The sequence below is a fragment of the Vitis vinifera genome, chromosome 13 (assembly GCF_030704535.1).
Source record: "Vitis vinifera cultivar Pinot Noir 40024 chromosome 13, ASM3070453v1".
Taxonomy (NCBI): Eukaryota; Viridiplantae; Streptophyta; class Magnoliopsida; order Vitales; family Vitaceae; genus Vitis; species Vitis vinifera.
In genome coordinates this window covers 4,225,716-4,297,142 of record NC_081817.1, presented here as the reverse complement: position 1 = coordinate 4,297,142, position 71,427 = coordinate 4,225,716, and the positions used below count along the sequence as shown (strand labels likewise).

The following is a 71,427-nucleotide window of genomic DNA, read 5'->3' as shown; positions in this document are numbered from 1 at the left end:
TCTTAAAAAAATATTTATTCTTTATTTAATGTGAAATCGTACCATTTGGCAAAAATAAAAAGAAAAAAAAACATTCCCCAATAGCTAGCCCATAGCTAGCCCGTTTGCTATTTTGAACAAGACCGTTTGCTATCATAGCTGACCCGTTTGCTATCATAGCTAGCCCGTTTGCTATTTTGAAGAAAAACGTTTGGCATCATACCGTTACACTCTACCAATTCCATTTGAAACTCAAACTTTAACCACTCATCATACCTTTTTACAACTTCTCATACACTATAAATTACCTTCTTTATTCTCATTTTCACTTTCAAACTTTTTCTTTATAATTTTCACCTTCAAACTTATTCACTTACATTTTCCCCCTCTTCCCACTTGAAACTCAAATTTTCACTTCTCAGTTTTTCACCTTCCATCTTTGGTAGACTTTGAGCATATCTCATAAGATAATATTTTTGCTTTATTTTATTTTATGATCTATAGTTTTTATTATTATATCAGTTTTTATTGGTAGGTAATATTTTTGTCTTTATTTCATATTTATTGTGTAATGCATGATAGATATTTGTTGTTACATGTATTTTTTTTTTTAAATTTATTTGATTTATGATAATTTTGTTAGAATATTATTTGTTGTAAATTAGATAAATGAATTAAATCATTAAAAAAAATAAAAATGATATTAGTTTATTTAATTAATATTAAATAATAGGATTATTGCTTATGTTTATCAATAAAATATTAAAATTAAAATTTAAAAATAAAATAAAATATTGATAAAATGAGGATGAAAAATAATAATAATAGAATAATTATATTTCTATATATTTTGCATAATATATGATTTTAAAAAATATTAAAATTTAAAAAATACAAATACAACATTATCCAAAATTATGAATTGATCTTATATATTTTTAAAATTAATAATAGTGTTAAATAATTGACAAAATTGTTGTAAAACAATGAGATGTAAAAATAAAAATAAAAATATAAATAAAAGGAAAAATAAAACCAAAATGTTATTTGATTTATTATATATAAAGTAATTTAACACAAATATAAAATAGTAACCGTGACTATTAAATGTATCTAATATATATTTTAATATTAAAATATTATATACATTTAAATATCCATTTTAAAAAATAAAAAAAAAGAAATATATAATTGTAAAATGTTAGAATATATAATAAAATAAAATAAATAAATTTAGTAATGGTGGTTAGTGTTAAATTATTTTTTTTGCATTTAATATTATTTAAGAAATATTAAAATATAAGAAATTTAAGTAGAACATTATCCTAAATTATGAATTTATCTTCTATATTGTAAAAAAATTAATATTAGTCTTAAATTATTGAAATAATTCTTGTAAGATATTGAGAGCTAAAAAATAAAAATAAATAAAAGTAGAAATAAAACTAAAATATTGTTTGATTTATTTAAATGGATATTTTAATGTATAATATATATATATATATATATATATATATATATATATATATAAAAGTAATTTTCTATTATATAACATAGTAAGCGTGAGTATTAAAGGTATATAATATATATTTAAATATTAAAATATTAAAATATTATATACATTTAAATGTCCATTTTAACAAAGAAAAGAAATATATAATTGTAAAATGTTATAATATATAATATTATTAGTGTGAAATTATTTTGAAATTATTTTTTTGCATACATTATTATATATATATATATATATATATATATATATATTAAAATATAAGAAATATAAGTAGAACATTATTCGAAATTTTGAATTTGTATTCTATATTTTATAAAAATTAACATTAGACTTAAATTATTGAAAAAATTCTTGTAAGAAATTGAGAGCTAAAAATTAAAAACAAATTAAAGTAGAAATAAATTTAAAATATTATTTGATTTATTTAATTGGATATTTTAATATATATATATATATATATATATATATATATATATATATATATATATATAAAATAATTGTGTATAATATAAAATAGTAACCATATTATATATATATATTCAAATATTCAAATATTATATACATTTCATATCTATTTTAAAAAAGAAAAGAAATAGATAATAGTAAAATGTTAGAATATATAATAAAAGAAAATAAATAGATTTAGTAATGGTTGTTAGTATTAAATTATTTTTTTGCATATAATATTAATTAAAAAAAATATAAAAATATAAGAAATATAAGTAAAACATTGTCCAAGAGTTGGTCTTATCTTATATAATATGTAAATGCACATTTAAAATGTTATATTATATACATTTAAATATTCATTTTTAAAAAAGAAAAGAAATATATTGTAATGGACAATGCACCATAATATTAGTAAAATAGATTTGCAAAATATATATTATTTATTATCATAAAGTTTTTTGATGATGATACTTTTTTGTTGATCTTTTGAATAGGTTTGATAATGGATGGTTACACCACGGTGTTGTGCTATACTAGGGGTGAAATTATTGATTGTGAATTTGGGTAAGTTATAATCGTCCTCCTGATAAAGGTGTTTTAATCAATAGTATGATAACATTTGATGAGTTATAAGAAAAATTGTGTCATGCTTTGAATATTAATCGTATTTACACCAAGTTAAATATGGTGTTCTGATATCTAGTTCCCTTTCCAAATGGAAATGATACTGTTAATTATGTCCCTTTGCCTATTCGAGATGATGGTGATGTAAGGATAATGTTTACCGTTGTCACACAATCTCCTCCTCCAAATACTATTGAAATGTATTGTCAAACTTCTTCCATTGATTATCACTCCGTGCTTAGTAGCTTTACTACCCCATTGCATATTGAAAGTCTAGGTCCAAGTCAACATATGGTAGAAAATAACAGATCTTTCCGTATGTATATGCAAAGTTATGATAATGACATAGAACCTATAGTTAGGATAGATATGGCAAGGGTTACTGAGTCAATTGTAATGACAGTTGGAAATTATGTTGATATTTTACCTGGAAATGATGATGACAATGTGGAGTTATTTGATGAAGATGATAGTAATGAGGATATTATGGACATGGAGGATAATGAAAATACAGAAAATGATGCATCATTACTAGGTGGTGGTGAACATGATGTCCCTTCCCCAATATTTAGAGAATTGAATTGGGATGTAATTAACTCCATCGCTGACAAGGATTTAATAGCACACACTGGCTTATGGAATGAATCAGATGAATTGTTTAAGGGTTTGCGGTTTGAGAGTAAGGTAGACTTACAATATGTTGTTAAACGTTATTCTATATGTAGGAATCAACATTTGATTGTTATTGAATCCGAGCCAGATATTTAGGCTATAAAGTGTAAAAAATGGTTTGAGGGTTGTAATTGGAGGCTTCGTGCATGTCGTCGTAAATGTCATGGTTTGTTTGAGATAACAAAGTACATAGGTCCTCACACTTGTATCTACCCTAAACTATCACAAGACCACTCACAATTAGGCTCAACCTTCATTGCACAAGAAGTTCAAAATGTAGTCCAAAGTGATCACACAATTTCAATTGCTGCATTACATCAAATAGTGAAAGATAAATTTGGTTATAATGTTCATTATAAGAGGATTTAGGAAGCAAAGAGGAAAGCAATGATAAGGATATTTGGTGATTGGGATGAATCTTACCAAACTTTACCTAGGTGGATGAATATTATTAAACTTACTAACCCTAGGACTAAGGTTGTTTGGAAGACATCATTACTAGCAGGTTGCAATGGAAATGAATGTTTTATGTGTGTGTTCTGGGCTTTTGGGGCATGTGTTGAAGGATTTAAGCATTGTAGACCAATAATACAAATAGATGGTACTTTTTTATATGAAAAATATATAGGGAAACTTTTGATTGCAACATCAATCGATGCTAATGGTCATATCTTCCCTCTAGCATTTGCAATAGTTGAAGATGAATCATCAGATAATTGGTCTTGGTTTCTTTATACATTAAGGACTCAAGTCACACAAAGAGAAGGCATATGTCTCATTTCAGATCATCATGCAGGAATACAAGCCACCATTAGGGATCCTAGTGTTGGTTGGAGCTCGCCTTATGCACACCATCGATATTGTCTTAGGCATGTGGCAAGCAATTTCAATGATAAATATAGAAATAAGATGTTAAAAAACTTAGTGTATAGAGCAGGGTCTTAACATCAACCACGAAAGTATGAGGCATGTATGACTGAGTTAAAACGATTAGATAAGAAATGCTTAGAATGGTTTAACAGGTTGGACACAAAGAAATGGACTTTGGCACATGATGGAGGACATCGGTATGGGTGGATGACTACAAATATTGTTGAATGCATAAATGGAGTGCTCAAAGGGGCTAGAATGTTGCCTATCACTACTCTTGTTTGATTAACTTTCTATCGTTGTGTTTCATATTTCGAGACTCGTCGAACAGAGATACAAACTCAAATGGCAAATGGAGATTTGTATACTTCCTATGTCATTAACAAAATAACAAAATATCAATCAAGGGCTAGTGGACACACTGCTAATATTTTTCACCGTTCAAATGAGATATTTGAAGTTACAACTTCTCCCCATGGGTTTCATATGGATAAAGGAAACAATATACAAATTGTGAAATTGAAAAAAAGAACATGTACTTGTAATAAATGGCAATCATTTGGTATACCATGTTCACATGTGTTGGTTGTATGTGCACGTGCAAGGATTGATAGTTGGCAATTTGTTGACAAACATTATAGGATGGATGTAAATGCTTGTTGCTATACACCTTAATTCAATCCAATTCCACATCAAGCTTATTGGCCAGAGCCTAATTTTCCAATTGTTTATCCTAATCCAACTCTAGTACATGATAAAGGAAGACCAAGATCTTCAAGGATTAGGAATGAAATGGATTGGAGAGAACCAAGTGTTAAAGTGCGATGTGGGCTTTGTAAACAAGAGGGTCACAATCAGCGAAAATGTCCTAACAGAGGGGAGTCTTCTAACACAACCGCTCAATGATATTGTAAGTTCTAGTTCAAAATTTAATTATTTAAATGAAAGTTTTTTTTTAACATTAAATATGAACATTGAGTTATTTCCATATAATGTCATTCAAATGTCTTGTAATAAACTCATGAAATTATTTAAATGAAGCAGGAAATTTCAAATTTTAATTGGAATTGGTACCATTAATTATATATATTATAAAAAGAAATAATACAATTTTATATAAAAATATATTAAAAGTGGATTTTAAAATTAAAAAATTAAATATACTCATACAATTATTTATAAAAGGAAATCGTCTCTTGAAGAGATGATTTCCCATTAAAAAAAAATCCCAAAAAATTGGAAATGATTTTCCAAAATAAAAATAAAAAATAAAAAATAAATCCGAAAGGGAATTACCTTAAAAATAAAAAATAAATAAAATAAATAAAATTCCCAATTTGATATGATTTCCAAAAAAAAAAAAATTACAATTTAGAAAAATCCCAAAGGGAAATTGTCTCTTGAAGAGACAATTTCCCATTAAAAAAAATCCCAAAAAATTGGAAATGATTTGCCAAAAAAAAAAAAAAAACTCCAAAAGAGAATTCCCTTAAAAAAAAAAAAAAAAAAAAAATCCCAATTGGATATGATTTCCCAAAATTTTTTTTAATTTAAAAAAAATCCCAAAAAATTGGAAATGATTTGCCAAAATAAAAATAAAAAATAAAAAATAAAAATCCAAAAGGGAATTCCCTTAAAAAAAAAAATCCCAATTGGATATGATTTCCCAAACTTTTTTTTTTTTTTTTAAATTTAAAAAAATCCCAAAGAGAATCATCTCTTGAAGAGATAATTTCTCATTAAAAAAAAATCCCAAAAAATTGGATATGATTTCCCAATTTTTTTTTTTAATTTAAAAAAATCCCAAAAAATTGGAAATGATTTTCCAAAATAAAAATAAAAAATAAAAAATAAAAATCCAAAAGGGAATTCTCTTTAAAAAAAAAAATTCCCAATTGGATATGATTTCCCAATTTTTTTTAAAAAAAATTTAAAAAAATCCCAAAGGGAAATCGTGATTTGCCAAAATAAAAATAAAAAATAAAAATCCGAAAAGGAATTCCCTTAAAAAAAAAAAAAAATCCCAATTGGATATGATTTTCCAAATTTTTTTTTCATTTAAAAAAATCCCAAAGGGAAGAGACGATTTCCCATTAAAAATAAAAATAAAAAATCCCAAAAAATGGGAAATGATTTGCAAAATAAAAAATAAATAAATTAAAAAAAATCCGAAAGAGAATTCCCTTAAAAAAGAAAAATTTCCCAATTGGAAATGATAAATAATATTTAATATAAGATAAATAATATTTATCTATTATTATTATTTTTTTTGCACTTTGCAATTAAAAAAAAAACTATTATCAATTTATGTGAATAAATGAGTCTAAAAAAATAATTTTTTTTATTAATTTATTAAATAATTAATTACAAAATAAATAATTTTGTTTTATTTTAATTTTTAAATTAATTTTATTGTCTAAATTTTAAGATGAAAAATATTAATCTTTAAGTTCAAATTTCACAATAAAATGAATAAAATATTAAAAAAATGTACGTTAAATAATGTTAATTGTTCTTAATCTTCAATTTTTCTTTAAATTATTTTAATTAATTACAACTAATAAAATTAATTTAGTTTCATATTGGTTTTTATTTATAAGATAAATAATATTTATCTATTTTTTTGTTTATGTGAAAAATGATTTTATAAAAAAAAAATTGTTATTAATTTATTAAATAATTATTTATAAATAAATCATCTTATTTTGTTATAATTTTTAAATTAATTTTATTATATAAATTTTTAAATAAAAAATATTATTTCAAATTTCACTATAAAATGAACATTTAAATGTAAAAAAAATAAATTAAAATAAAATAATATTTTATAAAAAACCAATAACATTATTTATGTAAATGTTAAAAAATCAACAAATAGCCCAATAAATAATATAATATCAACCATGATAGAAATGCAATTATTATCGTGAATGCAAAAAAACTAATAACCTTATTCATATGAACCATGAACAAAGAAAATATATACATATATCAACTCATAACTTGTATTAATATGTTCAATCCCTAAACAATCAAACGTATTCAAATAATCAATGATAAAAAAACAACTACTATTATGAATAAAAAAAACTAATATGTAGTTCATATATATAAACTAATAACTCAACAAATATTGTAACAACTAACAAAATATCAACCATGAATACCAGCAAAACTAAAATATTAAAATTCAATATTACTATATGACAACTTCAATAGTAGTAGATGATAAATTAACATACGTCATTAATAAACTAACAACCAATAAAAGTTAGTATGCATCATCAATACAAATAAATGAAGAAGCAACAAAAAAACATGTATCATCAATTTATGTTCGATAAAAGATATAAAAGTCATCAATGTGTGCCACATGAAGGAGGCTTCCTTCTTCGTTGTGGCCGTTGGTGACATCTTTCCAACTCGGATTGATCTGAGGGACCATCTAATGTTGCTCCATTTTCTCGTCTTTGTCCTCGTCCTCGACCTTTTCTTCGTCCATGTCCTTCATCTTACACCTGTGCTTCTCGCTGTTGTTCAACAAGTGGTGACGGAAAGTATTGCATTTGTGTCGCCACATCATCTCTAAATGGATGTCCTAATGATTGTGGTGACAAAGCAATGAGTGGTGCTGTAGGTGGAGTAAATGATACATCAATACTAGACAACATAGGTATATGAAAAGAAAGTCCATCAATATAAGAATGCAATATTTCCTGCATGAATGATGTCCCAACATCTTCCTATATCACTCCCTCAGCAATGGATGGAGCTGATGAATAAGGCAGTGACTGGTCAAGTGGTGTAGAAAAATTGAAGGAAGAATGTTGTAGAGTTGATGGTGGAAAATGTACAGATGCATCATCGCTATGGAAGTGTAGATCATCATAAATATGGCCTCCATGTGTTCGTACACCTCCACCTCTAGTGCGAACACCTTCACTTCTAGTATGTACACCACTACCTGTAGGATGTACCCCACGACCTCTAGTCCGCACCCCACGACCTTTGGTCCGTACCCCAATATCTGTCATCCCAACCTCCTCATTTGATGATTGTCTCTCCGCATCAACGACATTAGGGGGAATAAGAAACTCATCGGCCTCGTGGATCTCTGAACATCTAGTCCGTACTCCACCACCTCTACTCCGGACCCCACCACCCTTAGTCCGCACCCCACCATATCTTATCCTAACCTCCTCATCCGATGATTGTCTTTCCGTATCAACGACATTAGGGGGAATAACTAACCGATCAGCCTCGTGTATAACCTCTAAAGTGGTTGCACATAATTGATGAATTGCATCACGATGACCGATATTTGGTGTATTTGGAGCAGTCCATAAATGTATTTGTTGAAAACTACGGTTCTGTAAGAATTAAGAATAAAAAGTTAGATGTTTTTGTAATAAGGAAAAAAAATAGTAATAAATAAAAAGACATTGTAATTACCACTATCTCCCATGAAGATCCATGTGGAATCAGAAAAAGGCAAGTGATCGAACGATGCCACACCATAAATGGGTGGTTATACTCGTACGAAGTATATGCTGCCTCAACTCTAGCAAGATAATCGTACCTAGCCTCCTACCTTTGAATATAGTGGTGATGAATACTCATCCAATCAAAATCATGTCGATCCCTCAAATCATATCTATGTAAGCCCAATTCTGTATCGCATTGCTCGGGAATATGTTGTACTAGCCCAAATTGCCTCAAAACACGATGAGGTCTATGCCACTCCATTATGAGGAACCAAATAAGGGGTGAAATAGTCAACCACAAGTCAGAAGCAATAGTACAGTAATTTAGGAGTGCAGAGATGACATCATCAGTATATGACTCCCATATAATCTGCAATTAAATTTGAAATATAACTCACATTATTTAATAATAATTTCATTATAAATCGTTTAAAAAAATTATTCAAAATAATGAATTTATTTTCCAATTTTTTTGTAATATTAATTTTTTTCTTTTAATTTGGGATTTTTTTTAAAAAAAATTATTGTTTATAATATTAATTTAAAAATTATTTTTTTTAAAATTAGTTCCCAATTTTTTTTGTAATATTCATTTTTTCTTTTAATTTGGGATTTTCTTAAAAAAAAAATATTATTTTTTATAATATTAATTTTAAAAATTTTTTTAAAAGGGAAATCATCTCTTCAAGAGACAATTTCCCTTTGAATTTTTTTTTAAATTAGTTTCCAATTTTTTTGTAATATTAATTTTTTCTTTTAATTTGGGAGTTTAAAATTTTTTTTATAATATTAATTTAAAAAAAAATTAAAGGGAAATCGTCTCTTCAAGAGACAATTTCCCTTTTGAATTTTTTTTTAAATGGAAATAAAATCGTCTTTTTAAAAGACGATTTTGGTTAAAAAAAATTTATTTGTTCACCTCTCTCTTACGTAGCAAAAACTAACATATATTTAGAATAACTTCTTATACTACAATAATTTAAGAATAATTTTTTAAAATTACCGTACTATTGTGAAAAGTCCTCGCCTTAACAGTGTGATCATTTCTTTTCAGCGAAAGAGACGATTATAGAAATGGTACAAAAATAAGCAACACAACAACAAAAAAATTGTAACGTGTCATATTTATTATAATTCTTATCGCAATTTAATGAATGATGATGATGTGAGTTTGTTCCTAAATAATTTTGTTGAATTTTGAGGGTGGTGAAGAGTCTGTGTGAATTCTTTTTCCTTGTTATCAAAACGTCTTTCCCCTGGTGAAGCTATATTTCTCATCTTTCATGGCAAAAAGTTACCGTTAGGTGAAGTTTAAAAAATTAAATTAAAAATTTTAAGATTTGATTGCTTAATTAAAAGAATTTGACTCTTTCTTTTTGCAACTTGTGATTTGTTTCCTTTATAAAAATTTGTTACTAATACAAGAATTTTTTTTTAATTCCCTTTTAGCTTTAACTATTTAATTTAGTTTTATTTTGTAATTTTTCAAATTACCATGCATATTATATTTTGAATATGTTGTAGTATGTGGCTTATATTGATGGAAAGAAATTTCAATTTGATATTTACAAATTGTTGATATTTTAAACGGATGAAAATCGAATTACCTATTTTAGACATCATAACAAGTTGGCCTCTCTTTAGGAGCTTATGTGTTTAGTATTGAATGACCTCAATGGTATGGATTTCTTGATTTTTGCTCTAAGTTTGATGTAACCTAAAGCAGGACATGGTATCATGCTTCCTAGAGCTTCTATACACTCTAGAGGAAATCCCATCAATACAACATTAGTTGATTTAACTTAGTACAAATAAAATGAGGGCTTAAAAAAAGCCAAATTCTAAATGGGTTTAGTCATATTCATCTTTACAATATTAGCTGTTGTGGTTTCACACTTTTTGCATTTCAATATATTTTGAGCTCAGTCTTTCAACATGAATTTAATAGAAAGAAACCAAAATACAATAGAATAATGGCAAGAATATATTGATTAAAATCTAAAAAAATTTAAAACACATAAAATACTAATTTTAATGTAAAATATCAAGTAAAAAAAAAAAAAACAAAGTTCTTATAAAAGTTAAATTGGTATTGAAAATTATGAGAAAATATTTTAAAAGATTGAAGTTGTTGGGTGGACCGATGAAAAGAAAGATTATAAATTTTAGGATTTCATAAAAAATATTTATAAATAATTTCAAGAGTTAAATTAGTTACACTAAGTTATATATTTATATAATATTTTATTTTTATAGTATTAAATTTTTTGCTTATGTGATATTTTGATTTTATAATGTAATTTTTAGTGACAAGTCTTCTTATATTAAATAAGGTATAGTTTTTTTTTTTTTTAATTTAAGAACTAGAAAGCTACTCTTATTTTTGAAATATTTTAATTTTATTATTTCTTATCCCAATTTTCTCAAATAATAATATTTATTATATTATTACTTGCAATTGTCACTTCCATTATATAATTATTAAATTTATAAAAAATGATCATCACCCTTCACATCTTTTTAAGGTGTTACCTTATATTGATATAATTAGAATTATAACATAATATTATTATTCTTGGGCATAATATGGTAATATTGATCACTTTAATGCCAAATGTGGAAAGAAAATATAAAAGCTCAATTTTGTCTCAAAGCCAATGAATTGAACCAAACCAAATAATATACATGTGAAATTGAGTTGTTTAAGCCAATCAAAAAAAAAAAAAAAAAGATCCAAATTTAATGAAAATCAATTAACTCTATTTAATTTCTTGCTTAGTTACAAACTTAACTAAATCAAGTTCCACCAATTTCTCGAAAAATTTAATAGATCATAGATTTCATTTTGAAGACTTAGAATAAAGTTAGTAATATTATATTATTTAGGGTTTAATTTGACTGGATTAGTTTGAGTTATCAATCAACTCACTCATAATTAAAGTTTATTTGTTTAACCCCAATTCAATCTTATTTTTCTAAAATTGGGTTAAGTTTGAGTTAGTAAATATATATTGAGTTTTAACGGGTTGGTCAAATTAACAAATATATAGAAGACATCTGTATTTATAATTTATCATTCAAATGAATAAACAACTCATCACAATTAGAAAAAATAACTTATCTAATATGTCATTGGAAAGAAATTTAGAAGTTTACCATCAAGCATTTGCACAATATTACAAAAGTACACCTAAAATGAGAAGTTGAGATAAAGAGTGAGACTTGTAGGGTAATAGATTTTTAGGGTTCTCGAAATTATTTCTCTTTGATATGTTTAGAAGCTTAAAATAGTAAGCTTTAAGTATCCTTAAACTTTGTCATTAAATAATGTACGGTATAACTCTTCTTAATCTTCAAGAGGTCAATAATATCTTGACATTTAATGTCCTACAACTTTTATTATTAGAACATCTTATCTTCTTATTTTCTCACATTAAAATTGAATAAAGATTTTATTATATACTATTGAAACAAAAACTTTAAGGTTTTGTTATGAAGTAGCATACAAAATTGTTAGTCTAATCCTATTAGAGATATCAATCAACTTCCTCAAATAATATTATCCCTCCCAATAATGGGTGTACTTAGAAAAATATGATCAAATCTAATTTTATCGAATGAGAGTATGTACGAGTTAAAGCGCTTCGCACATACTAGGTTCTTTCTTTACCTTAAGAAAATACTTTAAATTTATTATGTCTTGAAATACTATTGAAATACAAATAAAATAGCTATAATACAAATTTATATAATATTTTATTTTTATAATATTAAATTTTTTGTTTATATGGCATTTTGATTTTATAATATATATTTTAGTCTTTTAGATTTAAAAACTAGAAAGTTATTCCTATTTTTGAAATATTTTTATTTTATAATATTTTATCCCAATTTTCCCAAATAATAATAAAAGAATTATTAATATTTGCACTCAAGTATCTTTCGCACAAGATTTTAAATGCAAGTCCATTTGATTTCACCATTTCTTCAACTAAAAAAATAATCAATAAAAAGTGGCAGACATTTGAAAAAAAGAACAAAAGTAAGCCGAGCGTGTGATTGACGAAAAGTAATCGATGGGTCTGAAAAGCCCAGTAGTCCCATTAGGGCTCGTGTCGGTAAGGATGTTTGGAAATGGACCTTAGATTGTGGATTAAGGCCTGGTTGAAAAAAGTATAGGTAGATGATGGAAGGTGGTAGAAGATTGCAGAAATGTCTCGTTCCTATCCAAACAGGAAAGTGCCACAGTTCTCTATCACGTCCAATATATAGCAAATCCTCTCTATTAGTTTCATCATCAAGAAATCGTTACAAGCTTGCGTCCAAGAAAGCAAATCAATTCAACATCCATAGAAAATTTCGTTTATTCCAAGTGTTCAGGGTGGTGGTCGACGGAGTAGCATATTTGATCCCTTTTCCCTAGACCTCTAGGATCATTTCGAAGGCTTTCCGTTTAGCACCTCTCTTTCCAACATTCCCAGCACTATAGGCGAAACCTCGGCCTTCGCCAACACGCGAATTGACTGGAAAGAGACTCCAGAAGCTCATGTTTTCAGGGTGGATCTTCCAGGGGTGAAGAAGGAGGAAGTGAAAGTAGAGGTTGAAGAGGGAAGAGTATTTCAAATCAGTGGAGAGAGGAGTAAGGATCAGGAGGAGAAGAACGACAAGTGACATCGCATCGAGAGAAGAAGTGGGAAATTCCTTCGCAGATTCAGGTTGCTAGAAAATGCCAAGACAAATGAGGTCAAAGCTAGCATGGAGAGTGGCGTGCTAACTGTGACGGTGCCGAAGGAAGAGGTGAAGAAGGCCGAGGTCCAGACCATCAAAATTTCAGGCTAAGTCATAGGTCTGATCTTTTTTAATTTGCTCTACTGTTGATGGTTTATTGTTCTGATGGATTGGTCATGTTACATGTATAGGCAATCTAAAAGTGTGATGTAATGATTTATGTTCTCCCATGTGTTTTTGTTTTGCAAAATTTCTCCTTTAATTTTGTTATGTAAGTGTATTTCAAGTGGAATAAAGGAATAGTTGGTTTTCACTTTTCCCTAACTAGAAATGAGTTAGCTTATTTGGTTCTTGATGATCCCTCTTGTTATCAACATGATTCTTTCTTTCCTGAGTGATCCCCATTTTCACCTTTAGAATTTGGAAATTTTAAAACATGGTTGCTGGGTTATTATGTTTCACAGGCTAGCAATTGAATTTGTTACCTCTTAAAGTGCAAGTGATAACTATAAACCATTCTTAATTAAGAACTGCAGACAATTAGTTAAGATGGCTTTTTCTAAAGATTGGGAAATCCAAAAATTAAAGAAATTAAAACATGGAAGGACACTGCAACAAAAATGGATATCTAATCCAAATTACACATAGGTGAAATTATGGGAAAAAAATTTACAATTATAATTATTCTGAGAATAATTATATAGTTTCACCAGAAAATATACTTATATGAAAAAAAACGCAAAAACCCTTTTAATTAAAAATACTTGGAAGTGGTTGTCATGTCCACGAAAGCACTTGAAAAAAGATAAAAAGTAATTTAAGACTTACCAAAATTCTACGGTACCACTTCAGTACCTACCGAAAAAACATTCTTGGCCATTGGATGAAGGTGGTTCAATCCGAACCCTCTCACAAAGTTTGTACCCCATCTCACAAAGTCCATACACTCTCTCATAAAATTAATACAATCTCTCACAAAGTCCGTACTTCATCTAACAAAATTCATACAATCTCTCACAAAGTTCGTAATATCTCTCACAAAGTTCGTACTCTTTCTCAAAAAGTTTATACTCTTTCTCACAAAGTTCGTACTCCTTCTCACAAAGTTTGTACTCTCTCTCACAAAGTTCATACCCATTCTCGACCGGTGAACCGATGGAACCGAATGGTTCTAAATGAACCAAACGATTCAAATTAGCCCATTATTTTGCAAGCATATTGGGCCATGTCTTAGTGACAATGCCCATACCCACCCAATCATTTTAAGTGGGCTGAATCTTTGAGCCCACAAGATGGGATGGTGTTGTGGCTTTCAACGAGGATACCTTTTATAGGCATCCTTTGCACCCTTATTTCTCTCAAATTTCGATGTGGGATTGCAAACTAATATTAATGAAAAAAAGCTAACAATTTCAACCAAGAGGATTTGAAACTAGGACCTCAGGTTTGTAAGTAAACTTGACACCACTCGCTACAAGCGATTTGATATTTGATTTGCCAAACAAAATAATATATATTGGATTTAAAATTTTTTTATAATATTAAATAAAATAATATAATATTTTAAAAATTATAAAATTAGTTAAAATTTTCATTTTTAATATATTCACATTTAAATATTATACACATTTCATTTAATAAAATTTAAAATATTAATATGATTTAATTTGATATATTCATATATATTTTAAAATTCTTATAATTATTTTTAATTTTAATAATATATAAATTACATATTTATGACGTCACTGGTTCGACCATCGATTCGACCAGTGAACCGTGAACCGGTACTTTTTCGGTTCAATGACTGGTCTGATTCTGAAAACATTGCTTTTAACACTTGTAATCACTTAATATCCTTCATATAATGTCTTCTTCAAGATATAAAACTTCATCTTCAAATTTAGTCTAGGGAAAGAAAAAAAAAGATATAAAAATATTAATAATAATTTGATAACAAAATTTAATAATAAACTCATAAAAAATTCTAAAATTTAAATTTTATAAATCATTACATATTCGTTATTTAACATCATATTTCTACCTACAAAATTTATATTTAAATAAAAATATATCAAATATTATTTTTGACACTTGTAATCACTTGAAATCCTTCATCCTCTTCATATAATACAAATTTTAAAATCTCTTCCTTAAAATGTTTCAAACTTGATCTTCAAATTTGATTTATCAAAATGCATCTTACATAATTTGTAATATGGTAGTTGAAATTATTTAATTTTCGTATTAAATTAGTATTCCTTTTTGTATATATGAATAATGAGAGTATAAGGGTAGTTGATAGGATTTTTTTTAGATAGAGTTAGGTAATTCATTAAATAACAAATTATATTTGATATTTAATAATAAATTATAAAAAATTGTAATATTTAGATATATATATATAGAATGCATGTGATTATTTTTCATCAAATAGTCCTCTTTAGCCGTTTGATAAATTTTTATAAATTTTTTAATGATATGTATTTTACACATGCCATTTTATTATTGCAATCAAATGTGGAAAGTATCCAAACTGAAGAATGGGTACAAAGATAAGTTTTTATAATTTCTTTAATGACATGTAATTTACCCGTATCATTTTATTATTGGGTCAAACGTGGGTAGGTACCCCCAGTGGGTACAACAACCCTAAGACTTATTGATAACATGTTGATCTCAATATGGATATGACTGGAGGTAGGTTTGCGGTCGTAAGCGAGGTTTGCGGTCGTAAGCGAAGGCTAAAACTTATCAACATAGCGTGCCAAGAAAACTTAGCTGATACAATATTAATAATCTGCTGGGGGCCACCAGTGGACCCTTGAGAAAGTGACAATAGGATGCAACAAAGAGTAGCAGTGTACCCATCCTTCGTCATATATGGCTAAATGATGAATGACCCTTGAGAAAGTAGTTGGTAGGAAACGACAAAGACCAGCAATGTGCCTAAGTGCCTATCCATCATTCTATATATGCATTACAAGTTACAAACCATGCAACCACCAGGAAATCACACAAAGATCATAGTCAACTAAAAGTCAGATGGATCAAGGGTCGGTCTCTCCTCATGTCCTCATCTTCCCTTTCCCCATCCAAGGCAATGTCAACTCCATGCTCAAGCTCACCGAACTTCTTTGCCTTGCCGGCATCCAAGTCACCTTCCTCAACTGCCACTACCCCCACCGCCGCCTCCTCTCTTATTCCAATATTCAGGCCAGGTTCTCACGCTATCCCGGCTTTCGGTTTGAGACAATATCCGATGGGCTGCCGATGGAGCATCCTCGCACGGCTGAACAATTCTTGGATATTGTTGATGGAGTCAAAACTACAACCGCACCACTCTTTATGGAGATGATGATTTCATGGTGCCGGAGTGCTTCTGATACGCGCTCGCCTCTGACCTGTATCATAGCAGATGGGCTCATGAGTTTCTCAATTGATGTTGCCAACGAAGTCGGACTTCCCGTCATTATTTTCCGTGCTATCAGTGCTTGTTCCTTCTGGGCATATTTCTCTTTACCCCAACTCATCGAAGCTGGCGAAGTCCCTTTCAGAGGTTCACTTTCTGATTTGGATTCCATTAGAAACGCTCTTTATCTTCGTTTCTTTTTCTTTTTTCCCTTCTTTCTCTTATTTTTTTCCCCTGGTTAATTACAAACTGGCTAGATTATGACTAATCTCCAGGTGGTGATATGGATCGGCTGGTAGCCAGTGTGCCTGGCATGGAAGGCTTTCTTCGACGTCGAGACCTCCCAAGTTGCTGCCGCGTCAAAGACGTGGATAACCCAGATCTCCAAAATCCCATGAAAAATATTCGAAAAACCCATGGAGCCCACGCGCAAGTTATCAACACGTTTGATGACCTAGAAGGGCCGATCCTCTCTCAAATACGCAATCACTTTCCGAGAACCTACACCATTGGACCTCTCCACGCACTCCTCAAATCCAAGCTCGCAACTGAAACTTCCACGTCCCAGTCTTCCAACAGTTTCTGGGAAGAAGACAGAAGCTGCATACCGTGGCTTGACCGCCAGCCCTCAAAATCTGTTATCTACGTAAGCTTTGGTAGTCTTGCAATTATTACAAAGGAGGAGCTGAGAGAGTTCTGGCACGGTTTGGTCAACAGCGGTAGCCGCTTCCTCTGGGTCATACGACCAGATGCTCTTGTCGGAAAAGATGAAGAGCGTCAGACTCCGGCAGAACTCTTGGAAGGGACAAAAGATAGGGGTTACGTAGTGGGCTGGGCTCCCCAAGAAGAGGTTCTGAAACACCCAGCCGTGGGTGGGTTTCTGACCCACGGTGGGTGGAACTCCACGCTTGAGAGTATAGTGGAGGGCCTGCCAATGATATGCTGGCCCTACTTTGCTGACCAGCAGATCAACAGTAGGTTCGTGAGCCATGTTTGGAAGCTTGGAATGGACATGAAAGACAGTTGCGATAGAGTTACCGTTGAGAAGATGGTGAGAGATTTAATGGTAGAAAAGAGGGATGAATTCATGGAGGCAGCTGATACCTTAGCCACATTAGCTAAAAAATGTGTGGGTGACGGTGGGTCCTCATCCTGTAACTTGAACAGTTTGATCGAGGATATAAGATTGTTGAGCACCTGATTTCCATGAAAAATTTCCCCTTTTTGTTACCCTAAAATTATAAGATTGAACAAACTTTAAGTCTACGGATGTCATCGCCTTCTTTTCAGCCAAAGGCACGATTTTAGAAATGGTACAAAAATAAGCAACGTGTCATATTCATTATAATTCTTATCGCAATTTAATCAATAATTTTGTTGAATTTTGAGGGTGGTGAAGACTTTGTGTGTAGTCCTGTGTGAATTCTTTTTGCTTGATTATGAAACGTCTTTCCTCTGGTGAAGCTATATTTCTCATCTTTCATGGCAAAAAGTTACCATTAGGTGAAGCTAAAGAAATTAAATTAAAATTTTTAAGATTTGATTGTTTAATTAAAAGAATTTGACTCTTTCTTTTTGCAACTTGTGATTTGTTTCCTTTATAAAATTTTTTTACTAATACATTTTTTTTTTAATTCCTTTTTAGCTTTAACTATTTTATTTTATTTTATTTTGTAATTTCTCAAATATCTTTTGAATTATGTGGCTCGAGGGAAAAAATATATAAAAAATATTTATTAAATTTTTTTATAAAAAATTATCATAAATTCGTTTAATATATTTATATTCATTTATTTTAAAAATTAAAAACTACTTTTATCAAAAACATATTTTATTTCATTTTAAATAAAAATTAAATCATTTTAAAGATTTATATAACATATTTTATTTGAAATTTAATTTCTAAAATTTTATGATAAATTTGTGATAACAACTTTTTGCTATCGATCTTAATTTATTCAAATAATTAAAATGATTAGAAATTTATCTTATCAAATTAATTTTAATTTATAAAATATTACAACTTCAATAACTTTTTTTATATTTGACTAATTTTTTGAATAAATTTATATTTTTATATTTTAAAATAAAAACATTCAAAATTAAACAAAATTAAGAAGATAAATATAAAAAAAATAAAAGTGAGGTGATAGCAGTTTTTTAAAATAAAATTAAATGAAATAAATGATAGTACATTTAACATTAAAACTATAATTTATTTAATTTAAAATTTATTCATATGTGTAAGATTTTTATTTTTATATTTAATTATTATATAAATAATATAAAATAATAATTAGAATTAATTTATTTATTAAAATATTTTTTTTAGTATTTTGTGTCTTATGTTGGCTTTAATATATTAATGTTCTGCATATACATATTTGCAACAGCCGAGTTACCCGGGTGATTGGTTAGATTTAGTTCCATCCTTCTGGACGTGCAATTTTGGGTTTGAGCGTGTTGACCAGCAGGTGGAGCACATCGATGGTATCCGAAATTTCAAACCATGGCTTTAATATATTTATAGATTTACGTTTTAAATTTCTTAACTTCTGTCTTTCTGAGTTTGATTTTTGTATTCTTTTAACGCTCGTTATTTTAAATCAGGGTTCCATTTATGGCAGGAACATTTGCATACACAAATACCAGCAATAAAACATCCCATGAACCCACCGACAGCTCAAAACACCAAAACTAGATCAATTGAGATGACAATAGATGAAATTCAAAGACTTTAGCCTGAGATCTCGATGGCCTTCACCTCAGCCTTCTTCACCTCTTCTTTTGGGACAGTCACGGTTAGCACACCATTCTCCAGGCTAGCTTCAGCTTCATCCATCTTTGCATTCTCCGGCAACCTGAACCGACGAAGGAACTTGCCGCTGCTCCTCTCCACCCGATGCCACTTGTCTTTCTTTTCCTCTTGCTCTTTACTCCTTTCTCCGCTAATTTGCAGCACTCTGCCCTCTTCAACCTCAACCTTCACCTCCTCTTTCTTCAACCCCGGAAGATCAGCCTTGAAGACGTGAGCTTCAGGAGTCTCTTTCCAGTCAATGCGTGCGTTGGTGAAGGCAGAGGTCTCGCGAGTCGAGGGGGGGACGTTGGCGAGAGGGGTGGTGAAGGGAAATCCTTCAAAGGGATCCCAGATTTCTAGAGAAAAGGGATCGAAGATGTTGCTTCGGCGGTCACTACCAAGAACACTTGAAATGAGCGACATCTTTGAATTGATTGGCTGATGCAATTAGAAAATTTTCAGACGCAAGCTCTAATGATTATCTTCTGATGATGAAACTGATGTGTAGGAGATTGGTACATATAGGACGTAACACAGGATTCTGGTGTTATCCGGACTCTTCTGACATTCTTTTGCCCCATCCTGGATTTGGTGGGTAGGAGACTGGAATTTCTACAATCTTCTACCAACTTCCTTATCCACCTCCATTTTAATCCACAGATTGGCCCACCACCTTTTTATTGTCAAGCTTAGCCTAATGGGTCTATGACCCTGCCTTACACTATGGATGGAAATTTTGGCCTGGGCCAAAAAAATGGGTAAAACAATTAGCCCAAAATTTTTGAATTTTTTAAAACTTAAAATTTGATTAAATTAATATATATATATATATTTTCAATTTGATATTTACAAATTATTGATATTTTAAACAGATGAAAATCAAATTACCTATCTTAGACATCAGAACAAGTTGGCCTCTCTTTAGGAGCTTACGTGTTTTGTATTGAATGACCTCAATGGTATGGATTTCTTGATTTTTGCTCTAAGTTTGATGTAACCTAAAGTAGGACATGATATCATGCTTCCTAGAGCTTCTATACACTCTAGAGAAGATCCCATGAATACGACATTAGTTGATTTAACTTAGTACAAATAAAATGAGGGCTTAAAAAAAGCCAAATTCTAAATGAGTTTAGTCATATTCATCTTTACAACATTAGCAGTCGTGGTTTCATACTTTTTGCATTTCAATATGTTTTGAGCTCAGTCTTTCAACATGAATTTAATAGAAAGAAACCAAAATACAATAGAATATTTGCAAGAATATGTTGATTAAAATCTTTAAAAAAATATATAAAACACATAAATACTATTTTTACTGTAAAATATTAAGTAAAAAAAAACAAAGTTCTTATAAAAGTTAAATTGGTGTTGAAAATTATGAGAAAATATTTTAAAAGATTGAAGTTATCGAGTGGACCGATGAAAAGAAAGATTATAAATTTTAGGATTTCATAAAAAATATTTATAAATAATTTCAGGAGTTAAATTAGTTACACTAAGTTATATATTTATTTAATATTTGATTTTTATACTATTAAATTTTTTGCTTATGTGATATTTTGGTTTTATAATGTAATTTTTAGTGGCAAGTCTCCTTATATTAAATAAAATATAGTTTTTTTTTTAATTTAAGAACTAGAAAGTTACTCTTATTTTTTAAATATTTTTATTTTATTATTTCTTATCCCAATTTTCTAAAATTAGAATATTTATTATATTATTGCTTGCAATTGTCACTTCCATTATGTAATTATTAAATTTAAAAAAAAAAAAAAAGATCCGAATTTAATGAAAATCAATTAACTCTATTTAATTTCTCGCTTAGTTACAAACTTATCTAAATCAAATTCCATCAATTTCTTGAAAAATTTAATAGATCATAGATTTCATTTTGAAGACTTAGAGTAAAGTTAGCAATACTATATAGTTTAGGGTTTAATTTGACTGGAATAGTTTGAGTTATCAATCAACGCACTCATAATTAAAGTTTATTTGCTTAACCCCAATTCAATCTTATTTTTCTAAAATTGGGTTAAGTTTGAACTAGTAAATATATATTGAGTTTTAATGGGATGGTCAAATTAACAAATATATAGAAGACATCAATATTTATAATTTATCATTCAAATAAATAAACAACTCATCACAATTAGAAAAAATATGTCATTCGAAAGAAATTTAGAAGTTTACCATCAATCATTTGCAAAATATTACAAAAGTACACCTAAAATGAGAAGTTGGGATAGAGAGTGAAACTATGGGGAGAAATTATGATAATTTTGAAGAAGGATACTAGATTTTTAGGGTTTTCAAAATTATTTCTCTTTGATATGTTTAGAACTTAAAATAGTAAGCTTTAAGTATCCTGAAAACTTTGCCATTAAATAATGTATGGTATAACTCTCCTTAATCTTCAAGAGCTCAATAATATCTTGACATTCAACGTCCTACAACTTTTATTATTAGAACATCTTATCTTCTTATTTTCTAACATTAAAATTGAATAAAGATTTTATTATATACTATTGAAACAAAAACTTCAAGCTTTTGTTATGAAGTAGCATAAAAAATTGCTAGTCTAACCCTATTATAGATATCAATCAACATCATGAAATAATATTATCCCTCCCAACAATGGGTGTACTTGAAAAAATATGATCAAATTTAAATTTATCGAATGAGAGCATGTACGAGTTAAAGCATTTTGCACATGTTAGGTTCTTTTTTTACCTTAAAAAAATACTTTAAATTTATTATGTTTTGAAATACTATTGGAATATAAATACATATTGCTAGAATACAAATTTATATAATATTTTATTTTTGTAATATTAAATTTTTTGTTTATATGGCATTTCGATTTTATAATATATATTTTAGTCTTTTAAATTCAAAAACTAGAAAGTTATTGTCACGCCCCAAGACCCACTCCAAGGGCGTGACAGTCATTTCACACCTCAAACCCGAAGGCTTAAAGTGTAACTTGATAGCAGAACAAAATTCTAAAATTTTCACACTTAACTTTAAGACTAAGCATCCATCAACCAAAATCCATTATCCAAATAGATTGCAAACTCAAATAAATCAAGTGCTAACAAATTTTCATAATCTCCAAATCTCAACTTCAAACTTATCAAAAAAAATATTTAAAAGCTCAATATCTAAATAGCTTCCAAAAACCAAATAATTCAAAGGAATATAAACTCATAAGCTAATAATGTCCAAATAACATCCTAAGCAAAATCCTAATGATGACCATTCCCCGATCTAGCCATCACTCCTCGTCCGAACTAAGGGTGCCTGAAAAGTAATCAACAAATAAGAATGAGCTCAAAGCTCAATAAGGAACATTAATGCAGTCCATGAATCAAATATTTCAAGTTTACTTGCAAAATAAGAGATATTATAATTAATTATTTACATAAACTTTTGAGTCAGCTTTGTCAATACATTCAAAACTTTTAATTGTACACTTTCATTTCTGATTCAAACATTTTCATATCAAATTCAATCATAACATTTAAATCATTTATTTACTCTAGTCATCAAACATCAAATAGTGTCTAGTTATGTGAGACTTTTCAAATAGGTGGCTAGTCTCAAATTGTTTCTTTCAGGTAGACAGAATCAAACACTACTAGTATTAGTAACCTCTAACCAAACCCTTAGAGACCGTGGTTCAAATCAATTACATTCCTCACCAAGAAATATAAAGGTCAACTATTATATCCCGTTGACAAGGACCAAAAAGTCATAAGTCAACTATTATATCCCGTTGACAAAAACCAAACAAACCAGAGTCAAACGCTTATTTCAATTATTCGAATTTGCATAACATAATATCTCCACATTTCTCTGTTGTAAACAAAATATAAAGTTCTAACATACTTTTCATACAAAACATATTTGATCCATGCATAAAACAAATATTAATTCAAAATATTTCCAAAAGATGTATATAAAAAATTGTTTCTAAAAAAAATAATAATTGCATTAATTTCCTTACCTCAAAAGAAGTCCTCAAAAACTTTGGAGAAAAATAATCTTGAAAATCTACTCTTCACCTAACAAAATGTAAGAGAAATAACCATTACTATTTATCTAAAATTATAGGTTTGACAATCCTAAAATTTTAGGTATTCAAATTAATGTTTTTTTTTTAATTATGAAAGATAATTTAATATATTCCTATTTTAGAAAATTTAATAAATTTCTAATTCATATAAAACTTAAATTTTATTTTCAATTTATTTCTTGGGACACAACATAATTTAATTAAATTTTAATTTATTTCACTAATTAAATTTTATACTATTTATTAACTTACACCCATCATTAATATAATTATAATACCAAAAACTTTACTTTCTTTTATTTAGAAATTATATTTTCTCACTTTCAAGTTTTTTTTTTTCATCAAACATAGCCTATACACAACAACTCTCCATCATTACTAATATAATAATATATATATTAACCACCCCAATACCATCCGTACATATCTTCTTTTATTAAATAATACAGTATCCATCAAAGTCTAATAATACAAAGCCCTACCATTATTAAATAATACAGTACTCAATACTCAAGTACCCATCAAAGTCTAATAATACGAAGTCTTGCTACTATTAAATATTACATACCCAAGTATCCATCAAAGTCTAATAATAGAGTTTGTGAAAATCCACCAACTAGATTTCAACCATGAAATCCTTACAAAAAAAAAAGTTGATGCACAGTTTCCACACACATGCAACCAGTGCACATGTGTTTTTTTTTTCTCCCACCAACCTTCTATTTTCCGGTGCATATGCATTCTTTTTTTTGTTAAATCAAATTGTATTTTTCTAATCCTTTAAGCCACAATTAACAATATATTTATTTATTATTATTATTATTTTTAAAATAAATTAACCCTAGTCTAAATCGAAATCTTCCCAAGACTTTTTTTTTCATCTAAAAAAACTTAAGATCTCCCAAATTCCAACAATAAATCAAAATCTTAAATTTTCACTATTTTGATATTAAAATGAATTAAAAAAAACAATGATAAACTAACCCTAATCTAGATTTGGGTTTTCCAAAAAATATCTAAAGTGCTTGAAATTAATTAATGAATCTAAAATATTAATCTAGGGGTTAGAATCTTACTTATAGAAATCTGTTCTTCAAACCTTGAAATCCGACTCCAATCTTACATTCTTAGGAACTCTCTACGAACAAGAACGCGATTCAGAAAAAAATAGGAAGAACATAATTCTAATTTATACCTAGGGTATTTATTCGTAAAATTACCTTTTCACCTCCCTTCCATTTTATTAAATTAATTAATTAAATAATTTAATTATTATTAATAATTTCCTAAACTACCCCTAAAAAAAACTTGGACGTTACAGTTATTCCTATTTTTGAAATATTTTTATTTTATAATATTTTATCCCAAAATTTCCAAATAATAATAAAAGAATTATTAATATTTACACTCAGGTATCTTTCTGCACAAGATTTTAAATGCAAGTCCATTTGATTTCACCATTTCTTTAACTAAAAAATGATCAATAAAAAAGGACAGACATTTAAAAAAAAGAACAAAAATAAGCCCAGGAGGAGCGTGTGATTGACGAAAGTAATCGATGGGCCTGAAAAGCCCAGTAGTCCCATTTGGGCTCGTGCCAGTAAGGATATTTGGAAATGGACCTGAGATTGTGGATTAAGGCCAGGTTGAAAAAGTATAGGTAGATGATGGAAAGTGGTAGAAGATTGCAGAAACGTCTCGTTCCTATCCAAACAGGAAATATCTCGAAAACGTCGAGAAAGTGCCACAGTTCTCTATCACGTCCAACATATAGCAGGTCCTCTCCATTAGTTTGATCATTAAGAAATTGTTACAAGTTTGCGTCCAAGAAAGCAAATCAATTCAACATCCATAGAAAATGTTGCTCATTCCAAGTGTTTTGGGTGGTGGCCGACGAAGTAGTATCTTCGATCCTTTCTTCTTAGACCTCTGGGATCCTTTCGAACGCCTTCCGTTTAGCACCTCTCTTTCCAACATTCCCAACACCGTAGGTGAAACCTTGGCCTTCGCCAACACGCGAATTGACTAGAAAGAGACGCTAGAAGCTCATGTTTTCAGGGCGGATCTTCCAAGGGTGAAAAAGGAGGAAGTGAAAGTAGAGGTTGAAAAGGGAAGAGTCCTTCAAATCAGTGGAGAGAGGAGTAAGGAACAGGAGGAGAAGAACGACAAGTGACATCGTGTCGAGAGGAGCAGTGGGAAGTTCCTTCGCAGATTCAAGTTGCCAAAAAATGCCAAGACAAATAAGGTCAAAGTTAGCATGGAGAATGACGTTTTGACTGTGACGGTGCCGAAGGAAGAGGTGAAGAAGGTTGAGGTCAAGGCCATCGAAATCTCAGGCTAAGTCACTAGTATGATCTTTTCTAATTTGCTATACAGTTATGTCTTATTATTGTTTTTATAGATTGGTCATGTATAGGCAATCCAAAGGATGTGATGTAATGATTTATGTTCTCCCATGTGTTTTTGTTTTGCAAAATGTCCCCTTTAATTTTGTTACGTAAGCGTATTTCAAGTGGAATAAAGGAATAGTTGGTTTTCTCTAACTAAAAGTGTGTTGTCGTGTCCACGAAAGCACTTTTGAAAACAGATAAAAAGTAACTTAAGACTTGTGATAACATGTTGACCTCAATATGGAAATGACTGGAGATAGGTTTGCGGTAGTAAGCAAATGCTAAAACTTTATCAACAGTAGTGGAATATAAATTTAAGAAAATACTTTAAATTTATTATGTTTTGAAATACTATTGGAATATAATACATATTGCCATAATACAAATTTATATAATATTTTATTTTTATAATATTAATTTTTTTTGTTTATATGGCATTTCGATTTTATAATATATATTTTAGTCTTTTAAATTCAAAAACTAGAAAGTTATTCCTATTTCTGAAATATTTTTATTTTATAATATTTTATCCCAATTTTCCCAAATAATAATAAAAGAATTATTAATATTTGCACTCAGGTATCTTTCGCACAAGATTTTAAATGCAAGTCCATTTGATTTCACCATTGCTTTAACTAAAAAATAATCAATAAAAAGGGGCAGCCATTTGGAAAAAAGAACAAAAGTAAGCCCATGAGAAGCGTGTGATTGACGAAAAGTAATTGATGGGCCTGAAAAGCCTAGTAGTCCCATTAGGGCTCCTTCCGGTAAGGATGTTTGGAAATGAACTTGAGATTGTGGATTAAGGCCTGGTTGAAAATGTATAGATAGATGATGGAAGGTGGTAAAAAATTGCAGAAATGTCTCGTTCCTATCCAAACAAGAAATATCTCGGAAACGTCGAGAGAAAGTGCCACAGTTCTCTATCACTTCTGATATATAGCAAGTCCTCTCCATTAGTTTGATCATCAAGAAATTGTTACAAGCTTGTGTCTAAGGAAGCAAATCAATTCAACATCCATAGAAAATGTCGCTCATTCCAAGTGTTCGGGGTGGTGGCCGATGGAGCAGCATCTTCGATCCTTTCTCCCTAGACCTCTGGGATCCTTTCGAAGGCTTTCCGTTTAGCATCTCTCTTTCCAACATTCCCAGCACTGTAAGCGAAACCTCGGCTTTGCCAACACGCGAATTGCCTGGAAAGAGACGCCAGAAGCTCATGTTTTCAGGGCGGATCTTCCAAGGGTGAAGAAGGAGGAAGTGAAAGTAGAGGTTGAAGAGAGAAGAGTCCTTCAAATCAGTGGAGAGAGGAGTAAGGATTAGGAGAAGAAGAACGACAAGTGGCATTGTGTCAAGAGGAGCAGTGGGAAGTTCCTTCACAGATTCAGGTTGCCAGAAAATGCCAAGATAGATGAGGTCAAAGCTAGCATGGAAAATGACGTTCTGACTGTGACAGTGCCGAAGAAAGAGGTGAAGAAGGTCGAGGTCAAGGCCATTGAAATTTCAAGCTAAGTCACAAGTCTGATTTTTCTAATTTGCTCTACTGTTGATGGTTTATTGTTCTAATGGATTGGTCATGTTACATGTATAGGCAATCCAAAGGATGTGATGTAATGATTTATGTTCTCCCATGTGTTTTTGTTATGCAAAATTTTCCCTTCGATTTTTTTATGTAAGTGTATTTGAAGTGGAATAAAGGAATAGTTGGTTTTCATTTTTCCCTAACTAGAAATGAGTTGGCTTATTTGGTTCTTGATGATCCCTCATGTTACCAACATGATTCTTTCTTTCCTAAGTGATCCTCATTTTCACCTTCAAAATCTGGAAATTTTAAAACGTGGCTGCTAGGTTATTATGTTTCATAGGCTGGCAATTGAATTTGTTACCTCTTAAAGTGCAAGTGATAACTATAAACCATTCTTAATTAAGAACTACAGACAATTAGTTAAGATGGTTTTTCTAAAGATTGGGAAATCCAAAAATTAAAGAAATTAAAACATAGAAGGACACTGCAACAAAAATGGATATCTAATCCAAATTACACATAGGTGAAATTATAGGAAAAAAAATTTACAAATATAATTATTCTGAGAATAATTATATAGTTTTGCAAGAAAAATATACTTATATGAAAAAAAAAAGTGCAAAACCCTTTTAATTAAAAATACTTGGAAGTGGCGCTGTCATGTCCACGAAAGCACTTTTGAAAAAAGATAAAAAGTAATTTAAGACTTACCAAAATTCTACGGTACCACTTCAGTGCCTATCGAAAAAACATTCTTGGCCATTGGATGAAGGTGGTTCAATCTAGACCATCTCACAAAGTTTGTATACTCTCTTATAAAATTCGTACAATCTCTCACAAAGTTCATACCCCCTCTCACAAAGTTTGTACCATTTCTCACAAAGTTCGTACTTCTCTCACGAAGTTAGTACCTTATCTCACAAAGTTCGTACCTCATCTTACAAAGTTCGTACCTCATCTTACAAAGTTCGTACCACATCTCACAAAGTTCATACCCTCTATCACAAAGTTTTGTACCATCTCTCGCAAAGTTCATACTCTCTTTCACAAAGTTTGTACCACTTCTCACAAAATTTGTACAATTTCTCACAAAGGTTGTACTATTTTTCACAAAGTTTGTACCATCTCTTATAAAGTTTGTACCTATTATCACAAAATTTGTACAATTTCTCACAAAGTTTGTACCCCTTATCACAAAATTCGTACTTTCTTTCACAAAAGTTCATACCCACTCTTACAAAATTCGTACTATCTCTCACAAAGTTTGTACACCATCTCACAAAGTTCGTACCTCATCACACAAAGTTCATACCCCATCTCACATTGTTCGTACCTCCTCTCACAATTTTCGTATCCCCTCTCACATTGTTTTTCTTCTTAAAGATATATAAAACTTTGTCTTCAAATTTAATCTACAAATACACAAAATAATAATATAAAAAATATTGATGACAATTTCTTAACAAATGACTAAATGGTCTCAATTTGATTAATAATAACTCATAACAAAATTCAAAAATATAAATGTTATAAATCATTACATATTTAAATGTCATTTAACATGTCATTTCTACCTACAATAATTATATTTAAATGAAAAAAAATATATCAAATGTTACCTTTTAACACTTGTAATCACTTGATATCCTTCATATAATGTCTTCTTCAAGATATAAAACTTCATCTTCAAATTTAATTTATAAACAAAATATATATATATATATATATATATATATATATATATATATATATATATATATATATATATATAATATTAATAACAAAATTTAATAATAAACTCATAAAAAATTCTAAAATTTAAATTTTATAAATCATTACATATTCGTTATTTAACATCATATTTCTACCTACAAAATTTATATTTAAATAAAAAAATATCAAATATTACCTTTGACACTTGTAATCACTTGAAATCCTTCATCCTCTTCATATAATACAAATTTTAAAATTTCTTCCTCAAAAAGTTTCAAACTTGATCTTCAATTTTAATTTATCAAAATGCATCTTCATATTTTGTAATATGGTGATTGAAATTATTTAATTTTCATATTAAATTAGTATTTCTTTTTTAATAATGAGAGTATAAGGGTAGTTCGTAAGATTTTCTTTTTTAAGATAGAGTTAGGTAATTCATTAACTAACAAATTATATTTGATATTTAATAATAAATTATAAAAAAAAAGTTGTAATGTTTAGATATATATGGGATGCATGTGATTATTTCTTATCAACAAGATTTGATAAATTTTTATAAATTTTTTAATGACATGTACTTTGCACAATCATTTTATTATTGCGATCAAATGTGAGTAGTACCCAAAATGAAGAATGGGTACAAAGATAAGTTTTTATAAATTCTTTAATTAATTTACCCGTATCATTTTATTATTGGGTCAAACGCGGGTATGTGCCCCCAGTGGGTACAACAACCCTAAAGACTTATCGATAACATGTTGATCTCATTATGGATATGACTGGAGATAGGTTTGCGGTGGTAAGCGAAGGCTAAAACTTTATCGACATAGAGTGCCAAGAAAACTTAGCTGATACAATATTAATAATCTGCTGGGGGCCACCAGTGAGTGACAATAGGATACAACAAAGAGTAGCTGTGTGCCCATCCTTCATCATATATGGCTAAATGATGAGTGGCCCTTAAGAAACAAAGACCAGCAATGTGCCTATCCATTATATATGCATTACAAGTTACAAACCATGTATCCACCAGGAAATCACACAAAGATCATAGTCAACTAAAAGTCAGATGGATCAAGGGTCGATCTCTCCTCATGTCCTCATCTTCCCATTCCCCATCCAAGGCAACATCAACTCCATGCTCAAGCTCGCCGAACTTCTTTGCCTTGCCGACATCCAAGTCACCTTCCTCAACTGCCACTATCCCCACCGCCGCCTCCTCTCTTATTCCAATATTCAGGCCAGGTTCTCACGCTATCCCGGCTTTCGGTTTGAGACAATATCCGATGGGCTGCCGATGGAGCATCCTCGCACCGCTGAACAATTCTTGGATATTGTTGATGGAGTAAAAACTACAACCGCACCACTCTTTATGGAGATGATGATTTCGTGGTGCCGGAGTGCTTCTGATACGCGCTCGCCTCTGACCTGTATCATAGCAGATGGGCTCATGAGTTTCGCAATTGATGTTGCCAACGAAGTCGGACTTCCCGTCATTATTTTCCGTCCTATCAGTGCTTGTTCCTTCTGGGCATATTTCTCTTTACCCCAACTCATTGAAGCTGGCGAAGTCCCTTTCAGAGGTTCACTTTCTGATTTGGATTCCATTAGAAACGCTCTTTATCTTCGTTTCTTTTTCTTTTTTCCCTTCTTTCTCTTATTTTTTTTCCCCTGGTTAATTACAAACTGGCTAGATTATGACTAATCTCCAGGTGGTGATATGGATCGGCTGGTAGCCAGTGTGCCTGGCATGGAAGGCTTTCTTCGACGTCGACACCTCCCAAGTTCGGGCCGAGTCAATGACGTGGCTTACCCAGGTCTCCAACATCTAATGAAAATTTTTCGACAGGCCCAGCGAGCCCACTCGCTCGTTATCAATACGTTTGATGATCTAGAAGGGCCGGTTCTCTCTCAAATACGCGATCACTATCCGAGAACCTACGCCATTGGACCTCTCCACGCACACCTCAAATCCAAGCTCGCATCTGAAACTTCCACGTCCCAGTCTTCCAACAGTTTCCGGAAAGAAGACAAAAGCTGCATACCGTGGCTTGACCGCCAGCCTCCGAAATCTGTCATCTACGTAAGCTTCGGTAGTTTAGCTATTATTACAAAGGACGAGCTGGGAGAGTTCTGGCACGGTTTGGTCAATAGCGGTAACCGCTTCCTCTGGGTCATACGACCAGATGCTCTTGTCGGAAAAGATGAAGAGCGTCAGACTCCGGCAGAACTCTTGGAAGGGACAAAAGATAGGGGTTACGTAGTGGGCTGGGCTCCCCAAGAAGAGGTTCTGAAACACCCAGCCGTGGGTGGGTTTCTGACCCACGGTGGGTGGAACTCCACGCTTGAGAGTATAGTGGAGGGCCTGCCAATGATATGCTGGCCCTACTTTGCTGACCAGCAGATCAACAGTAGGTTCGTGAGCCATGTTTGGAAGCTTGGAATGGACATGAAAGACAGTTGCGATAGAGTTACCGTTGAGAAGATGGTGAGAGATTTAATGGTAGAAAAGAGGGATGAATTCATGAAGGCAGCTGATACCTTGGCCACATTAGCTAAAAAATGTGTGGGTGACGGTGGGTCCTCATCCTGTAACTTGAACAGTTTGATCGAGGATATAAGATTGTTGAGCACCTGATTTCCATGAAAAATTTCCCCTTTTTGTTACCCTAAAATTATAAGATTGAACAAACTTTAAGTCTCTACGTATGTCATCGCCTTAACATGTGATCATTTCTTTTCAGCGAAAGAGACGATTTTAGAAATGGTACAAAAATAAGCAACACAACAACAAAAAAATAATTGCAACGTGTCATATTCATTATAATTCTTATCGCAATTTAATGAATGATGATGTGAATTTGTTCCTAAATAATTTTGTTGAATTTTGAGGGTGGTGAAGAGTCTGTGTGAATTCTTTTTCCTTGTTATGAAACGTCTTCCCTCTAGTGAAGCTATATTTCTCATCTTTCATAGGAAAAAGTTACCATTAGGTGAAGTTAAAGAAATTAAATTAAAAATTTTAAGATTTGATTGCTTAATTAAAAGAATTTGACTCTCTCTCTTCTTGGGTGGTTTGTTTCCTTTATAAAAAAATTTTACTAATACAATTTTTTTTTTTAATTCCTTTTTAGCTTTAACTATTTTATTTTATTTTATTTTGTAATTTCTCAAATTTCAACAAATATTATCTTTTGAATTATGTGGCTCATATTGAGGGAAAAAAATTAATAAATATTTTTCATATATTTTTTCCCTCAATATGAGCCACATAATTCAAAAGATAATTTTTTTTAATATATTTATATTCATTTATTTTAAAAATTAAAAACTACTTTTATTGAAACATATTTTATTTATTTTAAATAAAAATTAAATCATTTTAAAGATTTATATAACATATTTTATTTGAAATTTAATTTCTAAAATTTTATGATAAATTTGTAATAACAACTTTTTGCTATTGTTCTTAATTTATTCAAATAATTAAAATTATTAAAAATGTATCTTATCAAATTAATTTTAATATATAAAATATTACAACTTCAATAACTTTTTTTATATTTTACTAATTTTTGAATAAATTTATATTTTTAATATTTTAAAATAAAAATATTCAAAATTAAATAAAATTAAGAAGATAAATATAAAAAAATAAAAGTAAGGTGATAGTAGTTTTTTAACATAGAATTAATGAGATAAATGATAATACATTTAACATTAAAACTATAATTTATTCCATTCAAATGTATTCATATGTGTGGTTTGCAAAGGCAGAGGCCTCGCGAGTGAGGGGGGGACGTTGGCGAGAGGGGTGGTGAAGGGAAATCCTTCAAAGGGATCCCAGATGTCCAGAGAAAAGGGATCGAAGATGTTGCTTCGGCGGTCACTACCAAGAACAGTTGAAATGAGCGACATCTTTGAATTGATTGGCTGATGCAATTAGAAAATTTTCGGACGCAAGCTCTAATGATTATCTTCTGATGATGAAACTGATGTGTAGGAGATAGGTAAGTATAGGACGTAACACAGGATTCTGGTGTTATCCGGACTCTTCTGACATTCTTTTGCCCCATTCTGGATTGGGTAGGTAGGAGACTGAAATTTCTACAATCTTCTACCACCTTCCTCCATCCACCTCTATTTAATCCACAATTATATGGCCCATGGACCTTTTTTATTCTCAGCATAGCATGATGGGTCCGTAAGGCTTTCACCATGAACGGGAATCTAGGACTGGCCAAGGGAAAATAAATAAATAAATAAATAAATAAATAAAGAAAAAAAAAGAGAAAAAAAAAAAAAGAGGTAAAGCTCGATTTTGCCTCAAAGCCAATGAATTGAACCAAACCAAATCAAACATATGTGAAATTGAGTAGTTTGGGCCAGTAAAAAAAATTGATAATAATTTAATGAAAATTGACTAATTCTATTCGGTTCCTTAATCAGTTAAAAACCTAACTAAATCAAATCACACCAACTTCTAGGAAAATTTAATAGATTACATATTTCATTTTAACGACTTAGAACAAAGTTAGTAATACTATACAATTTGGGGTTTAATTTGAGTAAATATTAGATTAAGATACCAATCAACTGGAGATTAACTTATACTTAAAGTTCATTTGCTCAGGTCTAATTTAATCTTATTCTTTTAAAAATGGATTAAAATCAAATTATTAAATATCAGTTTGATCAAATTAACAAGCATATAGAAGAATTATCATTCAAATAAATAAACAATTCATCATAATCAGAAAAAATAATTTATTAAGTATGTTCTTAGATAGAAATTTAAAAGTTTATAATCAATCTTTTGTATAAAAAAGATAAATTAATTATTCAATGAAATGAAGGATTGAGATAGAGTGAAACTACATGGGAGAAATGATAACAATTTTGAAGAAAGATAATAGATTTTTAGGGTTCTAAATTTTCTTTGTCTTTTATATGTTTAGAAGCTTTAAAATAAGAAGTTTAAAGGATTCTCAAACTTTTCCATTAAATAACACACATTGTAGTATAACTCTAATATTTATTACTAAAATATATTATCTTGTTACACGCTCATATTAAAATCAAATAAAGACTTCCTAATTAAAATCAACAATTATATAAAAATCCTATTTAATAAAACATATTATTAAAATTAAAATAAAATTTGATAATTTTTTCCTCGTACAAAACAAATATAAAATTTAATTTGGATTAACATTTTTTTATATCAAAATACAATTCAAATTGCAAATTAAGTTGTTGAAAGTTATGAAAAAATGAATTAGATTACAAATTGGATTAGATTTAACTCACCCTCATAGAATTTGGATTGGATATGTTCTCGGCTAGTTCGTGTCAAATCAGTCCCCACACTCATGGGATGCTTTAATATACTCTCTACTAACAAGTAATAAATCCTTAAAAGTAGCCGATGGCCCTAAATTCCTTTTGCTGTTAAAGGCCCCATGGTCTCATTAGGCTCATGACGGTATGGACATTTGGAAATGGGCCTGGAATTGTGGACTGAGCCCAAGAAGGAAAAAAGGCCGATAGACGCTAGAAGATGCCAGAAGATTGCAGAAACGTCTCATTCCTATCCAAATAGGAAATATCTCAAAAACATTGAGAAAGTACCACAATTCTCTCTCACATCCAATATATAGCAAGGCCCTCTCCGTTAGTTTCATCATCAAGAAATTGTTAGAAGCTTGTGTCCAGGAAAGCATATCAATGCAACAACATCCATAAAAAATGTGGCTCATTCCAAGGGTTCTGGGTGGTGGTCGACGAAGTAGCATCTTCGATCCCTTCTCCCTAGATATCTAGGATCCTTTCGAAGGCTTTCCCTTTAGCACCACTCTTTCCAACATTCCCAGCATTGTTGGTGAAACCTCGGCCTTCGCTAACACACGTATTGACTGGAAAGAGACGCCAGAAGCTCACATTTTCAAGGCGAATCTTCCAGGGCTGAGGAAGGAGGAAGAGAAAGTAGAGGTTGAAGAGGGAAGAGTGCTTCAAATCAGTGGAGAGAGGAGTAAGGAGCAAGAGGAGAAGAACGACAAGTGGCATCGCGTGGAAATGAGTAGCGGGAGGTTTCTTCGCAGATTCAGGTTGCTAGAAAATGTCAAGACAGATGAGGTCAAAGCTTGCATGGAGAATGGCGTGCTAATTGTGATGGTTTCGAAAGAAGAGGTGAAGAAGGCTAAGGTCAAGGCCATTGAAATTTCTGGCTAAGTCACTGGTCAAATCTTTTATATTTTGCTATTATGTTGATGGCTTATTATTGTTTTTGATAGATTGGTCATGTATAGGCAATCTAAAGGATGTGATGTAATGACTTGTGTCCTCCCTTGTGTTTTTGTTTTGCAAAATTTCCCCTTTAATTTTGTTATGTAAGTGTATTTTAAGTGGAATAAAGGAATAGTCGATTTTCTCTAACTAGAAATGAGTTGGTTTATTTGATTCTTGATGATCCTTCTTGTTACCGACATGATGCTCTCCTTCTTGAGTGATCCCAATTTTCACTTTCAAAATCCTTGAGTTTTAAAACTTGTTGTTGGGTTATTATGTTTCAATCGCTGGTAATTGAATTTGTTTGTCATCTTAAAGTGAAAAGTGACAACCATGAACCAGACCCATATATTTTAAATTAATGTTAATTAATTAGTTAAGATGTGTTCTTTAAAGCTTGGGAAATCCATTAACTAATGAAACCAGGTATAATAATTAAGTTTAATCTACATCTACAAGTCTGTATTAGGGGTTTCAAGGGGCCACTAGTGGACCCTTGAAAAAGTGGTGGTGGTAAACGACAAAGAGTAGCAACGTGTCCATCCCTCATGAGAGGCTTATCAATGAGTGGTGAGTGCAAATGGTTTGAGTAATTTGATGAAATGGGCTGTATATTTTCTTAAAGTAAAAAAAAAATGAGTGTTACACATACATGATGAGAGGTTTTGTCATATGGTTACTTGATATAAACTGAGCAATTATAGGAATTATTGATGCAGTCCACCGACAACTTCCTTTGATACCATCTTAACTTTTTTATATGATAGATCCAAAATCCAATGGGATTGTTTCCTTATTCAACGGGATTATTTGCTTCATTAGTGAGTTGTCGGCAATGTGCCTATCCTTCAAGATATATGGCTTACAAACCATGTATCTACCAGGAAATCACACAAAGTGCATAGTTGGTAGTCAAATGGATCAACGGTCGGTCTCTCCTCATGTTCTCATCCTCCCTTCCCCCCTCCAAGGCAACGTCAACTCCATGCTCAAGCTCGCCGAACTTCTTTGCCTCGCCGGCATCCAAGTCACCTTCCTAAACTGCCACTACCCCCACCACTGCCTCCTCTCTTACTCCAATGTTCAGGCCAGGTTCTCACGCTATCCCGGCTTTCGGTTTGAGACAATTTCCGATGGGCTGCCGATGGAGCATCCTCGCACCGCTGAACAATTCTTGGATATTGTTGATGGAGTGAAAACTACAACCGCACCACTCTTTATGGAGATGATGATTTCGTGGTGCCGCAGTACTTCCGACACTCGCCCGCCTCTGACCTGCATCATGGCAGATCAGCTCATGAGTTTTGCAACTGATGTTGCTAACGAAGTCGGACTTCCCATCGTTATTTTCTGTGCTATCAGTGCTTGTTCCTTCTGGGCATATTTCTCTTTCCCCCAACTCATTGAAGCTGGCGAAGTCCCTATCACAGGTACACTTTCTGGTTTGGATTCCATTAGAAACGCCCTTCATCTTGGTTTCTGCAATTTTTATTTATTTATTTATTATCATTATTATTATTATTATTTTTTTTCTGAATACAAATTGGCTACCAATTTTTATTTATTATCATTATTATTATTATTTTTCTGATTACAAATTGGCTACCAATTTTTATTTATTTATTTATTTATTATCATTATTATTATTATTATTTTTTCTGGTTACAAAATGGCTGGATTGTGACTAAATTCCAGGTGATGATATGGATAGGCTAGTAGTCAGTGTGCCCGGCATGGAAGGCTTTCTTCGACGTCGAGACCTCCCAAGTTCGGGCCGAGTCAATGATGTGGCTTACCCAGGTCTCCAACATCTAATGAAAATTTTTCGACAGGCCCAGCGAGCCCACGCGCTCGTTATCAACACGTTTGATGATCTAGAAGGGCCGGTTCTCTCTCAAATACGCGATCACTATCCGAGAACCTACGCCGTTGGACCTCTCCACGCACACCTCAAATCCAAGCTCGCATCTGAAACTTCCACGTCCCAGTCTTCCAACAGTTTCCGGGAAGAAGACAAAAGCTGTATACTGTGGCTTGACCGCCAGCCCCCGAAATCTGTAATCTACGTAAGCTTCGGTAGTTTAGCTATTATTACAAAGGACGAGCTGCGAGAGTTCTGGCACGGTTTGGTCAATAGCGGTAGCCGCTTCCTCTGGGTCATACGACCAGATGCTCTCGTCGGGAAAGATGAAGAGCGTCAGACTCCGGCGGAACTCTTGGAAGGGACAAAGGATAGGGGTTATGTAGTCGGCTGGGCTCCACAAGAAGAGGTCCTGCAACACCCAGCTGTGGGTGGGTTTCTGACCCACAGTGGGTGGAACTCCACACTTGAGAGTATAATCGCGGGCCTGCCAATGATATGCTGGCCCTACTTTGCTGACCAGCAGATCAACAGTAGGTTCGTGAGCCATGTTTGGAAGCTGGGTATGGACATGAAAGACACTTGCGATAGAGTCACCGTTGAGAAGATGGTGAGAGATTTGATGGAAGAGAAGAGGGCTGAATTCATGAAAGCAGCTGATACCATGGCGACCTCAGCTAAAAAATCTGTGAGCGAAGGTGGTTCCTCCTACTGTAACTTGGGCAGTTTGATCGAGGAAATAAGATTGTTGAGCGCCAGATCTCCATGAAAATTTCCGTTTTTGTTCAACAGGAAAAATTATTAAATCCAGCTGACCTTTTCAGATGGCGTAGATAACTTTTGTCATAGTAAATATATGTTAAAACGTTTTTATTCAGTTTATTGAAGGATTGCAAAATATTGCTGAACTTATCAGCAGAAGTAATTGGATATCAACGAGAATTTGAATCATACATGGAAAAGACAATTAAGGGACACGAGCTCCTAAAACAAAATAATTGCTATAGACATTTGCATTTCTTACCATTGTTAGTCCATTCGCTAATACGGCTTTGTCATGGGAAATTTCAATGGAGAGTATCAACTTTTGAATATTTGGCTTTGCAGCTCAAAGCAACTTGTGTGGCGTCCTCCATTACTCTCTGGAACTGCTTGCAGCTCAAAGTTAAAAATTGAAATGATCTTAATGAAAACATTAAGTTTACCTTTGATAAAACTAAATATTTTACCATATATTAATTTTTTTTCATGCATAATATTAAATTCATGGATTCATGGAATGATACATATATTTCCTTATTCCATCCATATATTTTAAAGTCATAAATTAAATTCAGTATAAAAAAAAATTCAAAATTCATTAAATTTATATAGATAGATAGTGATCAATTTATGAACAAGTTACATTTGCACATTATCATTGCCTAAAATTATATATAATTTCTTTTGTAAATTCTCGTAAGAAGAAGTGGTTTTATTTAGAAGCTTGAAGTTATGCTAAAGTATTTTATATACTCATGTAATCTAAAATTACTAAGGAAAAATTATATATATTTAATTTCTTATACCCTAAAGTAATCTTCAAATTATTTGCATATATTATGACATTCACTTAATATGTAAGCTTGTTAGTCATCAAAGCGGCCAAACTAGAAATTTTCATGGATCATAGTTGATTAAAGAACACCTGGGAGAAGTGGAATATAAGGATGCACCACATACCAAAGGCTACTGCCTGAAAAAGAAAGTGAAGCATTTTAGTGAAGCACATGCATGGCTGTCTCTGAAGAAATTCTTAGTTGGAAAAACGCACTCGGAATCTCGTTAGTATAAGGATATCACCCTTGAGATTGTGAACCAAAAGCGAGATGGATGGACTCTCCCCATGTCTTCATCTTCCCTTTTCCCCTTAAACTCACCGAACTTCTCTGCCTTGGAGGCCTCCAAGTCACCTTCCTTAATTCCAATTCTAATTACCACCGTCTTCTCTGTTACTCCAGTAGTATTCTGGACAGATTCACCCGCTATCCCGGCTTCCGTTTTGAAACAATATCTGATGGGCTTCCGATGGAGCACCCGCGCACCGACCACAAGGATATCTTCGACGGACTCAGAACTACAACCAAACCACTTTTCAGGGAGAAGATGATTTCGTGGTGTCAGAGTTCTGAAACCCACCCACCGGTGACCTGCATCATAGCAGATGGGATCCTGACTTTTGCTATTGATGTTGCTGACGAAGTGGGAGTTCCCATTATTATTTTCCGTACTGCAAGTGCTTGTTCCTTCTGGGCATATTTCTCTTTAGATCAACTCATTGAAGCTGGCGAATTCCCCTTCAAAGGTACCTCTTTTTTTCCTTCCCCTGCTTATTGTCTTTTCTTTTGCTACATCTACAAATTACATGGTTAATGGGCAAAATATAGATGATGATCTGGATCGGCTAGTAACCAGTTTGCCTGCAATGGAGGGATTTCTCCGACGACGTGACCTACCCAGTTTTTTTCCGGGCCAATAACGTGGATGATCCATCTCTCCAATTGGTCCTGAAAGAGCTTCCACAAACAGCACGAACCAACGGTCTCATAACACCTTTGAAGATCTAGAAGGACCTGTCCTCTCTCAAATACGCAATCACTGCCCCAAAGCCTATGCCATCGGACCTCTTCATGAACACCTGAAATCCAGGCTTGCATCTGAAACGACTATGTCACAATCTTCCAACAGTTTATGGGAAGAAGACAAAACCTGCATAGCGTGGCTTGACCGCCAACCGTTAAAATCTGTTATCTATGTAAGCTTCGGAAGCCTCGTGGTCATAAAAAAGGATGAGCTCACTGAATTCTGGTACGGCTTGGTTAACAGTGGCAGCCACTTCTTGTGGGTAATGAGGCCGGACTCTCTCCCCAGAGAAGATAGAGAAGGCCAGACACCGGCGGAACTCTTGGAAGGAACAAAGAAAAGGGGTTTGCTTGTGAGCTGGGCTCCTCAAGAAGAGGTGCTAGCCCACCCGGCCGTGGGTGCTTTTCTGACTCACAGTGGGTGGAACTTGTTTTGTTGAAGAGAAAATGAAGAGAACAGGGCTGTAGCAGAAAAATTAGAGTATAACGAAGAGAAAACAGAGTATTGGAAATTCTGGAACTGAAATGTATTCTTGCTTTTTCACTAACTCATCTGATTGATTTACATTTGTTTTTATATCAAAACTTCTGGAATTTAACTTTGGTTACCAACTGACTTTAGTTACTAACTGACCATAGTTACAGGTTAGCTAACTTCCTAATTGAATTTGGTTAGCTTAACACCCCCCCTCAAGCACAACCTGGAGAAACAACAAGGTTGAGCTTGGTAAGCAGATATTGAAACTGGGAATAGACAAGGGCTTAGTGAATAAGTCAGCCACTTGTTCTACAGAAGGAACATAAGATACCACTAGTTTTTGATCTAGCACCTGCTCACGAACATAATGGACATCTACTTCAATATTCTTCGTTCGGGAATGAAATACCGGATTAGCAGCTAAGGCACCAGCACCTTGATTGTCACACCATATGACAGGTGTGTTGACAAGAGAAATTCCAAGTTCTAAAAAAAGAGAACGTAGCCATGCTACTTCAGTTGATGCATGAGCGAGGATGCGATACTCTGCTTCGGTTGAGGATCTTGCAACCACAGACTGTTTACGGGAGCTCCATGTGAGAAGATTGGTGCCAAGAAACACACAGTAGCTAGTTGTAGAGCGACGATCATCAATTGAACTTGCCCAATCTGCGTCGGTGTATACTTGAAGATGTAGAGATGAAGCCGGAGTGAAGTGCAGTCCACGATGAACTGTGCCCTTGAGATATCGTAATACTCTTTTACATGCTGTCCAATGGAGCTCAGTAGGTTGCTGCAAGTATTGACTGAGTTTGTTTACAGCAAACGCTATGTTCAGTCTTGTGTAAGTTAAATATTGGAGAGCACCAATGGTGCTTCTATAAAGTGTGGGATCAGAAAATGCAGGACCCGAGGCTGCATGAAGTTTGAGGGCCGCACTCATGGGAGTAGGAACTGGTTTAGCTGAATGCATTTTGGTCTTAATGAGGAGATCAGTCGTGTATTTTGACTGTGTAAGATGAAGACCAGTTGTTGTGCGAAGAGCTGCAAATCCAAGAAAGTCTTTCACAAGACCCAGGTCTTTTAGTGCAAACCTATTCTGAAGATCCTGAATAAGAGTTTGAATAAGTGGAGCATTATTGCCTGTAATAAGTAGATCATCAACATAGACCAGCAACAAAAGAAAATTGCCATTGTGCTTGTAGATGAACAGGGACGTATCTGATGTGGAGGAAATGAAGCCCCAGGTATGAAGAGCTTCCCTGAGCTTGTGGAACCAGGCACGTGGTGCCTGTTTAAGACCATATAACGCTTTCTATAGCTTACAAACATGTTGGGGATGAGATGTGCTAACAAATCCAGCTGGTTGGGAAAGATAAACAGTCTCTGCAATTTCTCCATTGAGGAATGCATTGTTGAAATCAATTTGTCGAATCTCCCAATTATATGTTATAGCCAATGTAAATACAACTCGAATAGTAGAGGCTTTGATCACTGGACTGAAAGTATCAGTAAATTCCACACCTGCATATTGTTGAAATCCTTTGGCTACTAGTCTGGCCTTGTAGCGTTGGATGGTACCATCAGAATTATATTTGACACGAAAAATCCATTTGCTATCTATGACATTCATGGATGGATGAAAGAGAACCAAGGTCCAAGTATTGATCCGGACTAAGGCTTGATATTCTTCAACCATAGCTGTGTGCCAGTTGGGATTTTTCAACGCTTGACTAACAGTGGTAGGAAGTTGGTCTGAGGGTGAAACGGAAGTAGACAGGTATGTGATGTGGTCTGGGAGTAGTTTGGGTTTGAATGTACCCACCTTTGAACTAGTAGTCATGGGATGAAGGGAAGGAACTGAAATAGGAGGTGAGGGTATAGAAGGAGACACTGGTCTTGATGCAGTTGGACACATGGAAGGATGAGAAGAGGTCTATGACATGGTTTGTAAAAGGGGTATAGAGAAAAATGTGGAGGAAGTGTGTGGAGTAGGGCTGGAATCATTCATTGGTAGAGATGAGTAGGGAAATGTTTTTTCATCAAAAATAACACTTCTTGAAATGTAAACTTTCCCGGAAGGATGCAAACATAGGTATCCTTTATGGGAGAGACTATATCCAATAAATGTGCATTGAGTTGACTGATATTCTAGTTTATGGTTTTTGTAAGGTCGGAGATACGGATAGCAAGCACAGCCAAAGGTCTTCAAGAATAAAAAATCAGGTGATGATTTAAACAAGGGTTCATAGGGAGTCTTACAATGGAGAACTGGAGTTGGTAGTCTATTGAGAAGGTAAGTTCCTGTAGAGAAGGCATGCCACTAGAAAGTAAATGGCAATTGAGACTTAGCCAACAAAGTCAATCCAATTTCTACAATGCTTCTATGCTTTTGCTCCACCTTCCTATTTTGTTGATGAACATGAGGACAAGGATGACGGAAGAGGATGCCTTTCTTCTGCAGAAGAGATTGAAGGGGACGAAACTCTCCACCCCAGTCTGTTTGTAGACACTTAAGTTTGGTGGGAAATTGTCGATCTACCAATGCTATGAACTGCAAGACAATTGATGTTGCTTGGGACTTTTGTTGCATGGGATAAATCCAAGTATAGTTTGTAAAAGCATCTACAAATGCAATGTAATATTTGTACCCATCACATGAAGTTGTATGTGCAGGTCCCCACACATCCGAAAAAACTAGTTCAAATGGAACTTGTGTTTTATTAATAGTAGTAGGAAGTGGAAACTGTTTTGCCTTGCCTAAAGGACAAGCAGTACAAAAACTGAGTTCATTTTGAAGCTTGGATTTAATGCCCAATCTGTCAAGTACTAGAGACACAATTTTGTTGCATGGATGACCCAATCTTTGATGCCACAAGTGTCCAACACCCGTGTTGTTGTCTTCTACACATCTTGTAGACTCAATTTTATTTACTTGCAGGCTATATCCAACAGATGGAGCAGCTGATTGTTTGTTGATAGTAGACGGAGTAGTAGCTAGATGAGGTAGGAACACATTTGTATCTTCAGAGAAACCTGCAAACTGCCGGTTAGATGAGACCTTGGAGATATCCAGCTAATATAGGCCTTCATTAAGGTTGCCTTGGAGTAATATCTCTCTAGACTTCTTGTCCTTAACAAAACAACAATGAGAGTCAAACTCAAGGATAACATCATTATCTTGAGTGAATTTAGTTACACTGATAAGATTTTTAGTGATCTGAGGTACATGAAGTACATTGGCAAGATGCAATGACTTGGAAGATTTACGTGAAGGAAAAAAAGTATGACCAACACTAGATATATCTAGTGTTTGTCCATTGCCCACCACAACATTACCTATGCCAGAGTAGTGATCAGAGACATCAAGAGTATTGGAATCAGTGGTCATGTGGTGAGTAGCACCACTGTCAACAAACCACGAAGTGTTTGAATCAAGATCCAGAGCAACAATATAGGCATGAGGAGAAGTGTTTGTTGAATCAAGTTGTTGGTGTGAATTCTGAATTGGACGTGATGGTACCAGTGGCCCTGTGGAATAATATTGAGGCTGATGCAGTAGAGGTGGCCGAAGTTGAGGTTGTTGTGGTTGATGAAGAGATGAAAACTGTTGATTTTGTGCACGTGGTGGAGATTGGAAGTACACATCAAAACGGTGGAAGCACTTCATAGCAGTATGTCCCATTTTTCCACACAATTGACAAACAATTCTTGAAGTTTGTGGATTACGTACATTTCTAGGACGAAAATTCTTGTTGCTTGAGCCTCTGAACTGTCCATCATTAGTGTTAGAGTTTTGAACACCTCCAACTGTAATATGTGCTGCTGGTGGAACATCAATAACAGATGCTGCTGAAAGTTGCTCAAGACGAATTTCATGACTTTGTAGCAGATAATGGACCTCTTGTAGAGATATTGCCTCAGATCTAGATGTAATATTCACAACAATTGTTTCAAATTCTGGTCCTAATCCACCTAAGATGCAAAGAATTAAATCTTCATCTGGTACAGGTTTTCCAGAGGCAGAGAGCATATCTGCTATGTTTCTCATTTTCAGCACATAATCATTTATGCTTAGAGCACCTTTCTTTAATGATTGTAGCATGAACCGTAGTTGAAGTGTTCTTGCTTTTGAATTCGAGACAAAAAGTTTTTCAAGAACACTCCATACTTCGGCTGATGTTTGACAATTAACCACATGACCATACATGGCTTCAGATATGGAAGCAAGAATCCAACTCAACAAGAATTGATCTAAAATCACCCACTGATCATATTCTGGATTGGATGCAGGTTGAGATGAATTAACTGATGTTGATTGAGAGAATCTTGGAGGTTTTGGTAGCTTACCAATGAGAATTTGATCCAGTCGATGTGCTCTAGCTGCTGGTAATACCTGAGATCGCCATATTGTGTAATTGTTCCTCTCTAGCTTCACCGAGATCGGATGAAGCGTAGAAGAAATTTGTCCCGTAAGAATTGAGGAAACTTTCGACGAGTTTCTTGCCGGAGATTGGAGTCCTTGTGAGGACATCTCTAGTGCAAAGGAATCGATGTGATCAGTAACCATTTTGGACGTGTGTCAATGGAGCTCTGATACCATGTTTTGTTGAAGAGAAAATGAAGAGAACAGGGCTGTAGCAGAAAAAACAGAGTATAACGAAGAGAAAACAGAGTATTGGAAATTCTGGAACTGAAATGTATTCTTGCTTTTTCACTAACTCATCTGATTGATTTACATTTGTTTTTATATCAAAACTTCTGGAATTTAACTTTGGTTACCAACTGACTTTAGTTACTAACTGACCATAGTTACAGGTTAGCTAACTTCCTAAGTGAATTTGGTTAGCTTAACAGAAGTCAACTCTAAAGGGTATAACTGCAGGAGTGCCAATGATTTGCTGGCCGCGCTTTGCAGACCAGCAGATCAACAGTAGGTTCATGAGCCATGTTTGGAAGCTCGGCATAGACATGAAAGACACTTGCGATAGAATTATGATTGAGAAGATGGTCAGAAATCTGATGGAAGAGAAGAGGGCTGAATTCATGAAATCAGCTGATAATGCACACGTTAGCTAAAAAAAGCGTAAAGTGAAGATGGTTCCTCTCACTGTAACTAGATCAGTTTGATTGAGGATATAGGATTGTTGAGCACCTGATTTCCATGGAAATTTCACTTTCTTCTACCAGTAAAGCCAAACCCCCTAGGGTCTCCATGAAACAGCAGGTTAATCACATTCTTTTAAGTACAGTCTCCAGCTGCTGAATTTGGATCCTTCCTCTCCCAAAGCTGAAAGACAATTATTTGATGTCATGATTTGGCAGTGGATAAAAGAAATCTTGAGTGTTACAATGGATAACGTATTTGGATGAGATTCATCTAGTGCTTATTGAAATTTGGATTCCCGAAGAAGAAAACATTCATGCTTTCAATTTGGATTTGGTTTTATATAGACATACATTTACTGAATCCATTGAGGAATAATTTGCCATCATTGGAGACCCTAATCTTGATTTTTTTTTGAAGTCCAATCTAAACGTGAATGGCCCTTATGTGTAACATATCACTCAACTTATATTTGGCATTTGGGTCATAAAATGCAGGGGAAAGCCATTTGATACTAGAGTACAATATAATGGTAAGAGTAAGATATCATTCTCAGTCCACTTAGGAACGGGGCTTTGTAAATGAATTCGGTCCAATTGATTTGGAGGGCTTATCAATTGGGTTGGACTTGAGAGGTGAAGTCTAGCACCTTTTGGATATTGTGTTGTATTTGACTCAAATTACTTGGTTTATTTTTTTAGCGAATTTAATATTTACATAGAATTTTGAGAGTGAAGGAACAAAATGAGTCAAAAGTGAAGAGAGGTAGACAAAATATACATTGGGTTTTAGATGTTGATATCCCTCCATTCTAAATCACATAAATATTTTATTTTTCCTTTTATTTTGTTTTATTTTTTCTTAGTGTGCTTAAATGTTACTATTTCCCTCCACATAATGTCCATGTAGTTTTTAAGAAAATAAATTTTATCCCACATCCGAACGAACCATCGAGTTCTTTAGAAAGTATATTTGAGAACAAATTTTAAGAATAATTTTTTAAAATTATTTTATGATATTTTATAAAATAAAAATCTGTTTAAAAATAAAAAATATTTTTTACTTTTTTTTAAATATGTTTTAAAATTAATATTTTTAATATTTATATGATTATTTTTTAAAATAATTTTTTAAAAATAAGTGAAAATAATTTAAAACATTAAGAATAAGTTTCGCAACATTCTGCCAAAAATATTTTTAATGAAAATATTTTTTAAAAAAGTATTTTTAGAATAATTATTTATCAAATGTTACTCCATGAATCATGACCTTTTGTAGCGTCTAATGTGGGGTTGGAACCTAAAAAGTGGGACCCTTCTCTATCAAATTTCCATCAAATTGATCCACATTTTTCTATCAAAGACAAAGCCAAGTCTTATTTGTCCCAGTGCCCCAAGATTCCAAGCAACCCTTAAAATTCCACACCCGCATGCCTTTCTTATTCCCTAATTCCTCCAAAGGAATCATTTAGGACTTTGAAAGCGTGTTCGGAACACTTATTAAAAAAATAACCCTTGACAAACGGATTTTAAAAATAATAACATAATTATTTGACGTTTATTAAAAATAAAAGTGTGTTTGTGATTTCTATATAATTAAATACTTTTAAAAATATTTAAAAAGCAAATTAAAATAACTTGGAATAATTACCTTATGTTTTCATAAAAGGCCTTATTTTGAAAAAAAAAAGTCCTCAAAACATTGTTTTCCATTTAAAAAATTATACAAGAATTTTCGAATGTGAAAAATAGTTTCCCTTTCTAAAAACAAAAAATAAGTGTGTTTAAAAACTTGAAAATGTTGTTAACATATTTTCCATATTTTAAAAATAAAATTTATCTATATTATTAATTTTTAATTATTATATATATATAAATCATAAAAAAAAACAAATAAATACAATTAAAAATACCTAAAAAATATTCTTTAAGAATATCTTATTTTTTGTTTTTAAGGGTAGAAAACAATTTCTATTTTTTATTCTAAGAAACAATAAACTATTTTAAAAAACAATTGCAAAACAAAATTTCTACTTCTAGTAAATGGGCTGAGATGAGATGAATATTCTCAAGAGTATATTGTGTATAATCGCTAGGAAGCTACAGTAAATTCAAGATTAAATATAACATTTTATTGTGGATATGATTGAACATTAGAATAGAAATAGAAATATGAATCAATCAATGAGGTAACAGGTTCAATTACCAACCTATATATGGAACATATCAATCCAGCACAGCCACGTCTTAAAATTGAAGGATTTCAAATGTGAAAATCGGGATCCCTTAGGAAAGAGATAATCATGTTGGTAACAAGGAGGATCATCAAGAATCAAATAAACCAACTCATTTCTAGTTAGAGAAAACCAACTATTTCTTTATTCCACTTAGAATACACTTACATAAGAAAAAAGGGAAAAATTGCAAAACAAAAACACAAGACATAAATCATCACATCACATCTTTCGAATTACATATACATGCCCAATCTAGCAAAACAATCAACCATTAACATTATTCATCATCAATTAGCTTCTTAATTACATATAAAATTAGAAAAGATTTGACCAGTGACTTAGCCAAAGATTTCAATGGCCTTGACCTCAGCCTTCTTCACCTCTTCTTTCGGAACAGTCACAGTCAGCATTCCATTCTCCATGCTAGCTTTGACCTCATCCGTTTTTGCATCTTCTAGCAACCTGAATCTACAAAGGAACTTCCCGTTGCTCCTCTCCATGCGATGCCACTTGTCATTCTTCTCCTCTTGCTCCTTACTCCTCTCTCTGTTGATTTGAAGGACTCTTCCCTCTTCAACCTCAACTTTCACTTCCTCCTTCTTCAACCCTGGAAGATCCGCCTTGAAAACATGAGCTACTAGTGTCTCTTTCCAATCAACACGCATGTTGGCGAAGACTGAGGTCTCGCCAACAGTGCTGGGAATGTTGGAAAGAGTGGTGCCGAAAGGAAAGCCTTCGAAAGGATCTCAAATGCTGCTTCGTCGGCCACCACCTAGAACACTTGGAATAAGCGACATTTTCTATGTACGTTGTCGAATTGATTTGCTAAGAATACCAAGAACTTCTTCTATGCAAGCGTCGAACAATTTCTTGATGATCAAACTGATGGAGAGGACTTGTTATATATTGGGGGTGACGAAGAGCTATGGTACTTTCCCGACGTTTCCGAGATATTTCCTATTTGGACTTTGGAGAGGAATGAGATGTTTTTGCAATCTTTTACCACCTTCCATCATCTACCTGGCCTTTTTTCATCCTTACTGGGCCTTATTCCACAATTCCAGGTCCATTTCCAAATTTCCTTATTGGTCGATCAAAATGGGACTATTGGGCTTTTAACACCAAAAGGAATTTAATGGGCCATCGAAATTGTTTGTCTTTTACCCAAAAAAAAAAAACATATTTGCTATTAAAATAGCAAATATATTTCATGTTTTATTATTTTAAAAATATAAAAAGCATATTTGCTATTAAAATAGCAAATATATTTCATGTTTTATTATTTTAAAAATATAATTTTTTTATTTATATTTTTTCTTGTAATCATCCCGCTTTTAAATTATTTAACTTAAAGGTTTAAAAAATATTTAATTGTTATAAATCATAGCATGGGAAATAGATTGAAAATAATACTATATCACTAAAATATTTGAAGCTACATCTAACCTAGTGGTAGGCTTATGCTTGTGGAAAAAGTGTGTTGGTATAAATATTTGAAAAAATAAAATAAAAAAAATCAGAATTTAAATTTGAAAATTCCAAAATTAATATTTTTAATCAAAATTTTATCTATTTTTTTTATCAAAATATTATTTTTAAATCTTAAAAAAAAAAAAGGTGCACCAGCCATAGAGAAAGAGATAAGAAATGATTGAAAAGGTGGGGACCAAAGCCAAAAAAGAAACAAAGGAAAAAAATGACAAAAAAGAAAAAACACAAAGTGCCAGCAATAAAGAAAGGGGTAGTAACAAATGATTGAAGAGGTGCGGGGACATAATCAGAAAAAGACATCACTAAAAAAAATGGCAAAAGAAAAAATAAATAAATAAAATAAAATAAAATAAAATAAAATAAAATAAACCTCCGGTGATAAGATCGAAATGGGTTCTTATGAGTTATGACAACGAATGTTGGACTAAGGGTTCACGGGATGTGAAGGGTAGGATGATCTAATCTCTTGATTGAATTGATAATGCGATTTATGGTTGAATATGATTTTTAAAGCTTTGGTTCGCGTCGGCCGTTCCTGCATGCCGTTCGTTCATTAGGCGGATTAAATACTTGTCACATTCCTATTTATTTATATTACAATTAAAATTATTTAAAAATATAAAAGAAGTTGAAAATTTAAAACTTTAAATTTCAAAATAAAAAATTTAGTGTTTGTTTTCTACTGATTTTGTTTTATTTTTTGTTTTTTTGTTTTTAAGACACAAAAAAAAAAAAAAAAACTTTAGGTTGTGTGTGGTTTGCAAAAAGTACTAAATAAAATAAAATTTAAGGAAAAATGGTTTTTGCATAATCGATTTCATCATAAAAAAACATAAAACAAAATCAAATATAATTAAAATTCCTAAAAAATTTATATATTTTAAATTAATTAATATTTATATAATAGAGCGAAATAAGTTAAATGAGTTTCAGAAAACATATAAAAATAATTTATCAAGTTAAAATCATTAATTTAAAATTATTTTTAATAAAATCCTTTGAAATTTCTTGAAAACTAATTATTTTGAAATATCTTTTATTTAGTTCAATAAATCATTTTGAATAATTCTCTTCTCACATATTTTATGCATTCTTATAACTTGATTTTATTATCATTTATATATATATATATATATATATATTAATTTATGTTATTAATTTTGATATTCATAATTAATTAGTTAATTGTTACAATTCCTTCGATTCATTTAATAAATACCATATGTATATGAGTTTAGAAGAGTGTTACGACTCATCACCGTACCTTTTCAATAGGTAACCTAACCCCTAGACTTATATTGAGTTTTTTCACATACTTGTTTTCTTTTTGGAGTCATACAGTTTTTTTTTTGCTCTTTAAAAATAAAACAAAAAAAAGTAAAGAATTTAAGTATTTTTTAAAAAATAATATTTTTTATCAAATAAAGGAAAAAGGAATCTGCACGTGTCTACAACCATGCTTTAAAAATTATTGTTATGACTTCAATTATTGAAAATTGGATTAAAGTCAAAAAAGAATTTAAGATAAAAGCACAATAGGGATGCGGTACTGGGACGATCCAGAAGTTTAATACCTGAATAGACGCCTAAAACAATAGAAAAGTGGGTCCATTTGACTACCAACTATGCACTTTGTATGATTTCCTGGTAGATACATGGTTTGAAGGATAGACACATTGCCGACAACTCACGAATAAAGCAAATAATCCCGTTGAATAAGGAAACAATCCCATTGGATTTTGGATCTGTCATATAAAAAAGTTGAGATGATATCAAAGGAAGTTATCGGTGGACTGCATCAATAATTCCTATAATTGCTCAGTTTATATTAAGTAACCATGTGACAAAACCTCTCATCATGTATGTGTAACACTCAATTTTTTTTACTTTAAGAAAATTTCATCAAAATACTCAAACCATTTGCACTCACCTCTCATGAAGGATGGACGCGTTGCTACTCTTTGTCGTTTACCACCATCACTTTTTCAAGGGTCCTCTAGTGGCCCCTTGAAACCCCTAATATTTTAATATTAGGAGTATTTTTTTAAAAAGTGTCAGGAATCAAGCTTTGGCTGGAATCGTAACCCTGCCCTTGATTCCACCTCATACAGACTTATAGATGTAGATTAAACTTAATTATTATACCTCCATGTTTGGGTTTCATTAGTTAATAAATTTCCCAAGCTTTAAAGGACACATCTTAACTAATTAATTAACATTAATTTAAAATCTATGGCCCGGTTCATGGTTGTCACTTTTCACTTTAAGATGGCAATAAATTCAATTACCAACGGGTGAAATATAATAACCCAATAACAAGTTTTAAAACTCAAGGATTTTGAATGCAAAAATTGGGATCACTCAGGAAAGAGAGAATCATGTCGATAGTAAGAAGGATCATCAAGAACCAAATAAATCAATTCATTTCTAGTTAGAGAAAACCAATTATTCTTTTATTCCACTTGTAGGGACCACCCCTAAACGTACACGTGGCGGCCTCACAAGGTACTACTCCATTGGACACGTGGCGCGTCTAACCCTCTGTCCGAAAGAGCACGTGGACTAACATGCGGTATGTACCCCCTGTTTGAATGTTCAGTCCGGACCCAGTGGCTAGCGTCTTAAACAAGATTCTTGATCGCGTTTCACGGACAATCATTACTCATTTTGCCAAAAGTATGCTCGACAGGACCTTCTTGGGTCACTTTAGAAAACCTGCCACGACTTGCCCTGCGCCGCCTACAGAGTGAAAAGACAAGGATGACGACAAACCATCCCTCCAGCAATCTCTGACAGCCGCTTGTAGGATAATGATAACTCTGTCATTCTCTAAGCACCATCATGACAGCCAAAAAGTCTTTCCACCATTCAAAGGGATGAAGCTCCTGACACTATAAAAGGTCCTCACATGGTCAAAGAAAGTAAGCATTCCTAAGGAGAATGGTCCATAAAAATATTAATATGTTAGAGAATAAAACTAACAAAGGCATTTGAGGGTGTCTGGACCCCTATCTAGACATCTTTTGCAGGTCAGAAAAAGGAAGCATCATCTTCAATTGAGGAGACGAGTACATCACAAAATTGAAGTGGTCTTGGTAACACCGGCCATCAACACCACTTATATAACAAATTAAAGGGAAAATTTTGCAAAACAAAAACACAAGGGACAACATAGTTAACAATCACCCGATCAGTTCTTTCCCATTAATTAATTAAAATAATTTCATAGGAAACGGCATCAGAGAATTGCCATCCACCTAGCTATACTATACATTGATGAAGACAAGAAAGCCACTTGCTCTTTTTGGAATATACCGATTATTTCCTTACAAATACTGCATAAATTCATGTTCTATTCTGCAACAATAGTCCACCAATAGTCAGATGGATCAAGGGCCAGTGTCTCCTCATGTCCTAATCTTCCCCTTCCCGTCTCAAGGCCACGTCAACTCCATGCTCAAACTCGCCGAACTTCTCTCCGTCGTCGGCCTCCACGTCACCTTCCTCAACTCCGACTATAACCAACACCGCCTCTTCCTTCACACCGATATTCAGACCAGGTTCAGCCGCTATCCCGGCTTCCGTTTCCAAACAATATCTGATGGGCTTACCACGGACCATCCACGTACCGGTGAGCGGGTGATGGATCTGTTTGAGGGATTGAAAGCCACAGCAAAACCAATTTTTAGGGAGCTAATGATTTCAAGGGGCCAGGGTTCTGATACCCGCCCGCCGGTCAGCTGCATCATAGCAGATGGGATGATGAGTTTTACCATTGATATTGCTAATGAAGTTGGAATTCCCATCATTTCTTTCCGCACCGTTAGTGCTTGTTCCTTCTGGGCATATTTTTCTGCGCTCAAACTCATTGAATCTGGTGAACTTCCCCTCAAAGGTATGCTTTCTAGATTGAATTCCACGAAATCATCTGTTCATTATAATTCGTTTATATTTTTGTTTTCTTCTTTTACAATATAGTTACGATCATGAATAAACTACAGGTAACGATATGGATCAGCTAGTAACCAGTATTCCCGGCATGGAGGGGTTTCTCCGAAAACGAGATCTCCCGAGTCTTCTCCGAGTCAGCAACCTAGATGACGAGGGTCTCCTACTTGTAACGAAGGAGACGCAACAAACTCCTCGAGCCCACGCGCTCATACTTAATACGTTTGAAGACTTAGAAGGACCTATTCTCGGTCAAATACGCAATCACTGTCCAAAAACCTACACCATTGGACCTCTCCACGCGCACTTGAAAACCAGGCTTGCTTCTGAATCGACGACGTCACAGTCTTCAAATAGTTTCCGGCAAGAAGACAGAAGCTGCATAGCGTGGCTTGATCACCAGCCTTCAAAGTCTGTTATCTATGTAAGCTTCGGAAGCATGGTAGTCATCTCAAGGAAGCAGCTCATAGAGTTCTGTTACGGTTTGGTAAACAGCAGTAGCCGCTTCTTGTGGGTCATACGGACGGACTCTCTTGCCGAAGAAGATGGAGAGCATCAGACTCCGGCAGAGCTCATGGAAGGGGCAAAGGAGAGGAGTTACATCGTGGAGTGGGCTCCACAAGAAGAGGTTCTAGCGCACCCGGCAGTAGGTGGGTTCCTCACCCACAGTGGGTGGAACTCGACTCTTGAGAGTATATGCGCCGGCGTGCCAATGATTTGCTGGCCATACTTTGCAGACCAACAGATCAACAGTAGGTTCGTAAGCCATGTTTGGAAACTTGGTTCGGACATGAAAGATACTTGCGATAGGCTTATTGTTGAGAAAATGGTGAGAGATCTGATGGAAGAGAGGAAGGATGAGCTTTTGGAAACGGCTGACATGATGGCTACAAGGGCTAGAAAATGTGTTAGTGAAGGTGGGTCCTCTTACTGTAACTTGAGCAGCTTGATCGAGGAGATAAGATTGATGGGCGCCTGAGTTGAAAGTATATTGGGAAAGTTGGGTTTATAGGCTATTATATGAAAAATATATAGATTTGGAAGCCAATATAATTGAAATATGGGTTTTACCTGTTAATAATAAAAATGTTATTGGTTTCATGCACTATTTACTGTTCATATTCATATTTCCGAAATTACCCCTTTTTTTTTTTTTTTTCTTTTTTTTTTCCTCTCCTATGTTTCCCCCTCCTCTGCCGCTCAACCCCACTCTCCCCGTTTCCATCCTCGTTTGATTTCCGAGTTGGGGGTTTTGCATGGATTTTCTCGGAAATCAAACGAGGGCGAATTTTCCCGGAAAACGAAATGCGGGGCCCGAAAAAAAGCAATTTTTTTTTGTTTTTCCTTGGGGTTTTGTATAGATTTTCTCGGAAATCAAACGGAAAACGAATGGGGGCGGGAAAAAAAGCAATTTTTTTTGTTTTCCTTAGGGTTTTGCATGGATTTTCTCGGAAATCAAACGGAAAATGAATGGGGGCGGAAAAAAAGCAATTTTTTTTGTTTTCCTTGGGGTTTTGATTGAATTTTCTCGGAAATCAAACAAGGATGAATTTTCCCGGAAAATGAAGGGGGGGACGGCGGCGACGGCAGATCCAGAAAACATAGGGAGCAAAAGAAAAAGCAATTTTTTTGGTTTTCCTTGGGGGTGGATTTTCTCGGAAATCAAACGAGGATGAATTTTCTCGGAAACGAATGGAGGGAGGAAGGGAGGGAGGGAGGGGGGCAGATCCAGAAAACACGGGGAGCAAAAAAAAAAGTAATTTTTTTGGTTTTCTTGGGGGAAAATCACGAGGATGAATTTTCCCGGGGAAACGAATGGGGGGGTGCAGAATTTTCCGGGAAAACGAAGGGGGGCCGGCAGCAGAATTTTCCGGGAAAACGAAGGGGGGGGCGGTGGCAGGGAGGAGAAAAAAAAAAAAGAGAGGGTAATTTCGGAAATAGGAATATAAACAATAAATAGTGCATGAAACCAATAATACTTTTATTATTAACAGGTAAAATCCATATTTCAGTTATATGGATTTTCAAATCTATATATTTTTCATATAAGGGTCTATAAACACAATTTTCCCAAGTATATTTGGGTTTCTTCAACAACAATAACGGAACCAGATGGAAGAAGAAATTTATCGCATCGCCATTTGAATGTCATATTGTAGCTTATTTTTTGGATGATTATGCGCTAAAGAAGGAATATTGTTTTCCATGGAAAGCGAAGGCAAAATAATTTAATTGGAAGCATTCGTCAAAGGATTGGACGCAGGGAGAAAGGAATCTTGGGGTGGACTGGCGAAGAGTAGATAAATTTCCAAAGACCGAAAAGTGGATGCCTTTAGCTTTTCTCTATTTCTTGTTTCTTTTGTCCGAATTCAATTAGATCCAAGCTCAATAACATCCACAAAACAACAACACCTGGACTAGTTCTTACAGGAACAATTCTTGAGCTTTGACCCAAACTAAGTTCTTAGTGGATGCTGCCAAAGGAGTGGCGATGCCATGAGCAAAAAGCAAGAGACCCATTGTATTAAGAGTGTAGTTCAGTACGTGACTCAAAATTATCTCCAGGGAATTAGGTGATAGCAGCTTAATTTCTGCGCAGACCAAAGACCATGTATAACACATTAGACAATGTAATATATGTATGGGATTTTCTCATTTTTACTTCTCCATCTTTTACACTGCTAAGAAATTTCATTACTTTTCTTCAATTTTTAGGTCACGGCAGATGGCTCCTAGAAAATGCATATGGATCATCATGAGAGTGAGTTTTTACTCGACAATTGACCATGCATTCAACAACTTGCATACTCTCTTGGCCTTAGTCCTTGGCCTCAGCAAATGGTTCTGCACTCATACATCACCGATTCACCATCACCAGCAGCCGCCATGTCTTGTTTTACTATCTGTTTCACTATCAAAAGGAAAAAAATATTAACAAATTTTTGAAAATATTTTATTTGAAAATATAATCAAATAATTCTACTAAAAATATTTTTAATGAAGATATATTTTTTGAATGTTTTTTTAGAATAATTATTTATCAAATGTTACTCCATAAGATAATAGCAAACCATGACCTTTTGCCGCGTCTAATGTGGGGTTGGAACCTAAAAAGTGGAACCCTTCTCTATCAAATTGATCCACATTTTTCTATCAAAGACAAAGCCAAGTCTTATTTGTCCTAGTGCCCCAAGATTCCAAGCAACCCTTAAAATTCCACACCTGCATGCCTTAATTTCTTAATTCCCTAATTCCTCCAAAGGAATCATTTAGGCTTTGAAAGCGTGTTCGGAACACTTATTGAAAAAACTAACCCTTGACAAACAGATTTTAAAAATAATAACATAATTATTTGACGTTTATTAAAAATAAAAGTGTGTCTGTGATTTTTATATAATTAAATACTTTAAAAAATAATTTTTATACAAAATACTTTATTTTCAATTATTTTTAATACTCATATAATTATTTTAAAAAAATATTTAAAAAGAAAATTAAAATAACTTGAAACAAATACCATATGTTTTCATAAAAGGCCTTATTTTGAAAGAAAAAAAAAAAGTCCTCAAAACATTGTTTTCTATTTAAAAAATTATACCAGAATTTTCCAATGTGAAAAATAGTTTCCCTTTCTAAAAACAAAAAATAAGTGTGTTTAAAAACTTGAAAATGTTGTTAACATATTTTCCATATTTTAAAAATAAATTTTATTTATTTTTAAAATTTTAATTATTATATATATATATAAATTTTTTTATAAAAATCATAAAAAAAACAATTAAAAATACCTAAAAAATATTCTTTTAAGAATATCTTATTTTTTATTTTTAAAGGTAGAAAACAATTTCTATTTTTTATTCTAAGAAACAATAAACTATTTTAAAAAACAATTCCAAAACAAAATTTCTGCTTCTCATATATGAGGTAATACGTGGATGGATTTGGGTTCTGACACCATTTTCCCCCAAATTAGGGACCAAATATTAGGAACAAAATAGTAAATGGCCTCAGATGAGATGAATATTCTCAAGAGTATATTGTGTATAATCGCCAGAAAAGCTACAGTAAATTCAGGATTAAATATAACACTTTCTGTGGATATGACTGAACATTGGAATAGAAATAGAAATATGAATCAATCAAAGAGGTAACAGATTCAATTACCAACCTATATATGGAACATATCAACCCAGCGCAACCACGTCTTAAAATTGAAGGATTTCAAAGGTGAAAATTGGGATCCCTTAGGAAAGAGATAATCATGTTGGTAACTCATTTCTAGTTAGAAAAAACCAACTATTCCTTTATTCCACTTAGAATACACTTACATAAGAAAAAGGGGAAAATTTGCAAAATAAAAATACAAGACAAAAATCATCACATCACATCTTTCAAATTACATATACATGCCCAATCTAGCAAAACAATCAATTAGCTTCTTAATTACATAGAAAATTAGAAAAAATCTGACCAATGACTTAGCCAGATATTTCAATGGCCTTCACCTCAGCCTTCTTCACCTCTTCTTTCGGAATCGTCATAGTCAGCACTCCATTCTCTATGCTAGCTTTGACCTCATCCGTTTTTGCATCTTCTGGCAACCTGAATCTGCAAAGGAACTTCCCGCTACTCCTATCCATGCGATGCCACTTGTCGTTCTTCTCCTCTTGCTCCTTACTCCTCTCTCCGCTGATTTGAAGGACTCTTCCCTCTTCAACCTCAACTTTCACTTCCTCCTTCTTCAACCCTGGAAGATCCGCCTTGAAAACATGAGCTACCAGTGTCTCTTTCCAATCAACACGTGTGTTGGCGAAGGCCGAGGTCTCGCCAACAGTGCTGGGAATGTTGGAAAGAGTGGCGTTGAAAGGAAAGCCTTCGAAAGAATCCCAGATGTCTAGGGAGAAAGGATCGAAATGCTACTTCGTTGGCCACCACCCAAAATACTTGGAATAAGCGACATTTTCTACGTACGTTGTCGAATTGATTTGCTGAGAATACCAAGAACTTCTTCTATGCAAGCTTCGAACAATTTCTTGATGATCAAATTGATGGAGAGGACTTGCTTAGGAATGGCAACGGGGCGGGTTCGGGACGGGTCGCCCCCATCCCAACCCCGTCCCGTTTAGCAAAATCAATTCCCATCCCCGTCCCGTTTAAAAAATTAAACGGGGCGGGGCGGGGCGGTTATGGGAATTTCCCATACCCGCCCCGCCCCGCCCCGCCCCGCTTAGCTTTTTTTTTTTTTAAATTACTTTTAAAAAATTTGTATTGAGTTCTTGGAGACACAAGCGAAGGGAACCCTGTTTGGGGTGGCACAGAACCCGTCTGAGCTCCTAACATACCAGAATTCGAACGCAAAAGTGAAGGGGGAACAGGTTGGGCTCCACCTATGGGAGTGGGTGGCCCGGATGGCACCATCTTTCCAAAATAACAATCTACAAACACTCACTCAAGTACACCACAAGATTCAAATAAACTTCCAGTTACACAACAAAGTGAGCAAAACCTGACATTTCCCTCATCCCATCAAGCAGTTTACACCCAAAATCAAGGCCAGAAACTCCAGAGTCCTTGTTGTGCACCAAAAGAAATGGGGAAGCTTTGTGCCTGAGCATACGGAGTTGGGCGTTACCAAACACAAGAGGAAAGCCAAAAAAAACCAAAACCAAGCAACAAGCTTTGATTCTGAACATTCTAGAATTGGACTAGCTCAGCGATTTCTTCAGTGAACCGCTGTACAATTGATGAGTTTTTAGATCAAGTAAAGCTTCAAACATTCTACAAAAGGGCAACCAATCAACGAATCGAACTCCTAATACAAAACAGGGGTTCAGAATCTCGATGGCCTGTCACTCCAAACCCTCACTAAAATCATCACAAAACGACTTCAATCGACTCCCAACACAAATCCAAATCTCCAAACCTCACAAACCCAACAAAGATAAGTTCTTTTTCACACCTCGCACCTCAAATTCCAATCTTTAAACCCCAAAAGATTTAGAGAAAATAAAAAAAGCAAACAAAAAAAAAATTAACACTCAAAAATAGAAAATCAAACAAAAACCCAAAAGACAAGAACCTAAACACATCGATCGAACCCTAAATCGGCGATCCGGAGCTCCAAACGAGTAAGAGAAATTGATAGCGTCTTGAAAAGCTGAGCCTAAAACGACGACGCTTGAGGACTTACCTGAGTTGAAATTGAACACTGAAAGTCTTCAGAAACTCCAAAGATTTCGATCGAAGACAGAAAAACTGATCAAAATTGGGAAAAAATGCAGCCGCTCTTCACTTTGCTGTTGGTTTACTTTATATGTAAACGAGGGCGGGGTGGGGCGGGGGAATACCCAAACCCGCCCCGAACCCGCCCCGGGTTTTAAAAAAAATCTCATACCCGTCCCAAACCCGTTTAATACATTTTTATCCCATCCCATTAGGGGCGGGGCGGGGCGGGTACCCGAAAAAACCCGCCCCGTTGCCATCCCTAGACTTGCTACATATTGAGGGTGACGGAGAGTTGTGGTACTTTCCCGACGTTTCTGAGATATTTCCTGTTTGGACTTTGGAGAGGAACGAGATGTTTCTGCAATCTTCTACTACCTTCCATCATCTACTTGGCCTTTTTTCATCCTTACTAGGCCTTATTTCACAATTCCAGGCCCATTTCCAAATTTCCTTACCGACCCGATCAGAATGGGACTATTAGGCTTTTAACACCAAAAGGAATTTAATGGGTCATCGAAATTGTTTGGCTTTTACCAAAAAAAAAAAAAACATATTTGACGTTAAAATAGCAAATATATTTCATTGTTTAATTATTTTTAAAATGTATTTTTTTATTTATATTTTTTCTTATAATCATCCCCGCATTTAAATTATTTAATTTAAAGATTTAAAAAATATTTAATTGTTATAAATCATAGCATGGGAAATAGATGGAAAATAATACTATATCGTTAAAATATTTGAAGCTACATCTAACCTAGTGGTTGGCTTATGCTTGTGGAAAAAAACAATGTTTTTAGAACCAGATCGATTATTATACCGAAAAAGTTATTGGTTCACAGTTCAATGGTCGGATTGACGGTCGAAGTCATAAATATATAATTTATAAATCATTAAAATTTAAAATAATTATAAAAATAAAAATAAAAATTTATTTTAAATTTTGATTTTAAAAAACAAAATAGTGTTTTCAAATCACATGATGAGGAGGCTCATAATTTGATATGAGTTAAAAACATCCACGTCTAAAGCAAATTAATTTGTGGATGAAGTTGAAAGGTCGGGATGAAAAGGATGGAGGCCAAACACCTACAAGGCCAAAAATATAATAAAGCTTTTTTCTCTTTCTATAACTAAATAAAGTTTTGTAAAATTAGGATATAAAATATAATAACATGTAAATTGGAGGCAAGAATGAGAAAATTAAATTTAATTACTGAAAAGTGGGTCCACCTCTCTCATATCTACGCCATCTGATAGGATATTTGTGTGTGATGATATCTGTGTGCGTTATCTACGTGTTGTCCCTGGTTACATGCACGCCCCTCCTCTCTCTCTCTTCCCCTCCCTTCTCATCTCCTCTCTCTATAAACTCTTTCTCTTTCTAAGAATTCTCTCTCCCAGGGGGGCGAGGAAACGCAGGGGATGGGTGGGTGGCTTTGTAAGGGGTGGCTTTACAAGAAGGGTGGGTCCTGCCGGCGAGAAAAGACGAGGGGGGCTTTTCCAGTAAGGTCACAGGGAGTGGGGGGTTCTGCCGGTGGGGGACGACAAGAGGAGGGGCTTTTCCAGCGCTGGATGGGGGGGTTTCAGCGGGGTCGCGGGGGTGGCTTTGCAGCGTAGACTGTAGAGTGCTTTTCCAGCAGCGAGGGACGACGAGAACGGGCTTTTCCAACGCGAGGTGGGTCCTACCGGCGGGGGATGACGACAATGGAAAAAATAAATAAAATTGAATCGGACGGTTCGAAGAGAACCGTCCGGTTTATTGGGTTCTCCGATCGAACCACCAGTTTAACCGACCTAATTCCGGTCCGAACATTTTTCATGCTAAATGACCGGATCGGAACCGTGACAGGCCAGTGGTCGGATGGCCTAGTCCAGTCCAGTTTTTGAAAAAGTGTGTTGGTATAAATATTTGAAAAAAAAAAATCAGAATTTAAATTTGAAAATTCCCAAATTAATATTTTTAAAAAGAAAGAAAGAAAAAAATGCGCCAATGATAGAGAAAGGGATAAGAAATGACCAAAAAAAAAAAAAAACAAACAGAGTGCCAGCAATAAAGAAAAGGGTAACAAATGATTGAAGTGGTGCGGGGACACAATAAAAAAAAGGCATCACCATAAAAATGGCAAAAAATAAAAAAATAAAACTCCAGTAATCAAGAAAATGGTTCTTATAAAAACAAATGTTGGACCAATAGTTCACAGGATGTGAAGGGTAGAAAATCTAATCTCTTGATTGAATTGATAACGCGATTCATGGTTGAATCCAATTTTTAAACCTTTGGTCCGTGCCGGTCGTTTTTGCATGCGTCTGTTCATTAGGTGGATTAAATACTTGTCACATTCCTATTTATTTATATTGTAATTAAAATTATTTAAAAATTTAAAACTTTAGATTTCAAAATAAAAAATTTAGTGGTTGGTTGTTTTCTACCTATTTTGTTTTTTTTTTTTTTTTTTAAGAAAAGAAACTTTTAGGTTGTGTTTGATTTTTAAAAAGTACTAAAAAAAATTATAAGGAAAAATTGTTTTTGCATATTCAATTTCATCACAAAAAAAAAAAAAAACCAAATATAATTAAAATTCCCCAAAAATTTATATAATGGAGAGAAATAGGTTAAATGAGTTTTAAGAAATATATAAAAATAATTTATCAATTTTAAATCTTTTTTTTTTCCTTCATTTTTTCTTTCCTTCTATTTTTCTTTATATTTTCTTTTCTTTATATTTTTTCTCAAATTTTCTAAGAACAAAAAATAACCTTAATATTTTATTTAAAAATATAAATTTATTTTATATCTTCAAAAATCACTTCAAATTTTAAAGTTTGAAATAGTAGTTTTTCAATATAAGTTTGTTAGAATTTTTGCATATTTTATTAAAGTTATTAGTACTTTGATTTAACAAATAGAATATGCAAACAAATAATTTGAAATTTAAAAATAAAGAATTTAAAATTACATATAAACAATTGAAATTTTAAATTAAAACTTTTAAGGTTAATACATATGTGTATATGACCAATATCTACAATCCAACATATTCAGAAATCATGTATACTATCCTCGATCTAAAAGAAATTAGGAATAATTTATAAAGATAATGTTGCATACATAATTAAATGAGGTTATATTAGAAAAAAAAGACAACAACAAACATATTTCACTAAAGTTCATTTATATGCATGATCTCTAGAGAAGTAGTGATAATTTAATTGATATATTCACAAAGGTATTACCAATTATAATATTCAAAAGATTAAGACACAATATTGAAATGCATTAGTTAAAGGATCTTTTATATAAGTTAATAAATAAATAAAAACTTATACTTATATTAGCATGAAGAGGACCATGTTTATAAAGGCGCTGCACAACAAACAAAAAATGTAAATGCAAGCGTTGACTGGAATGGCTTCAGCTGACCCACGGTGAGCACTCCGGCTGCAATGGAAAAACAAAAAGTGTAAATGTAAGCGTTGACCAGAATGGCTTCAGCTGGACCCCGCGGTGACCACTCACCGAAAAATCGGAAATTTTTTCACAAAAATGCCGCATATTTCAACCATGATAAGTCTCACTGGTGAGATATCTCACCGATACCTGATAAAAGCCCCTTGTTTTTTTAGGCTTCATGTGGAGCTAGGGGTTCACCAACATCAAAATTTTAGAATTAATTGAAGCATTTCAAAGGTGAATATTGACGTCACCCAATAGTAAAAAATCATCAAATAACAAAACATCTTAATCATTTCTAATTAAAGAAAATTATTCATTTATATACTTTAAAACACACCTTATGATGATACACATTTATTTAAACCCACATAAAAAGGAAAAACACAACCAAAAAGGGATAACAAAACTGCCTTGCATACACATGCCCAGTAGCTAAATTTGAAAACATCATGTCTCTTGATGGCCGTCAACCTTCTAATGACTTAACCAGATATCTCGATCGCCTTGACCTCCGGCTTCTTCACCTCTTCTTTTGGAACCCTCACAGTTAGCACACCGTTCTCCATAGTAGCCTTGACTTGATCCATCTTAGCATTCTCCGGCAACCTGAACCGGCGAAGGAACTTGCCGCTGCTCCTCTCCACCCGATGCCATTTATCATTTTTCTCCTCCTGCTCCTTACTCCTCTCTCCACTAATTTTAAGTACTCTGCCCTCTTCAACCTCAACCTTCACTTCCTCCTTCTTCAACCCTGGAAGATCCGCCTTGAAAACATGAGCTTCGGGAGTCTCTTTCCAATCAATACGGGTGTTGACGAAGGCAGAGGTTTCGCGAGCGCTGTTAGGAACGTTGGCAAGAGTGGTGCTAAAAGGAAAGCCTTCGAAGGGATCCCAGATATCTAGAGAGATGGGATCAAAGATGTTGCTCCGTCGGCCACCACCAAGAACACTTGAAATGAGTGCCATTTTTGGTCGATCGATCAAATTGAATTGATTTGCTGAAAGGCGAAATATCTCGTACGCAGGCTTCGAACGATTTCTTGATGATGAAAGGGATAGAGATGAGCTCTCTATATAGGAGGTGAAAGAGGATTGTGGTGGTTTCCTGACCCTTCTGGACACTTCCAGTTTGGATAGGAACGAGACGTCTCTCCAACCTTCCACCACTTTCCATCGTCAAATTCTAGGTGATGGGCCTTAATCCACAGTTCTAGGTTTCTTCAATTTAATCAGTCCTAATGGGCTTACAAGAGTTAGACTTGGGAAGGAAGTTTATGGCCCATGGACATCAATGGGCCAGCACGGTTAATATATAATACTGGGTGCAGAATTCGGAAATTGATAGAATCTTTTGGGAAGATTTTGTAATTATATAATTCTATTTTCTATTCTCACTCTTGATTGCTTTGATGGTATGTGAAAGATACATTTACTTTTAATTTAAGTTTTTTCTTCTGTTATAAATCCCTCTAGTCAATAATTCCACGATGCTAATCAGTCAATTGTTAATCCCGGAGCTAGCTAAAGCCCTAAAATACTTCTACCACGGTTTTCACATGATTAAAAAGTTGTGTAGACATATGTAGTTATAATACACATTTTATGATACGACGAAATAAATCTCTCATAGTTAAAATATAGATATGTTAAACTATGTTATAAAATACGTCATCATCCTTAAATATATTTTTATTTCAAGAGTAAAATACTACTTGCTGAGCTGGCATTTGAATATATATTTACTTTCTAAAAAAAACATGTTATTTGCTATTTTCTAAAACTTTATAAAATACAAAAACATGGAATCAGAAGTACTGGAGCGAATCTCAAACCTACCATGGTTACCTAATTAATACGCGTGTACGCCCACAAGGCCGAAGCTGAGCAGTGGGCACTAGGAGCAATGAAGAGAGTTTATTTCGTTATAAATCCCACATGGAGTCATGGGCCATGAATGTTAATGTTAGGAAATTAAGGTGCTACCTTACCAAAATTCGACATGGAACATCGGTCTGTCTCTCCCCATGTCCTTGTCTTCCCTTTTCCCATTCAAGGCCATGTCAATTCCATGCTCAAACTCGCCGAACTTCTTTCCCTCGCCGGCCTCCGCATCACCTTCCTCAACTCCTACTACACCCACAGCCGCCTCCTCCGTTACACCAACATTCTGGACAGATTCACGCGCTATGCTGGCTTTCGTTTCCAAACGATATCCGATGGGCTGCCGTTGGATCATCCGCGAACCGGTGTCCAATTGAAGGATATGTTTGATGGAATGAAAGCCACGACCAAACCACTGTTTAGAGCCATGTTTGGTTCCTCGATAGTACTAGAGAAAAAAATGCAAAAAAAAAAAAATTCATATTTGGTTTTATTATAAAAAATGCTAAAAAAAATAAAATATAATTAAAATTATTAAAAAATATATACACTTAAAATTATCTAATATTTTTATAGAATAGCTAAATAAGTGAAAAAAAAATTTAATGTAATGTATTAAAATAATTTATTAACTTTTAATTTATTTTTTATTTATTTATATTTTATTTTCTACTTTTTCTCTCTGCTTTTTTTTGCCTTGCATTTCCTTTTAACTTTGTGGTAATCAAACATAACATAAGGGTTAGTAAATTCCTTTTATTTTCTATTTTAAGAGAGAAAAAAAATAAGATAGGGTGCATAATGGTAACATATTTATAGACAGCTAAAGATCCTTCTGCCATGCATTAGAATTTTGCATGGCTAGTATTTGGTATTAAAACGTATAACAAAAATGTATTTATGTGTCGTGGAAAACATCCTCCGACAAACAGTTGACAGACGTCAATCTTGAAACCCTATTGATAAAGAAATGTTTTCCGTTAATTTTTTCTTCTCAAAAACATTAGACTGTTTTTACCCTCAGTTCTTTCCCGGCCATTAATTAAAATAATTTCACAGGAAACGGCGTCAAAGAATTGCCGTCCACCTAGCTGTAATATACATTGATGAAGACAAGAAAGCCACTAGCGCTTTTTGGGATATACCGATTATTTCCTTACAAATACTGCATAAATTCATGTTCTATCCTGTAACAATAGTCCACCAATAGTCAGATGGATCAAGGGCCAGTGTCTCCTCATGTCCTCATCTTCCCCTTCCCGGCTCAAGGCCACGTCAACTCCATGCTCAAACTCGCCGAACTTCTCTCCGTCGCCGGCCTCCACGTCACCTTCCTCAACTCCGAATATAACCAACACCGCCTCCTCCTTCACGCCGATATTCAGACCAGGTTCAGCCGCTATCCTGGCTTCCGTTTCCAAACAATATCTGATGGGCTTACCACGGACCATCCACGTACCGGTGAGCGGGTGATGGATCTGTTTGAGGGATTGAAAGCCACAGCAAAACCAATTTTTAGGGAGCTAGTGATTTCAAGGGGCCAGGGTTCTGATACCCTCCCGCCGGTCAACTGCATCATAGCAGATGGGATTATGAGTTTTACCATTGATATTGCTAATGAAGTTGGAATTCCCATCATTTCTTTCCGCACCATTAGTGCTTGTTCCTTCTGGGCATATTTTTCTGCGCTCAAACTCATTGAATCTGGCGAACTTCCCCTCAAAGGTATGCTTTCTAGATTGAATTCCACGAAATCATCTGTTCATTATAATTCGTTTATATTTTTGTTTTCTTCTTTTACAATATAGTTAGATCATGAATAAACTACAGGTAACGATATGGATCAGCTAGTAACCAGTATTCCCGGCATGGAGGGGTTTCTCCGAAAACGAGATCTCCCGAGTCTTATCCGAGTCAGCAACCTAGATGACGAGCGTCTCCTACTTGTAACGAAGGAGACGCAACAAACTCCTCGAGCCTACGCGCTCATACTTAATACGTTTGAAGACTTAGAAGGACCTATTCTCGGTCAAATACGCAATCACTGTCCAAAAACCTACACCATTGGACCTCTCCACGCGCACCTGGAAACCAGGCTTGCTTCTGAATCGACGACGTCACAGTCTTCAAACAGTTTACGGCAAGAAGACAGAAGCTGCATAGCGTGGCTTAACCGTCAGCCTTCAAAGTCTGTTATCTACGTAAGTTTCGGAAGCGTGACAGTCATCACAAGGAAGCAGCTCATAGAGTTCTGTTACGGTTTGGTAAACAGCGGTAGCCGCTTCTTGTGGGTCATACGGACGGACTCTCTTGCCGAAGAAGATGGAGAGCGTCAGACTCCGGCGGAGCTCTTGGAAGGGGCAAAGGAGAGGAGTTACATCGTGGAGTGGGCTCCACAAGAAGAGGTTCTAGCGCACCCGGCAGTAGGTGGGTTCCTCACCCACAGTGGGTGGAACTCGACTCTTGAGAGTATATGCGCCGGCGTGCCAATGATTTGCTGGCCATACTTTGCAGACCAACAGATCAACAGTAGGTTCGTAAGCCATGTTTGGAAACTTGGTTCGGACATGAAAGATACTTGCGATAGACTTATTGTTGAGAAAATGGTGAGAGATCTGATGGAAGAGAGGCGGGATGAGCTTTTGAAAACGGCTGACATGATGGCTACAAGGGCTAGAAAATGTGTTAGTGAAGGTGGGTCCTCTTACTGTAACTTGAGCAGCTTGATCGAGGAGATAAGATTGATGGGCAGGCTGAGTTGAAAGTATATTTGGGTTTTACATGGAAAGCGAAGGCAAAATAATTTAATTGGAAGCATTCGGCAAATGATTGGGCGAAGGGAGAAAGGAATCATCTTGGGGTGGACTGGCGACGCGAGGAAGAGTAGATAAATTTCCAAGGACCAAAAAGTGGATGCCTTTAGCTTTTCTCTATTTCTCGTTTCTTTTGTCCGAATTCAATTAGATCCAAGCTTAATAACATCCACAAAACAACAACACATGGACTCGTTCTTACAGGAACAATTCTTGAGCTTTGACCCAAACTAAGTTCTTAGTGGATGCTGCCAAAGGAGTGGCGATGCCATGAGCAAAAAGCAAGAGACCCATTGTATTAAGGGGTTTTTCTCAATAGTACGATAATTTAAAAAAGTTATGCTTAAATTATTATAGTAGAAGAAGTTATTACAAATATATGCTAATTTTTGCCACATAAGAGAGAGGAAAGAGGAGATAGGAGAGATGAGAGAGGGTGAACGGATAAATTTTTTTAAAAAAGGGAACTAGTCTTTTCAAAAGACGAGTTTCATGAAAAAAAATTCTCCATTTACTCAAGAGAACTCGTCTCTTGAAGAGACGAGTTCCCATAGAAAAAAAATATTTTTTTTATATATATATATTTTTAAAAATTCCCAAATTAAAAAAACAAAAAATTCCTCAAGGGAACTCGTCTCTTCAAGAGACGAGTTCCCATGGAAAAAAAAATTCCAAATAAAATAAAAATAAAGGAATTTCCTCAAGGGAACTCAGAGATGAGTTCCCATGGAAAAAAAATATTTTCTTAAAAAAAATTCCCAAATTGAAAAAAAAAGAATATATTTAAAAAAAATCACAAATTTAAAAAAAAAAAAAATTCCACAAGGGAACTCGTCTCTTCAAGAGACGAGTTCCATGAAAAAATATATATATTTTTTTAAAATTCCCAAATGAAAAAAAAAAAAAAAAACAATTCGCCATGGAAAAAAAATTCCCAAATTTAAAAAAAAATTTCCTAGGAATTTCCATGAAATATATATATATTAAATTCCCAAAAAAAAAAAAAAATTCCTCAAGGGAACTCGTTTCTTCAAGACACGAGTTCACTTGAGGAAATTCCTACTTTTCTTTTTTTTAATTTGGGAATTTTATATATATATATTTTTAAAATTTTTTTTTTTTCATGGGAACTCGTCTCTTGAAGAGACAAGTTCCTTGAGGAATTTTTTTTTTTTTTTTATAATTTGGGAATTTTTTAAAATATATATATATATATATATATATATATTTAAAAAATATATATATATTTTTTTCCATGGGTATTTTTTTTCCCATGTGAACTCGTCTCTTGAAGAGACGAGTTCCTTGAGGAAATTCTTTTTTTTTTTTTTTTAAATTTGGGAATTTTTAAAAAAATATATATATATTTAAAAAAAAAAATTCCATGGGAACTCGTCTCTTCAAGAAACGAGTTCCCTTGAGGGTTTGGGAATTTTTTTAAAATATATAATTTTTTTTCATGGGAACTCGTCTCTTGAAGAGACGAGTTACCTTGAGGAATTGTTTTTTATTTTTTTTTTAAATTGGGAATTTTTTTTTTAAATAAAAATATATATTTTAAAAAAAATATATATTTTTTTCTATGGGAACTCGTCTCTTCAAGAGACGAGTTCCCTTTAGTTCTAAATTGTTTTTTTTTTTTTTTTTTAATTTGTGAATTTTTTTAATATATATATATATATATATATATATATATATATATATATATATATTTTAATGGGAACTCGTCTCTTAAAGAGACGAGTTTCCTTGAGGAATTGAGGAATTTTTTTTTTTTTTTAATTTGGGAATTTTTTTAAAAATATATATATATTTTTTTTCATGTAACTTGTCTCTTGAAGAGACGAGTTCCCTTGAGTAAGTGAGAATTTTTTTTTTATGGAACTCGTCTCTTGAAGAGACGAGTTCCCTTTTAAAAAAAAAATTTCCGTTCACCCTCTCTCCTATGTGGCAAAAACTATCATATATTTGTAATAACTTCTTCTACTATAATAATATAAGCATAACTTTTTTAAATTATCGTACTATTGAGAAAAGTCCTTGTATTAAGAGTGTAGTTCAATACGTGACTCAAAATTATCTCCAGGGAATTAGGTGATAGCAGCTTAATTTCTGCGCAGACCAAAGCCAATGTATAACACATTAGACAATGTAATATATGTATGGGATTTTCTCATTTTTACTTCTCCATCTTTTACACTGCTAAGAAATTTCATTACTTTTCTTCTATTTTTAGGTCACAGCAGATAGCTCCTAGAAAATGCATATGGATCATCATGAGAGTGAGTTTTTACTCGATAATTGACCATGCATTCAACAACTTGCACACTCTCTTGTCAAGATTTGAAGGGATGTTACATGATTTGACGGTCTTTATAAAGGTGTCGCTACACAATCGTCCTAATCTTGGCCAGAGTGAGTGACACTAACCCAGATAAGAAACCCTCAGAAAAACATATGGGTAGATAAAGCTACCTTTTTTTTTTTTTTTTTTTTTTTTCAAATTTTGATTTCTGGGAAGAAAACTTGGGAGAAAGTTACATGCTGTGTGTGAAGGATTTTATGAATGTGTTGCTAAGGAAGAAGGGAACTGAAACGAGCCAGCTTATATAAAAGAAGTGGTTACACTCAAATGAAAAGCACCTTCATCAGAATTGAGAAAACTTGAAAAGGAGATAAAATGGAGCAGAGAAAAGAAAGAACCTGGAGATTGAAAACAGAGAGAGAGAGAGAGACAGGACGAGAGGTTGAAGAAGGGTCTGTTTGGTGCATTGAGTGCTCGCATAAATGCATTCTTACATACACACAAAAAGAGGGAGGAGCAAAGTCAATGCTCGTTCCCATCACCTTCACAGCTATTCACTCAAAAGGTGGTTCTAGAGTCACAGCCTTGAGGCAGAACTGTTTCATTGTGGCGAAAATGTGCAGCGGATGAAGGCATCGGTGACGACAAAACACCTCACATACCTGTGACGCCCAAATTTTCCTTGATATAAATAATAACTCCACTACACCACCCCCTTCCAATAATGTATTAAACAAGCACACACTTTTATAAAAAACGAAAAAAAAAAATTATTTAAATGGACTTTTTCCCTTTCTTTTGGTGTGCTTCCTCGTTGAATACTTTTGTTTTATAACATTATACAATGAATTTTATTTTTCTTTTTCTTTTTTTATAACGTAACTATCCACAAAAATAACTCTTAACGATCCGCTTTTTCGTATGACTTATTTTTTATTTTTTAAGAATAAAAAATAATACTTTCAGATAGGGTGTTTTAATTATATAAAATTATAAAACTTGAATAATTTTTGAGAATTATTTTAAAAAATAATTACCCAAATATTTATTTTCCCCTATACTCCTTTTACTTAAATGGAGACCCAACATGAAAAATATATATCACGTAATTCTGAAATGTCATTTTTCATTAAAAAGAACATGTAGTCGTTTCATTGCTGCATCTAAATCGGGCACTGAATTAGCCTGTTTTCATTTTCATTCAAGTCAACTTAGAAGTTTTGTCAATGTTCTTGAACCAATGTGCAACTACTTCAATCAACTTGCATTTTTTAAAAATTTGAAGTATAGGGACATGGCATGGGGACCCATTTTTTCGACGACCGTCTATACCTAATGAGAAAGGTTTGGGAGAAGTATAAATGTCTATACCTAATAAGAAGGGTTTGGGAGAAGATAGGAGTGACCTATCATAATTCATAGAAAGCTTTTACTCGACTTATGGGTCAAAATAGCCTTCCGTTCAAACAAAATGCTCAGAAT

The 71,427-nt window shown here is 33.4% G+C and overlaps 8 protein-coding genes and 7 pseudogenes across 8 annotated transcripts; 11 read left to right on the top strand and 4 right to left on the bottom strand.

Moving 5' to 3' along the window:
• The first annotated feature begins 12,668 nt into the window (after positions 1–12,668).
• On the top strand, positions 12,669–13,431 carry LOC100264993 (17.8 kDa class I heat shock protein-like; annotated as a pseudogene).
• Positions 13,432–15,870: 2,439 nt separating this feature from the next.
• LOC100266777 (7-deoxyloganetic acid glucosyltransferase) lies at positions 15,871–18,130 on the top strand. The gene is made up of 2 exons (XM_002280492.5): positions 15,871–16,879; positions 17,008–18,130. Exons 1-2 carry the CDS (start codon positions 16,366–16,368, stop codon positions 17,931–17,933), a joined length of 1,440 nt encoding a protein of 479 aa, XP_002280528.1. The 5' UTR covers positions 15,871–16,365; the 3' UTR covers positions 17,934–18,130.
• Positions 18,131–19,328: 1,198 nt separating this feature from the next.
• On the bottom strand, positions 19,329–20,169 carry LOC100261583 (18.1 kDa class I heat shock protein). Its single transcript, XM_002280545.5, has one exon. The coding sequence runs from the start codon at positions 19,950–19,952 to the stop codon at positions 19,470–19,472; it is 483 nt and encodes a 160-aa protein (XP_002280581.1). The 5' UTR covers positions 19,953–20,169; the 3' UTR covers positions 19,329–19,469.
• Positions 20,170–25,465: 5,296 nt separating this feature from the next.
• On the top strand, positions 25,466–25,948 carry LOC100256487 (18.1 kDa class I heat shock protein-like; annotated as a pseudogene).
• A 1,076-nt stretch (positions 25,949–27,024) lies between these two features.
• Positions 27,025–27,506, top strand: LOC100254694 (18.1 kDa class I heat shock protein-like; annotated as a pseudogene).
• Positions 27,507–30,091: 2,585 nt separating this feature from the next.
• Positions 30,092–31,938, top strand: LOC100251340 (7-deoxyloganetic acid glucosyltransferase). The gene is made up of 2 exons (XM_002280588.5): positions 30,092–30,818; positions 30,948–31,938. Exons 1-2 carry the CDS (start codon positions 30,305–30,307, stop codon positions 31,871–31,873), a joined length of 1,440 nt encoding a protein of 479 aa, XP_002280624.1. The 5' UTR covers positions 30,092–30,304; the 3' UTR covers positions 31,874–31,938.
• Positions 31,939–34,953: 3,015 nt separating this feature from the next.
• LOC100246203 (17.8 kDa class I heat shock protein-like) lies at positions 34,954–35,547 on the top strand (annotated as a pseudogene).
• A 699-nt stretch (positions 35,548–36,246) lies between these two features.
• On the top strand, positions 36,247–38,379 carry LOC100249578 (7-deoxyloganetic acid glucosyltransferase). Its single transcript, XM_002276519.5, has 2 exons — positions 36,247–36,953; positions 37,219–38,379. Exons 1-2 carry the CDS (start codon positions 36,284–36,286, stop codon positions 38,151–38,153), a joined length of 1,605 nt encoding a protein of 534 aa, XP_002276555.3. The 5' UTR covers positions 36,247–36,283; the 3' UTR covers positions 38,154–38,379.
• Positions 38,380–39,033: 654 nt separating this feature from the next.
• On the top strand, positions 39,034–40,001 carry LOC132254959 (7-deoxyloganetic acid glucosyltransferase-like). Its single transcript, XM_059742123.1, has one exon. It carries the CDS (start codon positions 39,257–39,259, stop codon positions 39,794–39,796), a length of 540 nt encoding a protein of 179 aa, XP_059598106.1. The 5' UTR covers positions 39,034–39,256; the 3' UTR covers positions 39,797–40,001.
• LOC104881157 (7-deoxyloganetic acid glucosyltransferase-like) lies at positions 39,796–40,517 on the top strand (annotated as a pseudogene).
• Positions 40,518–48,164: 7,647 nt separating this feature from the next.
• LOC100266743 (17.8 kDa class I heat shock protein-like) lies at positions 48,165–48,623 on the bottom strand (annotated as a pseudogene).
• A 3,945-nt stretch (positions 48,624–52,568) lies between these two features.
• On the top strand, positions 52,569–54,370 carry LOC100261545 (7-deoxyloganetic acid glucosyltransferase). Its single transcript, XM_010660193.3, has 2 exons — positions 52,569–53,212; positions 53,319–54,370. Exons 1-2 carry the CDS (start codon positions 52,702–52,704, stop codon positions 54,242–54,244), a joined length of 1,437 nt encoding a protein of 478 aa, XP_010658495.1. The 5' UTR covers positions 52,569–52,701; the 3' UTR covers positions 54,245–54,370.
• A 3,278-nt stretch (positions 54,371–57,648) lies between these two features.
• On the bottom strand, positions 57,649–58,274 carry LOC100241086 (17.3 kDa class I heat shock protein-like; annotated as a pseudogene).
• Positions 58,275–63,239: 4,965 nt separating this feature from the next.
• LOC100263355 (18.1 kDa class I heat shock protein) lies at positions 63,240–65,244 on the bottom strand. Its single transcript, XM_002280785.5, has one exon. The coding sequence runs from the start codon at positions 63,910–63,912 to the stop codon at positions 63,430–63,432; it is 483 nt and encodes a 160-aa protein (XP_002280821.1). The 5' UTR covers positions 63,913–65,244; the 3' UTR covers positions 63,240–63,429.
• Positions 65,245–65,955: 711 nt separating this feature from the next.
• On the top strand, positions 65,956–67,850 carry LOC100251302 (7-deoxyloganetic acid glucosyltransferase). The gene is made up of 2 exons (XM_019224583.2): positions 65,956–66,552; positions 66,658–67,850. The coding sequence occupies exons 1-2, from the start codon at positions 66,042–66,044 to the stop codon at positions 67,587–67,589; spliced, it is 1,443 nt and encodes a 480-aa protein (XP_019080128.1). The 5' UTR covers positions 65,956–66,041; the 3' UTR covers positions 67,590–67,850.
• Positions 67,851–71,427: the final 3,577 nt, after the last annotated feature.

Excerpts from the sequence above, each read along its gene's own strand:
- LOC100266777 (XM_002280492.5), top strand. The coding sequence starts at position 16,366 with ATGGATCAAGGGTCGGTCTCTCCTCATGTCCTCATCTTCCCTTTCCCC. Across the intron at positions 16,880-17,007 it reads TGGCGAAGTCCCTTTCAGAG|GTGGTGATATGGATCGGCTG; the intron begins GTTCACTTTCTG and ends ACTAATCTCCAG.
- LOC100261583 (XM_002280545.5), bottom strand. The coding sequence starts at position 19,952 with ATGTCGCTCATTTCAAGTGTTCTTGGTAGTGACCGCCGAAGCAACATC.
- LOC100251340 (XM_002280588.5), top strand. The coding sequence starts at position 30,305 with ATGGATCAAGGGTCGATCTCTCCTCATGTCCTCATCTTCCCATTCCCC. Across the intron at positions 30,819-30,947 it reads TGGCGAAGTCCCTTTCAGAG|GTGGTGATATGGATCGGCTG; the intron begins GTTCACTTTCTG and ends ACTAATCTCCAG.
- LOC100249578 (XM_002276519.5), top strand. The coding sequence starts at position 36,284 with ATGATAGATCCAAAATCCAATGGGATTGTTTCCTTATTCAACGGGATT. Across the intron at positions 36,954-37,218 it reads TGGCGAAGTCCCTATCACAG|GTGATGATATGGATAGGCTA; the intron begins GTACACTTTCTG and ends ACTAAATTCCAG.
- LOC132254959 (XM_059742123.1), top strand. The coding sequence starts at position 39,257 with ATGGACTCTCCCCATGTCTTCATCTTCCCTTTTCCCCTTAAACTCACC.
- LOC100261545 (XM_010660193.3), top strand. The coding sequence starts at position 52,702 with ATGGATCAAGGGCCAGTGTCTCCTCATGTCCTAATCTTCCCCTTCCCG. Across the intron at positions 53,213-53,318 it reads TGGTGAACTTCCCCTCAAAG|GTAACGATATGGATCAGCTA; the intron begins GTATGCTTTCTA and ends AATAAACTACAG.
- LOC100263355 (XM_002280785.5), bottom strand. The coding sequence starts at position 63,912 with ATGGCACTCATTTCAAGTGTTCTTGGTGGTGGCCGACGGAGCAACATC.
- LOC100251302 (XM_019224583.2), top strand. The coding sequence starts at position 66,042 with ATGGATCAAGGGCCAGTGTCTCCTCATGTCCTCATCTTCCCCTTCCCG. Across the intron at positions 66,553-66,657 it reads TGGCGAACTTCCCCTCAAAG|GTAACGATATGGATCAGCTA; the intron begins GTATGCTTTCTA and ends AATAAACTACAG.